At 56.0% G+C, this 69,868-nt stretch overlaps 2 protein-coding genes across 6 annotated transcripts; one reads left to right on the top strand and one right to left on the bottom strand.

The window, feature by feature from the left end:
• Positions 1-9,778: 9,778 nt before the first annotated feature.
• CCR6 (C-C motif chemokine receptor 6) lies at positions 9,779-37,131 on the top strand. 5 transcript variants are annotated; one of them, XM_042940290.1, is made up of 3 exons: positions 9,779-10,072; positions 34,996-35,101; positions 35,200-37,131. In XM_042940290.1, exons 2-3 carry the CDS (start codon positions 35,093-35,095, stop codon positions 36,319-36,321), a joined length of 1,131 nt encoding a protein of 376 aa, XP_042796224.1. In that variant the 5' UTR covers positions 9,779-10,072; positions 34,996-35,092; the 3' UTR covers positions 36,322-37,131. The 5 variants fall into 5 exon arrangements, with proteins under 5 accessions (XP_042796224.1, XP_042796227.1, XP_042796226.1 ...); XM_042940293.1 differs by lacking the exon at positions 9,779-10,072 and adding an exon at positions 11,610-11,936; XM_042940292.1 differs by lacking the exon at positions 9,779-10,072 and adding an exon at positions 17,044-17,187.
• Positions 37,132-49,645: 12,514 nt separating this feature from the next.
• GPR31 (G protein-coupled receptor 31) lies at positions 49,646-51,990 on the bottom strand. The gene has a single exon (XM_042937441.1). It carries the CDS (start codon positions 51,855-51,857, stop codon positions 50,916-50,918), a length of 942 nt encoding a protein of 313 aa, XP_042793375.1. The 5' UTR covers positions 51,858-51,990; the 3' UTR covers positions 49,646-50,915.
• Positions 51,991-69,868: the final 17,878 nt, after the last annotated feature.

A 69,868-nucleotide genomic window follows, 5' to 3' on the forward strand; every position in this document is an offset into this window, starting at 1 on the left:
CAGCGGGGGCCCCGCGAGGAGGGCTGACCACTGGCCACACTCGGATCGACAGAAGCTGATTCGGACGGCATTGTGTTTACTTGCGGGGGCGCCCGGAGATGAGTCCCCCGACGGCTGGTTGGAGCGCGGGCCTGGACACCATCGGTGAAGGGCCAGAGCTTCTGGGCAGGGGGAGGCGGGCTGGGGACGGCCAGGAAAGTAGGGTGAGGAGGGCCGCGAGTCAGGTTTGCCGTGCGGATTTAAGCCTGTGCCTGCTTCGCTGGGGGAACTGGTGAGGCCCCCGCTTCCCGGGCTGGGGCAGGGGGACGTGCCCCTTTCCCCACGAGAACGTGTGCCAAGCTTTAGAACTTGTTCCCACATCTGCTGGTTCTCAGGGGGCTTTCGTCCAAAACAATCTGTACGCCAGAGAGACAGATTTTGGGGTGGCGTGTCCCTTGCCCTCGCTGTGTCCAGACCGCTGCGGTGGTTTACTTAACTCGTCCGCCTGCCTCTGTTTCCTCCAGCTGACCGGGCATCCCGCCTCCAGCACACGGACCATACTGTAGAGCAGTGTTCAACCTGCTCACCAGTGCATGACCCTCAGGGGCTCCGAGGGCCTCTGGCTGTAACGGTCAGGCGGCTCTCACTGCCTCGGACCGACCTGATCTTGCTTCTGCCTGCAGACCCCGGCAGTACTGACGGGCCGTCGGGCGTGACTGACCGTGTGGGCTGTTCTCACGTGTGGGGAATTATTCTCGTAGGACCACGACCCCCCGAGGATATTTGGACGCGGCATAAAACCCGTTGAGCGTTCCTCTTTGAAGCCTTGCCCGACGGTGTATGCGGTGGGACTGTCTCCTGTCTCTAGTCCTCCCCGTCCCCCCCGACCCCAGGCCTCCTTGCTGCTGCCCAAGGATCCTGAGGGTTTACTATTTTTACACCCTGAAGTGAGTTTTCTTACGCGGGCGAGCGCGACGTCCCACACGGCAAATTCGGGCTTGAAAAAGCCGAGTCAAAACCTCTTTATTCCTGTCTCCTCTCCAGGACGAAGCGTGCTGATCCCGCCTCCCCACCCCCCAGACGCCCGGGTGTCCTCCCCTTGTTCCTTTGTCCCAGCCTTCCTTCCCCGCGATGTCCCGATGCCCACAGTCTCCTACCTGCGTCCTTCAGGAGACAGTGCAGGGGTCTGGCCGCCGACCTCACCTCCTTGAGAGCCTGTTTCCTGCCGCTTCTCAGGACCGTCCCCGGGTATCTGTGCCCTGGATCGAACCCCCAGGAAGGCTGTGGTTGCGTTTTGTTATCTTTTGTCCCCGTATCAGCTAGCCGCGAGCAGTCTGAACACACACAGAAAACTTAAATCGAGTCTCAAGTGAGGTGCGGTTGGCTTTTTCTGCTATACCGTGGACGAGCTGTCCCTAGACGCGTGGCCCGGGGCTCCCTGCCCCCACTGTCCCCTCTCCCCAGGGTGGGCCCTCTGCTCACACGGTCAAATGCCGCGGACGCCTCCCAGCCAGGGCCTTGTGACGTTGCCGCGCTGGATGCTGCCAGGCTGCTGTGCAGACCCAGGCCTCTGTCCCGGGGGCCCGCGTGTGCAGGCAAAACGCCCACCAGGGTGGGAGACAGGGCCACGGTCTGGGGGGGGGGTATCAGTCTCTAGGACAGCACTCTCCCTCACTGCCATCACGGGGACCTCTGTCACGCATTGTGACTCGCCCGCGGGGCCACACGTGGGTCCAAAGACAGAACAAACGCTCGGGAAGTTTCGGCGGCTTGGGCCGAGGCTCTTGCTGGCTCGCATGAGATGCCCTCCTCCGACGGTCTTCCTTGAGCCCCGTGGAGCCGTGTCGTCTCTGTGTTTCCTACGGAAGATGCAGTTTTAAGCAGTTCAACGATCGGAGAGTGTGCGTGTAAGTGGTCAGAGGCTGGTGGCTTCGGGAGGCAGGGCCCCCAGCGGAGAGCTGCGCCCCACAAAGGCGGTGGGACGGCCTCGGTGCTCAGCGCCTGTCACCCCGGGGCCGTGGAGAGAAGAGGAAGCCGGCCTGGGTGGGGGGGACAGCACCGAAAGCCCGTGTGGTGCAGGCGGCCCGCCGTCGCCGGGACAACCAACCCCGCAGGGTTTGTTTGGTTACAGCCGTGACCCTCCAGGAAGTGAATGAGGGACTTGGGGACAAAATAAGAAACAAACGCCTTTGTGAACAAGAGAAATAGGCTCTTTCCGGGCTGCTTAGGGTACGTGGCCGGTGACTTTTACTGGCAACAGCTGAAAAGACTAGTCACGGACAGAAGTCATTTCTGTCTCTCGTATGTCCAAGGGAATGTCCTAGAAACCAAACTAAGGTCACGGTCCGGGAAGATACCCGGATTCTCGAGAGTAAACGAGGAGCGGAAGTGTGGACTCGGAAAGTCCTAACGAATCCTGAGGTCCCGATAAACGTTAACCCAAAGGATCATATTCTAGCATGAATCAGAGTCTTGGTACGTACTGACCAAGTGAAAGAACTCTATTTGAGGAAAATTTTGTTGACAAGTTTCTTCAGGTGGTTGGAGAGAAACAATGTTCGTGAGTTTACTCTTGCAGTCATCTTTTCTTTCTTTTCTTTTTATTTTGTTTTAACATTTATTTATTTTTGGGACACAGAGAGAGACAGAGCATGAATGGGGAGGGCAGAGAGAGAGGGAGACAGAATCCAAAGCGGGCTCCAGGCTCCGAGCTGTCAGCGCAGAGCCCGACGTGGGGCTCGAACCCACGAACCGTGAGATCATGACCTGAGCCGAAGTCGGGCGCCCAACCAACTGAGCCACCCAGGCGCCCCTGCAGTCATCTTTTCATAAGGGCTGATGTGTTAGTAAATATCTGAAGAAAGTTGAAGAGCCTGGAAAGGAAACTAGGGTCAAAAACTCCCCAAACTATGATTGAACGGTACACAGACTCTGATTTTTTCAGTGTACATCCTGTGCAACCATGAGCAGCAGACCAGCTTACAGCTACTCGTGTGTGAGTTAACGTTCAAGTGCCCGGGGGAGCTGTGGCTGTGGACGCTTGGTGCAGGGTGGACACATAGCCCAGAACACAAGAGGGTTAAGGAGGTGGCTTATGTGGGAGTGTGGGTGGCAGCCCAGAGTGGGGTGTGAGGGCCAAGGCAAGTGGAGACGGTAGCGTCTCAGGATGGCAGCAGTGGTGATGGGAGCCTGGTTGGCTGCAGGGAGGGTTGATCCAAGAGATAAATATCCTGAGGATTGTGGAAGCCACGTTTCTCGTGGTCAGAGAAGGGAATTACGAAGATGGAAAGAGAGAAGACTAGAATAAATCATCGGGCGCTGAATTAAAATTGGGGGTATTCGTGGGGAGTCCTGGTTTCAGCCCATGTGGGCAGATACGAGTACAGGGGCACGTGTGTGCTCTAGCAGGTGAGTGTGTGTGTGTCAACATAAATGTATCCCCCAGCTTTTCCACCCAGAGGGCCTGGGAGCAGACACCCCACAGCAATGCACCTGCTAGAGCTCACGTATTAGTTTCTATATACGGTTCCCCGCAGAAAGGAGCCAGACTTGGAGAAGTGGCAGATTCCAGGGCGGGGGCTGGAGAAGAACGGGAGGGGCTGAACGCGGGATGTAGGAGGTCCCAGCCTGAAGGGGCTCCTACTGGTCGGCTCTGGAGTGACATTCCAGCAAGATAAAGAATGATGTTCACATCAGTGGAACAACAGCGGGTTATTCAACAAATAAAATAGGAATCCGGGAGTCTGTTTTGACATCGACGAATGGGGAAAAGAGGAAGCTTTCAGCAGGAGGCCAGTCTCGTGACGTCGAGGGGCTGGGGAATGGACAGTCACCCCTGGACAGTCGTAATGAGTAATGCGAGAGATACCCGGGAGTGAGGGGGCTGGCGGGGGGCGGGGACACGTGCAGAGCCTCACCGGCTGCTCCTCCTATGATGCATATTCATTCCAAGGTGGAAGAGAATGATTTGCCAGAGGTGAAGTCCGGTAGGGCCACCTCCGTCACGGGGTCACTGTTAACACTGGCCCGGGGACAAGTCCCGGCCGAGCACCAGCCGGCAGGAGCCGGTGATAAGAGCACAGCATCACCTCTGTGATATCTCCGCCAGAAGTGGGTATCCCGCCTCGAGGCATAAGGACAAACCCAAACTGAGGAGCATTCTGCAGTCATCAGGAGTCAAGGTCTTGAGACCAGCGACAGACTGGTCTCGGTTCTGAAGGAGACCTTGAGAACGGGACAGGCCCCGTGACTGTAGACCGGCCGTTTTGCTCCGAATGGGAGCTTTAATGGGCTTTAATGGGACAAGTGGTGACCCCTGAAGGCAGCTGAGGATACGATGCTGGCGGCTGGCGACGGGTCTGTGCTGACGGTGAAGGTTTATCGGCTCTTGCGTCCGTGTCGTCACGGGATCCTTACCGCTACTCCGTAACATGGCCAACCGCAGCCTGGCCACAGATAGTTTCTTCTACATTTGCTGCCCACTTAGAGCCGGGAAACGCGGGATGTTGCGAAAAATGGAAGGTGGGTCCAGAGGAAGTGACTTAATGGAGACCTCATAAGACACCAGAGAAGCATGTTCAGCGGTCGGACGGTACAGACCGTGGAGTCAGCGTTTCAGTTTTATCATGGCGACCCTTTTCCCATCAGACACTTGGGAGCTCACTCTATTTCGGAATTCCCTTTGCACTTATTTTCACGAACGAACTTTCCGTTTTATCTGACCATGTGTTGGTTCCGAAGCACTAACACAAACAGGGATATCACTGGAAAGCCGAATGCCCGAATATGACCGATGTTTAGAAATTTAATCTTGGGAGAGATGTAAGGCAGCGCGTGGGACTCTATGACCATGTTCAGAATTTGACTATGACCTCACGTCGGCCCCTCTTCTTGGGAGCCGTGGGACGGCCAGGGGGGCCGAGGAAACGTTGAGCCGTTTTGTTCAACTCCTGGAAGCTCTGCTTTTAGCTAATAATCACGTCAACCCAATACGCAACAATGGGCGCCAGCAATGTTTCTACATAATGAGGTCTCACTATGCGTTAAGGGAAGTCATTACCACGAGGGTTAGAATGAACAGCCTTCATTATTTACACTCGCACGGAGTCTCAAATTCCCCGCGTGCAATAGCACACTCCCTGTTCGTGTTACTCGTGGTTATTAGCGGTTCTTCTTTAGAAAGAATCGAGTCCCGCAACGTTGTTCCGTTTGGCAGCAGGAGGCAGATTGGGCCCATTTTACTCTTTCAGAATAAACGAGTTTTGTGACCGGCACGGGTCTCCTCCTCAAACGTTAAGGAAGTCTCCTGCCCACCCTGCCAGAGCCCCGTTTGGTGTTCTCGCAATTGTGTCTTTCAACAAGACAAAACGTTTAACTGTGATATCTTTTGCATGTTTTGAAAAACAGTGTATGTGTTAAAACAATGAAAACAAGGCGCCTGGGGGGCTCAGTCGGTTGAGCGTCCGACTTCAGCTCAGGTCGTGATCTCGCAGTCCGTGGGTTCAAACCCCACGTCGGGCTCGGTGCTGACGGCTCGGGGCCTGGAGCCTGCTTCGGATTCTGTGTCTCCCTCTCTGTCCCTCCTCCGATCACACCCTCTGTCTCTCTCTGAAAATAAATAAGTAAATAAAACATTACAAAAATTAAAAAAAAACCAATGAAGGCATACATTTATCTCAGGGCAATGTTTACAAGTTTTCTGAGTTCTTTGGTATTTGCTGGAAACAGGCCTTGGGTTCGAGCTGGGCCTCGCTCTGTGTGTTTCCGTGGGCTCAGGTGACTCAATTATTCCGGGTGGTACAAAGTCAGGCCAGCCAGCTCAGTGGAGAAGAACTCACTCGGAAGGTGACTTACCTTCCGACTTCCTGCTTATTGGCAGCACGTGGGAAGCTCTGTGTGCGACCTGGGTCACAGCGGGACACCTATAGGGGACTCTCAGGGCCACCACACCCTGGTCCCGCCGCCTGCTTTCCCAATGGTCCCAGGGTTCTGACACTGCTCTCGGCCCCTGGCCACACAATTGCCCTTTTCGGTGCCTAATTCTGAAGACCTTTTCTTTTCTTCATTCCCGTGCCTGTGACACTCCTCTAATGTCTGGCCAATGTACGGGGCTGGGTGTTCCCTCCAGTTTAGGGTTAGTGGAGTGCTGGCTACATCACAGGTGAGGCCAGGGCAAGCTAAAATCGAAGGTTAGAAATCTCCGTGCCCCCAGATTCACGTTATTTTAGCAGAGTAATGTCTCCCCAACCCCGGCCAGGTTGGTCTCTGGGCCTCCATTTGATGTCTAAGAGCACCCATTATTAGCAAGCTTTCGGTATCAATACGGGCAGGTAACCCCAAGACCGCTCATCCCATTTATTGCACTCGCTAAGAACGCAGAAACAATTTCAGTTAGCTTTCGCTTAAGTAGCACTTTTACCTGCCTGCAAAATATCTACCGCGTAAACGGCCTGATGCAGCGATCGTTATTATCGAGGACGTTCCTGTACGACACGTGCGCTTGCCTGCTAAATATCAGAACACGAGAGCGTATTAGATGCAGCGTCGGAGACAAAACTGTGGGTTGGCTAAACCCTGTGTCTGAAGCTAGATGGTGATTGTTATTTTTTTTTTGGGGGGGGTGTTATTTATCTTTGGGCCATCACCAGGATATTCTGGTTGGAGGGGTCTGTCCATGGGCCATCACTGGAGTGTTGTGGGTGACGTGGGTAGAAGGTAGTGTAATACTTCTGTTGCACCAACTGGCACGCTCTCTGTCTTACTCAGCTGGCTAAACCACGGCCCTGCTTGAATTAACCTCTCCTCCTACTCAGCTCTTACACCCACACAACTGATACGTCTACAAAAAGACAGCAAACAATGATGGGAGCTGGCCTCGCTGTGGATTCACGGTTGCTCGCCGACTGTTGTCTGGCGGCTGGAGAATTCTCTATCTTTCCCCCCCTGGCTGCCTCATTCTGCTTTCTCTCTGGTCAAAGCTCTGACACCTCTCTTTCCATCGTTCCTCTCAGGGCATGGCCCGGTTTCCTGTCTCACTGAGAACTCAGGACCAATCGGAAAGGAACCTGCAGAAGCATGACCACCCCCACCTGCTCCCGGCCTCGGTGCCCACGGTGCTGCCTCCGCGCAGGGTGGGGAGGGAGGGCCGCCCCGCTCCTCGCCCTCTCTCCCAGACACCTCGGTCTCCTCGGTGATGGAGAGTGAGCACGTCTCCCTCTCCTGCATCGTCACCGTTTTCTTCTTTACTGGGCCATTCCCACCAACAGGCAAACCCCTCCCTTATTTCTTGCATCTGAACCAAATATTTTTGACTTTAGTATCATATCTAGCTACTGCCTATTTCTCTTTCCCTCATGCAAACTCCCTGAGATAAACGTCTGTATTCTCTCCTATTTTTAACCCTCTTCCAGTCAGATTTTTTTCCCCTACACCACTCGACAGAACCCACGTTGAGGTTGCAGGGATTTGCATGTTGCTAAATGGTCTGGTGGTCAATTTTTTCAGTTTTGTGTTGCTTGATTTGCCGGCAGCATTGACATGGTTGACTATTCTCCCCTTCTGGAGACACATTTGCACTTGGCCTCCAATTCTCAGACCCCGGGCGTCTTCTCTTGTCCATCTACACCCCCTCCCTTGGTGACCTCATAAGCCCATGAGCCCAGACGGTCCACGTCCGGCCCCGCGCTCTCTGGACTCCGTAAACACGTATGTGCTAAATATCGCCGCTGGGACGGTCCACTTGTTCTCTGACTTCTCAAGTCCCTAACCTACTTCCTGATATCTGCCCCCACCCCCCAGCCCTGCCGTTGCTTCAACATTTCCCACCGTGCTAGGAATTCCATCTCTCCACGGTCCAGGTCAGCCACCCTGGGGTGATGGTTAGTGGCTTCCTATCTCCCAAACCCTGTGTCCGGTCCAGAAGATCCAGCTGATGTTTTCTCCAACACAGACTCATCGTATCTTGCTGGGATGGTCACCGTAATTGCACCTGGGTTCTCCCTAATCTACTCTTAACATGGACACCAGAGTAACGTCCTTACAGCGTAAGTGACAACAGAGATGCCGTCCACTAGCTTCCCACCTCACCCCGACGGGAAGGCAGAGGCGAAGTCATCACCGTGGACGGCACGGCCCCACGACCTGGCTCCTGTCACCTCTTTGACTTCAACTCCGGTCGGCCTCCCCTGGCCCACCCCACCCACGCTGGCTTCGAGCATGTCGGGGACATGTGTGCTGCAGGGACGCGGTCTTTGTTGTTCCTTCATCCTGGAATGTTCCTTCCCCAGGCGAACGTATGACTCACCCCCCTTCCTCCCTCAGGGCTCCCCTTAAGTCGTGCCTTCTCAGTGAAACTTTCCCTGGTTATTCTACTTGAAATGGCCTCGACAGTCCCTGTCTGACCCCCCCGTGCTTGATTTTTCTCCCTGGAGCTTACCACCATCCACCATACTGTATCTCTTTTTATTTAGTTTGTTTATTGTCCAGCTCCCATGACTAGAATGTGAATCCCACGGGCTCAAGGATTTTGTCTGTTTTATTCACTGCTGTAACCCTTTTGCCTAGAAAAGTGCCAGACGCATAGCAGGTGCTCAGTAAGTGTTTCCTTCAGCAAATACAGTGTAAGGAGACTTAGAAGACCCGGGGCTTGCTTTTTGAGTCCACTATTCCTGATTTACAGACTCGGGCAAATCACTTAACATTAACCTGAAATGTTAACATAAATGAACATCTACGTGCTAATTTCTTTCCATCTGTAGAACGTCTCTTTTTTTGTCTTTTGCTTTTATTTATTTACTTTGAGAGAGACAGAGACAGTGCAAGTGAGGGAGGGGCAGAGGGCGGGGGTAGGGATCCCAAACGGGCTTTACGTTGACGGCATAGAGCTGGACGCGGGGCTCGAACTCATGAAACCACGAGATCATGACCTGAGCCCAAACCAAGAGTCAGACGCTTAACCGACTGAGCTACCCAGGCCCCCCATCTGTAAAACATTTCTATTCGTCAAACACTTTACGGAAATTGTCAGGATGAAACGAAATGATAAACATGAAAAATACCTTCTAATTTGTGTCTATACAAGAGTTAATTGACATTAACAATACTACCGATTATCCTCTGAAAAAGAAAGGAAGCAGACGAACCAGAGGTGTGTCTTATCACTTTTGCCCAACAGAGTCTTGTGTTTTATATCAATGGTCGAGCTGGGACCTTTCCTGGGGCCTCTGTAGCTTGAATAATGCCCATTTTAGATAGATAGAGACGGTAACTCAGATTGCCCCTTGAATTACAGGGCTGTCCCCAAACTGAATTTTGATAGTTGCTCTGGGGATATGAAAACTCGGGTTTCTGCTCTCCTTAAATAGGTCAAGTTGTGATATAATGGCCACATGCTGCAGAAAACAGCTAGGAAAACAACGGGGGGGAATTTCTCCTTTGCAACTGGGTGATGCCTTCTTTCTGAGGTGATCACTGGCCGGTGATGTTTGCGACACACTGATTCTCTATTCGTTGTATTTTTACCTACAAAAGCATCACTCACATTTTCTTTCAGGCTTTTTGTTCTTTTCAGAACAGGAACGTGGGTAGTTGGTTATAAAGTTCATTAGGTATTGTGTGGAGCTTTTCAGAGAACTTTATAATTATTCTCATTAATTTGGAATTTCCAAGAAGAATGAAAAGATATTCCACAGACTAATAATTCTGAAACAAAAAGAATGTGTATCTAAAATTGAGATTATCAAGTGACCTACTTGCATAAACTTGTCTTCCTTCCTCCACGTTACTTGTTACCTTTGTGTGATCTGAAGTATGTTCTGGAAGAAGAAAATTTGTGGTGAGGCAGTTCACCACACCGCCCAGCGTGTGGGCCAAGAATGAGAGAGCCGTCGCTCGGGAAGGTCGCCCGGCAGTGAGCGTAAGGACACCCAGGGCGCAGGGGCCCTTGGGCGGGACAGCATCCACGCGGTCTTACGTGGCAAGAAGGCCAGGGTGTTTACGCCGGTGAAGAGAACCCTGAAGATTTAAGAAATCTGAGATTGAAGGGGAAAAGGCAGTGGCCGCTTCTTTGTGGAACAAAGAGCTCCCTCTCCCACTGGTAAGTTTCTGGCTTGTTTTGGAATTTAGAAAATGTCGTACCTGTGTTGTCTTAATAACTGTTTAATGACTTGAAGGTAAAAACAAAACAAAACAAAACAAAAAAACGTTGCAAAGTTGATATCCTCAAGTTCCGATGATGGTCCTTGGAGGCGGGTGTGATTCGGGACTCGGACAAAGTCACCCCGTCAGTCTGGGGCAGTGGAGGGATTTGGGTCCAGATTTGTCCGATGCCAGCGTCGGCGCTCTTTCTGTCTCACAGAGACGTCAGACACGACCTTCAGCTGCCTGTGACCTGATGCCAGGGGGCTTGCCCACTGAGAGGCCCGTAGCATTGGCCAGGAGCCTAGGAAACTAGGAGCAGTCATGGGCATGAGCCATCACTGTAAGGGAGACAGGCACACTCTACGAACCCAAGCCCCACACAGTCTCCCTGACTTGCCGCGCACGCCGTGGGCTGTGTTACAACACGGGGTGCTGCTGTGTGTCCACATGGATGGAGTGCAGAGGAGGGGAGAGGCTGTGTGGGGAGAGGGAGGGAGTGACATGGACGACCGGAGAAAGGGGTGGGGGAGCCTGGAGGAGAGCGAGGGGTGCTGGCCAGCAGGGGTGACGGCAGGAGGAGGGGTGGGGGAGGCAGGAGGAGAGCGAGGGGTGCTGGCCAGCAGGGGTGACGGCAGGAGGAGGGGTGGGGGAGGCAGGAGGAGAGAGAGGGGTGCTGGCCAGCAGGGGTGACGGCAGGAGGAGGGGTGGGGGAGCCTGGAGTGAGCTCGGCTGGGGGCGCGGGGCCACCCGTGAACACGCGTTCGTATGGGCACGTCCTCCTGGGTGCGGCCCAAGAGGCTTCCCCATGGTGTAATTCATGGGAAGATATTCTTGTGATAACATCTCTTCCAGGCGAAAGTGACAAATGGGTGACAAATGGTTTCGCCGTGTTGTGGGTTACGGTATTGATGCCATTAAAAAAATACCGTTGCTGCATTTACACAACGATGCTGGGGACATATGCCTGGATCTTGCTTTGTGTTTGCTCGTATTAAATGTCTCAGACCTTCTGAGCCGTCCCTTACCTGGAGGTCTCTCATCTAATTATATCAAGTCCCTGAGGCCGACTCAGAAAGAGGAAACGAAGCCGGAGAGAGAGAGACTGCGCAACCAAAATAAGTCCCGCTGAGCCCGGACCTCAACCTTGTGAGTTTTTTCCCAGGGGAGACCCTCAGGTGCACACTCAGATGGCCGACTCTCATTTTAGGCGCAGTTCTGATAAGTGAGGCTGTTTGGCTTCCCGAAGTGGAAAGGTCAAGTGCCTGAGTCAGACCCTGAGAGCCGCAGGCCCGGCAGCCGTCAAGGGCCGGGGGGGAGGGGAGGGGACGGATCCCGAAGGACAGACTGGACGGCGCCACGCACGTCACCGGGGGGGGGGGTCGCGTCGGGCCGACGGGCGGGGCCCCGGGAGGCGAACAGCCGGGGCCGGCAGTGGGCGCGATGCGGCAGAAGCTGGGGACCGCGGGGACACCGGGCGGGGCTGGCCGGCGGCCCGTTCGAGCGGCGCGTTCGCGTCCGACGGCCAGGTCTCGGCTTTCAGCGCAAAGCTGCCAACGATCGCCCTTCGTTGGAGTCACGTGCAACCGCCGGGCACCGCCGAGGGGCGGAGGGCGGGAGGCTCGGTGCTCAGGTCCTCGGTCAGAGCCCAGAGGACATAATGGCCACACGCCGGTCTTAAAATCCGAGAAGCGTTCCGTGGCAGAGAGGCCTGGTTCGGAAACACAGACACTCCTTCTTACCTTTCAAACCTTGTTTCGTTTTGGAGGAAGAACGAGGGAGCGGGTGTGTCGAAAACAGCACCGAGCAGAGAAAGAAGACAGGTGCGAAAGACGGGCGGCCGGGGAGGAAGGGCGAGAGGTCGGAGGAAGAGAAGCGAGGAGAGAGGCAGAGGCTGCAAAGGGGGGAAACCGAGGCAGGGCCGGCGGCCTCGCTGGCGGAGGGTCCCCGCCCACGCGGGGGTGCGGGGGTCCCAGAAGCGGGGCTCTGCGCCTCCCCGCTCGGCGCCCTCCTCCCGCCATCGGCGTCCTTCCAGGTGGGGAGCGCTCCGGGCTCCTCCCGGCCCCGGGCACACCCTCCTCCTCGCGGTACCGCGGCTGAAGTCCTGGGGGCCAGGGCACCATGAGCTTCCTGAATGCAAACTCGGAGCCCTCAGCGGAGGCCGTGTGGACCCTTCCTGCTCAAGCGTGGTGCTAGGACTGCGGGATCGCAGGCCCCACCCGGCCTGCAGGGGTGGGGGCTCCGCATGGAGCCTCAGCCGTAGGGACGGGCCAGTGTAGGGACGGGTCAGTGTACTGACGGGCCAGGGTTAGGAGGCCGCCGGGGCTGCTGGCCTTGTTCTCCCTGTAAATTTGCTGCAGGGATAAGCAACCCCCCTTTTCTGGTCCAAACCATGGAAGCAGCTGCCTGCTGTGACTCCCGGAGGGGTTTGGGGTGTGTGTGGGTGTGTGTGGGGGTGTGTGGGGGTGTGTGGGGGTGTATGTGGTGTATTTGAGGTGTGAGGCATGTGCGTGTGGGGTGTGGGGGTGCAGGGGTATAAGCTGCGGTGTCTCTGAGGTGTGTGGGGGGGGGGTGGGAGCAGCCTGTGACCGTCTATGCCCACGTCCCCTTTCTCATGTCTGTAGCACCTTTATAAATCAGCCTGGCCTTTGCCATCAGAATGAAAATGCATCTGGTCCCGAATCTGGGTCACCGGGGAGCGCAATGAATCGGCGGAGGCCTCCGGCCCTTTGCTCGGCACCTCTCCCCCGTCATGCACAGCGAGCCCCGTGGGGAACCGAGGCGACGATGTCTTTACAGGCTCAAGGAAGGAGGCTTGAGCCTTTCTTGTGGCTTTATCTGACATCAAAGTCATGTGACGTGTGGCTTCCAGATTTCTTTCTGGCAGATAAACAGATGTTTGAGCACAACACCGTCCCCTGTGTTGTGCGTACAATTAAATGAAAATACGATGGGACAAGTCAGTGTGCGTTGCTCTCTTGGTCAGTTTGAGCTTTCTCGGGGTCTGTGGGGTCAGCTGGACTGACCCTGGGAGTTCCTCCCGCAAGCGCTTCTGAAACCGTGGTTGGCACAGGGGCACGGGGGTCTCTCGTCTCCAGCCTCGCGTGGGCCAGGGGGTCCGAGCCCGGCCCGGAGTCCTCTGGGCTCCCGATCTGGCGGAAAGGTGCCGAGCAGACCCTCCCGTCGTCCTCGCTCTATCTTGTGGCGAAACTAGTCATGCCCGCCTGGAGGCATTTTGTGCTAGTTTTCAGTGAGTCTGAGACAGACCCGTCCCGTTGGAAGTTCGTTTTAGGGCTACTTAGAGCTGTTTTCTTCATCGTGATCATGTCGTCCGGTAGAGGAGGGCATGTTCCTTGGCTGCCCGGACCGAGCCGGGGCTGGTGCCCAGCAATCCGACATTTCCTGGATCTGCCTTGAAGCAAACTAGCCTGCTCACGGTTCTGGAAACTGACAAAAAATGATGCTTACAGGAACACCCAGACAGCGCAGATGGTCGGGAAACATCTAGAGGGTGCAAATTTTCCAGCAGTGGTACCTGTCATGGTCGTTGCAGTCCCCATCTCCCAGTTCTTAGAAATTGTTTCATTGTGTGAACGGCGTATCTCGTTGACCATGTGTCTGAGAGACATGGAAAGAAAGGGACACTTCTTACATTAACCCCCTAAGCCCTCACCACTGTCGCTTTAATGTTTCCCATCCCACGCTCCATTCTGATCAGAGTTTTCTCATCCTTTCTCACTTTGACTTACAACAACTCATAATTTTTCACACTTACGGTGTCTAGAATGTTGTGGTCAGAGTTAGAACTTTATTTATTTATTTTTGAGAGAGGGAGGGGGGGAGAGAGGAGAGGGAGAGAGAAAGAGAAAGAGAATCCTAAGCAGGTTCCACGCTCCGCACAGAGCCCGACGTGGGGCTGGATCCCACGACCCTGGGATCATGACCTGAGCCGAAATCGAGAACCAGAGACTCCACTGACCGAGGCACCCAGGCGCCCCAGAGTTAGAGCTTTAAACGTGGGACCTCGAGCAAAATTTTGTAGAGGTGGCTATCGGCGTGAGGCCAACCCCACGTCTTGAAAACCTCGCCTTCGTGCTGTGTCTCTGGAAGACGGGGGGAGCCCGCACCTGTCTCGCTCCCACAGGAGCACTTTCCTACACTGCCTCGCTCGCGTCCCTCATTCTCCTGGACTCCCCAGCTTTCCCAGACCCTTTCGCGGGGCCCCGGACTGCCTCTTCCACACGCTGCCCTCCCAGCCTTTCCTTGCTCCCACTACCGCCTAGCTCCTTAGCTTCAGGCCAGACTAACCTCCGTTCCCGGGTACGTGAGGCCACAGACCCGCCGTGTCCAGTCTCCTGACTCGGCTGCACAGCACATCTGGGGAGGGGAGAGAACGGCTCCAGGACCGGGAAGCCAGTCCTCCCCCTCCCCCCCACCAGTTCCTCCTGTCTCCCAGCTGAACCGTCTCCATATCTTTTGGCCCAAGTTTTCCTCTGATACAACGGAGAAGGAGGCCAGCGGGCGCTTGTCCCGGGGGGCGGGGGGAGGCAGCCACCTTCCCCGTGGCCCCCCGGCCCCGGGCCGACCAGCCTCCCTCCTCCCCTCGTCCGTCCTGGTTTCAGGCCCAGTCATGCTCTGCAACGAGGCAGCCGGCTGTCCTAACTGTGGCAGGGTGGACGGGCTCCTTCACCCCAGTCCCCGGGGCCGTGACTTCCGTCACACGCAGAGTGACCGGCCCAGGACCGTCCTGGTCTCAGCCCTGAGGTTGCCGCATCCCGCGAGGCCCTCCCGTCGCTGGCGAACCCGGCTGGTCGGCCCTGATCCCGGCAGCCCCACGAGGGGAACGAGGAGGCCAATGCTGGCGTGAAGGGCTGACCCTTGTTGCTGTGGGCTCAGGGGTCCCGTCCTGGTCTCTCAGGGGCCGGGGTCTCCTCTGCACTTGTGGGCTGTGCCCGGGGGCTAAGCAGAAACAACCCGAGTCAGAGAGCCAGAGGGGGTGGTATCCGTGCCCGGGTGAGGGTCCCGGGGGTCCGGTGTGGGGTCAGAGGCGCTGAGTCTTGGAAACTGCGCTCGTGGTTGCCGCTCTCCGTCGCCCCATTCCGTGGCCTCGAGTCTCAGTGCTGATCTCTCGGCAACAGATTTCCTAAGCTGCGGCCTCGGTTTCCTCGGTGTCGTCTCCTTTAAACCCTCGCAACCAGCCCTCACCCGGACGTTCCCACTGAGAGTCTGTCCTCAGGGAGCACCGTGAACCCTAGCGACCGCACACGAAGGTCGCGTTTGAGTCCTCACTCTGCACCTGCCTTCGGGCCCTGTCCTGCCCTGTCTGCCTCAGTAACGCCGTGGCAACTCTTGTGTGGCGTGTTCTTCCGGCCACTTCTTTCCTGTTTCCCTCACTTCAGTTTGTCCTTCTGCTCCTAAGCATAAGCGCAGGCTCGGAGAGCTTCCGTCCACACCTCTGAGCTCAACCACACCCTCTCCACACAGAGCTCTTTCTGCACCTCTGCTATAGCTGCTCATTTAGGACCCAACACCACCATCGCCATCACCAGCATCCCCACCATCATCATCACCATCATCCCCAGCCCCATCATTCCCATCATGACCACTGTCATCTCCATCATCATCATCATCATCATCATCCCCATCCCCATCATCCCCATCGTGACCACCGTCATCTCCATCATCATCACCATCATCCCCAGCCCCATCATTCCCATCATGACCACTGTCATCTCCATCATCATCATCCCCATCATCCCCATCGTGACCACCGTCATCTCCATCATCATCACCATCATCCCCAGCCCCATCATTCCCATCGTGACCACCGTCATCTCCACCATCATCATCGCCACCATCATCATCATCAATTTTTGTGGGCCAAACACTGTGCGTGATAAGCACTTTATGAATCTTTACATGAATCCTTTATAAATCCCTAACCTTTATCTTATCAAGGAGGAGACAGACCCCCAGATTAACTTGACAAACAACCAGTTTGCGGCTGAGATGGATCTAAGTCTTGTCAAGAATCTCCAGTGACACAAGCCTCCGTTTCCTCACAACCCGTGTACCCTACATTCAACTCGTTTCCTTCCCCCTCAGATCAGTGTCTGTGATTTCTCCTCATAGGAACACGTTACAAACTTCGAAATAACTTCCCTGGGCTCATCTCTCTCTACCCCGTTGAGATGAAAACTTTGGCATCATTTCTCTTGTTTCTTACTAACTTTTCAAAACATCTCCCAGACATGCCTGAACTTTGGGATCAGATGACATGACGTTGAGCCTCCTCAAGGTCTGAAGCGTATGAATTTGAGGAAGTTGCTTTATTTCTCCGAGTTTCAGTTGGACAACGCCAGCACGGTGTTGTGTGAGGATTAACGAAACAGAATAAGGGAAGCGCCAAGGTATGTACCCACAGTGCCAGGTGCCAGTCCTTGGACAGCTTGTCCCTAGTCCGCCGGCTCCCCCCTCTCTGCATCACGATTCCGCTGTCTCTTCCTCTGCAGTGGGTTCCGTGACCTGTCACTGCACGACTCACCAAACTCGCCTGCTGCCGGTCTCCTGTTCTGGCCCGTTTGTGCTTCCCTCGCGGGCGCTGCTTGCCCCCCTGCCCCTTCCTACCTGGCTGGGTCCCCCTCGCGCTTCCTGACCGAGCACCGTCCTTCTTCCCCAAGGCCCCTGGGACCATTGCAGCGGCCAGAGCACGCACCCCCTCCTCCTCTCCACTCCCCCCTTCTCGACGCATCTCCTCGGTGATGAGTCACATTCAGCCCTGCCGCACGGCACAGCGCCGTGTGAGGTTCTTAAAAGCAGGAACTAGACCGCGCCAGCCATCTGTGTTCATGGCACCACGCACGTGGTAGGTCATCTGGAATGTGAGCTTATAGCAGGCAAATTAGGTCGGTGTGGAGTGCCTTTTACGAGTACAGTTTTCAGGCCAGAGAGTTTAGGGCGTAGAGTAACCGTGTCGAAACTCGGCAGGTGCAAAGGCATAGCGGGCGGTGGACCTGAAAGGTGTACAGCTTGACGTCCTTGCAAATCCTAAAATTTGAGATGTCGGCAGAGCCGGTGAGTCCCCTACGAAATGCACTTTTATCCTAACTGGGGGATTTGCTGACGTAACTCGATGAATAGCATTTTCTTATTTGTATATGGAAGAAAAGGGATAGACCCAAACGGTGTGGCACGGATCTAAACCACTGCTGGATTCGATACCCTATCACCGACGTACCTGCTCCTGCCTTTCCCGGAACACCGCCATTTTCCATTTCTCATTCCTTCCCTCATCCTGCCCCCACTTCCAGCACCTGTGCCAACTGCTGCCTCTCTTGGGGAGGATGTGTTTTGTTGCTTCCTTCCTTCCTTCCTTCCTTCCTTCCTTCCTCCCTCCCTCCCTTCCTTCCCATATAATTTATTGTCAAATTGGCTTCCATACCACACCCAGCGCTCATCCCAACAGGTGCTCTCCTCAGTGCCCCTCACCCACTTTCCCCTCCCCCCCACCCCCCACCCCCCCTCAGTTTATTCTCAGTTTTTAAGAGTCTCTTATGGTTTGCCTCCCTCCCTCTCTGTAACTTTTCTCCCCCCCTTCCCCTCCCCTCTGGTCTTCTGTTAAGTTTCTCGCGATCCACATAGGAGTGAAAACATATGGTATCTGTCTTTCTCTGCCTCACTTATTTCACTCAGCCTAACACCCTCCAGTTCCATCCACGTAGCTGCAAACGGCAGGATTTCATCATTTTTAATGCCTCTTGATGATTTCACAAGAGGTGTAGAATGCACGATGAACGGTAGAGAGCATTCCGGTTACCTATCTGCTGGCAAACCACGGCCAGCCGTGGCTCACAACAGTGACTTGTTATTAACTCTTGTGGCTCCGGGGGCTGACTTGGCTCAGCTGAGCGGCTCTGGTGCACGTGAAGTCAGAGGGCGGCAGGTACCTGAGTCCTGCGAAGGCTCCAGGGGGCTGGCTGGTGTCGGGGACCCCAGCCGAGCTCCCCGCCAGGCTGCTTCCGGCCCCTCCTCGCACGGTCTCGGCCGGGGTCCCAGAGGAGGCCTGCACCCCCGCCGTGGGGGGGCTGCCTTTCTGTGACTCGGCCTCCGAAATCCCCGATCGCTACCCGCGCTGGATGCTAGCGGTCAGGCCGCTGGCCAAGTGCAATGCAGGTTCAAGAAGACGGAAATTAGAGTGTACCTTCGGACGCACGAGCGGCACTCCCATTTGGGGAGGAAAGGAAGTGAAAGTGGCCTCTTCCAGGGCCATCCCAGGGAGGAAACACAGCACCGACCCACAGGTGCCCAGGTCAGCGGGGTCTCACCACGCCAGCACCCCGCCGCCCCAAACAAGACCCGGATGTGCTCCCCACAAACGCTGCAGACGACTGCGTTGTGACCCGCATCCTGGGCCGCGGGGACTGCTCAGCAGGAGTTGAGTCAGCGAGGGCCACGGGCCTTCCCAGCGGTTGAAGGGGCATCGACTTTTCCGGCCACGCGCCCACCAGCAGACATCGGTCACCTGAGTGTCAAACACCTTCTGACACTAACCTCCAAGCTGAAAGCCCGTCAGACCCTTTGTCATCCTCTAAGGAAACAGTACAAACCGTGAGGAAGGCGACTGGACTGAGAAACATTCTTTACACGACTGTGGCTTGAAATCGTTGACATTTTGACGATTCTGTACGTTTTATGATTTAAGAAGCGGTTTCTTCATGATTATCGACATTTGCCGAGTCCCTGGTGTCCCTTTTAACTTCTTCTTCCTTAAGGGAGCCAGTGTGGGTTCTCGGCCGTGGCTGCCTGGCCGGGGCCTCACTTTGGTGCTGTAGTCGAGGGTCCGGAGAGGCCCTCCCAGGCCCCAGGGCTGCCGGCCGGCAGTTAGCGTGGAGCAAACAGCCTCACCTCGGAGTCTAAAGCGATTCCTACGGCTGCGATGTTCATTCACCAAACCACACCCGGAATTTGTCCCGAACGGACTTCTCACGTTCACCGTCAAACTTCTCGGACTGGAGCGTCGTATATAGAAAATGCATCCCTGCATGCCGCATTTCTTGCTTTCACGGAGCTCGCCGTGTCGGTGCAGGTGCGCGGCCCGATTTAAATTTGGGGGAGATCACGTAAGGCTGAGACCTCACAGGATTTTCGACCCAGGAAGTCTCTGGAGAGATCAAGGCAGAGTGGGCCGAGCCTCCTAAGGATGACCTATGCTATGGATCTGCTTTAAACTACAGAAGGACTCTGGAGGCACAGGACACAGCAGGCACGTGCGGGCCAGTGGCCCCAGGGTAGCGGCCTCAGCCGTGGGGCCGTGGAATGGAAGGGCGCCAGGCCCGCGGCTGGCTCTGCCCATCCGTGTCTCCCTGGGGGCGGGAGAGGAGCGCGAGGGGAGGGGGTCGAGCCTGGGGAGGCTTTGTGCCACCTCTGCCTCCTCGAGTTCCACTTCTGAAGGGTGGCCCGCGAGTTGGCCACAGGTGTCCCTGCCCCCCAGGTAGGGCGCTGTGACTGAGCCCCTGCTCTGTGGCTGCTTCCCTGTGTGACCGCACTGTTCAGCTTTTCTCCACTTGCTACTTTGCTGGACTTGGGGTCTTAGCACAATCAGATTTCCCTTTCTTTCTTTCTTTCTTTCTTTCCTTCTTGCTTTCTTTCATGTTTATTTTACTCATTTTGAGAGAGGAAGCACAAGCAGGGGAGGGGCAGAGAGAGAGGGAGACACAGAATCGGAAGCAGGCTCCAGGCTCCGAGCTGTCCGCACAGAGCCCGACTCAGGGCTCGAACTCACAGACTGTGATATCGTGACCTGAGCCGAAGTCAGACGCTCAACCAACTGAGCCACCCAGGCGCCCCTACATTTATTTATTTTTGAGAGACAGAGACAGTGTGTGCAGGGGAGGGGCAGAGAGAGAGGAAGACACAGAATCCACAGCAGGCTCCAGGCTCCGAGCTGTCCGCACAGAGCCCCATGCGGGGCTCGAACCCACGAACCGCGAGATGGTGACCTGACCTGAGATCAAGAGCCGGACGCCTTCCCGACTGAGCCCCCAACGCCCCTCCTTTTAGATGCGGACTAGCTCCAGGCTGTAATCGCGGTGGAAGGGCTGACCTTCCCATCTGCCTGTCACACACGGCCATTGCAGGGGAGGTTAGCAGAGAGAGCACAGGACACACGGGGACCCGGTTCCCCAGGTGGCCTGGGGCCCCCAGCAGGCGGCCCTTCCAGCAGCTTCCACCTCCGGCAAGGGGCAGGAGCGCGAAGGGCGGAGGGATGAGGAGGCCACGGCAGGAGGAAGAGCGGGGAGGCGGTCCCTTTTCTCTCCACCCAGCCCCGGCCTGTCACAGGGACAGAGGGAAGTCACTTGGAGGCGGGCCTCTCGAACAGCAGGGGACAGGGCACCTGCCTCAGTGGGAATCTTAAGCTCTGCCACAGACACCACCTCGGGACTCAGGGAGGAGAGATCCTTATTCAAAAGGACTATTGTAAGGCAGGGCCAACGGGTCCCTGCGACATAAGGTCTGTGAGTGGCTCGGAATGAACCAGAAAACGTTCTTGTTCCGCAGGGTGAGGGGAAGGAGAAGAAGAAGCAGGCGGTTTGGGGGGGGGTGGAAGCTGGACACAGGGAAGGGCCGGTCCTGCCAGGACGAGCGACCGCCGTGGCCAGCCGGGTCCCGGGAGGAGCGCCGAGGGGACAGAGTGCAGGGGTGCACAGGAGGCCTGAAGCCTGACTGACGGGCGTGGACTCCGTGCAGGGTGAGCACCCAGCGGTCGGGGCGCCCGGTGAGCTCAGCGAGGGGAGGACCGACAGCGCCGGCCGGTCTGGCCTCGGGTCGCGTTGGTCTCTGGGTCCCGTCGCTCTAAGACCTTTGGCACTTCCTGGGCCTCGACTTGCAGCAACACACCCTACGAAGATCTGGATTATGGTCCCAGAATTCTTTCTCTATTTCTTTCTCTTTTTGCTGTTTTTAAGCCCCTCACACCTAAACATGAATCCCCCGGGCGAGTCCTCGGTTACCACGTCGAACCGCAGGGCGCTCCCACCTGTCGCCTGCCGTCTCACAAAGGGCCCAGGCCCAGGGCTTAAGGACTTGCGTGTTGGACCCAAACTCGCCGAGAGCCCCGTCTGCTTCGGCACTGTTCCAACTGCTCCACGGGGACGGCCGCCGATGCTTCTGGGGACACGCCGAGGCCGCTACCTGACTGGGGATGGGACCGGGGTGTGGAGAGGGCCAGTGGTCTACCTGTGGGGGCACAGGTTTGGGGGGAAGGTGGGCACAGGGGCTCCAGGGGCCGCCTCACGGAACACAGTCTCGGGCGCCCTTTCCCAAACATTTCTACGGCCCCCCGGGCGGTTTGCAAAGCGCCCTGGTTCACGGGAAGTAAACGGGCACAGGAGGGGGAAGGCGCGAGGGCAAACCACAAGCGGCCACACGTGGAAAAGCAGCTCAAAGGCACCCTGAGGAGCACCCAGCTCGGCTCCGCGGCCGGCGTGAGCCTGCTCCCGGGGTCATGTGATCGCTCGATCACCTACGGGACGTACACGGTTAACCTTCTGCATTTGGGCACATAGGCGTCACTCTTCAGTAGGAAGTGGTCGCAGTTCAGCAACTCGCTCTCGGCCACTTTTGGTCTCTCCCTGCTTTTTTTCTGCACGACCAGTAGAAACTGCATCGGGTCAACAGCATCCCGGTGCTGACGGGAAGCATCCCCGGGGGCCTCGGGCAGGACGATTCCCGTCGGATCCCAGCGCTTCTCAGGTGAGCACGGCCGAGCCCCTCCCTTCTTTGAAAAGCATCTTCACGTCCTTGACGCCCCCTCCTGATGGAGCGGTGGCCCTCCGGGGATTTCCAGAAGGCTGGCGTGGTGACTGCGCCACTGGATAAAGCTCAGTCTTGCTTTCGCCAAGACGCTGTCCTTCTGGGTTGAGGAACAGGGCCGGGCTGTCGGGGATCTTGCCTTTCCTCTCAGCGTGCGGGCGGTGATCTCATCTCCACCGCCCGGACGACTCGGGCTTTGCTACTTTATGGGGTTAAACCCCCACGGGGCAGCAGTCTCGCGTGAAATGCAGCCGTTTATGTAGCTAAGCACACAAAGAGTTTGAAGAACTAGCAACAGAGCTAAGAGACGTTTTGGCAGCAATGCAGAAAGCGATTTGTGCAAAGAAACACGGCGAGGGGGCGTCTTGCGCGGCTGGAGATTGAGGGGGAAGGAGCTTGTCAGGTGTTATTTAAGAGAAATCGATGGGGTGGAACCTTTTATGAGAGTCAGGGAAATACAGAAGAAGCTCTGATAAGGGCTGCAAATGCCATCACGATTGTGAAGTCAGTGTCTCGTGACCACAGAAGAATACATAATGATCTTCAAGATCTCAAGCCTGTCCCAGGCTCCCTCCAAAGCCTGTGTAGCAGCAAAACTAGATACTGTGGAGATCGGCGCTGTGAGGACGTACACGCGAGGTCCCGATTAAAACTATTCTTGAAGGGATGAAAAGTTTAATTTCTGCAACCGAAAAAGAAAATGTAAAAGCGAGCTTCCAAAGAAGCAAAGGAAACCAAAAGAAAAAAAAAAAAATCACCAACCTATATACAAATCATTGGAAAAAACCTTCTGGCTTCTCTCTTAACCACTTATTCGAAAGCAGAAGGAAGCTGGCCTAGAGTTTCAGCTCTGCTGCTCTTTATCTAAAAAAGGATAAAACACCGTGAGCCCGCGGTTCAAGTGATTGAGAAAACACACATTTATGAATACCGACAATTGCTGTGTGAGAGATTCTGGTATCAGTTAAGAGGCTGTACAATAAGTAGGTTATTTAAGATCTTCTGGGGATTTATGGGGCTTGAGGAAAACCCTCTGGAGACAGAGTGAACGGGACGGTAAGGGTGAACAGCCCTCCAGCCTTCCATCTGTAGAATGGGTATAGCGTCTGCCTTAAAGGGTTTCTGTGGAGTTAAATGAGATGATAGTGACCCCAGCGTCCAGTGTGCACTTATAACTTAACGTGTAGTACACCCCACAGTGCTCTCACACACGTGCACACAGGCATGCACGCATATACGTACACACGCCCGCATGCACACAACATACACACGCAGGCACACACAACACGCGTGCACACAAACACACGTGCACAAAAATACACACGCGCGCACACACGTGCCCACATAAGACACGCCTGTACAAACGCACGCACACGACATACATATGCAGGCACACGCGTAACACGTCCACACGTGCAAATATACGCACAGAGCCCACGCGTACTCATACACTTAGGCACACAGGTGCATGCACACAGGCACACACCTATCCGCTCGTAGTTGGTTCTTGTTCTGTACCCTGCGGGCCATCGCTATTTACGAAAGCAAACACAGATTTAAAACCCTCTGCTTTAATTCAACTTATGACAGACCGTGAAAACGACTATAGAATTTGTTTTCATTCAGACGTGAAGCTTCCCTTGCTGATGATATTTTGATGAATCCTAGGAACGTTTTCCCCTTACTCAGTGTTCTTGGGCAGAGTCTGCCCTTGGCCAAATGGGCAGTGGAAGCCGGCCTGTCGGCCGCCCCCTTCTGCTTTTTCAGCGCCTCCTCCCTTCTCTAGGGGATCCTACTTCCCTTTCGCTGCCCTGTGTCGGCCACCGCCCACTCCCGGCCCCAACGGGCGGCCGGCCGGCCCGAGGCTGTGTCAGTTAGCCGGTCCCAGCTAGGACACTCGCAGTGGTGGCCACCTGCCCCCGGTCAGGTGACCGAACACCCCCCGGAGCCCTCAGGGCTCCAGAGCAGAGGTGCGGCGGGAGGGGTCCGCCGAAGCCAGCAGGCTCCTGTTGGGGGCGGTCGGCCGGCCCGCCCCTGCGCTCTCCTAAACTGTAGCCAGTGGATGGGCCGCTTTCCTTGGCTTCCTGGGCGGGGTCTGACTTTTAGGGCACAGACCATCAGACGGTCTCCTCGTCTGTGAACGAGTCAACCAATTAGCGGTTACTTTCCGAGACTCTCTTGCCTGTGGTCTCCAACAAAAACCACGCTAGTTTATTGCGATAAAACCCTAAGTCAGTATTTTAAACGCTATCTTTAAAAGCGTTACTCCACTTAGGTAACATCACATTTTTCTTCAAGTGACACTTTCTTTTCACGTGTGGTCACCAGACCTGTGACGTGTCGACACCCAAAAGCAGACACTGGGATCAGTTACCGCACGTCTACGTGTTGTCCTGGGAGTTTAGCACATTTGCTTTTCGCTTAGAAGGGCGATGTATCTGTACGGTTTCAGAACGTGACTGGGCAAGTCGCACGACATTTGACCTGTCGTCACGTGACTCTAAAACAGGAAGGGGAGGCCCGCACAGGCACGTCTTCCAACGAAAGCTAATTTCTGAGTCGGGGCCGCTGCGAGAAGAGTCAATCAGGCATCAGCGTGAGGCCCGCATCGTTTTTGTTTCGTGCGGTTTCTGAGTGAAGGGATACGCCCCAGGTTAGAGACTGAGGACGCCGCGCGGTGCCTGAAGCTGGGTGACCCTCTTGCCTCGCTGGCGTCCCTCGCACGCTCGCCGTATCAGGCACCGTCAGCCCTGGCGGGACCGATCTGTCGGCGAACGGCAGGTGTGCCCGGAGCTTAGCCCTCTCTTTGAATGAGCTGATGCATACCTCCTCTGGGTCCGCTGTTTCCCAAGTGTTTTCCAAAGAACACTGGCTCCAAAGGGTCTGTGGGTGAAGTAGGTTCGGGGGATTGTGATGGCTCAAGCAGGGCTGAGAGCCGTTGACAATGCGCTGCCACGTAAGGATCCAAGAGGAGGGTGCGGTTAGCGGCATTTCCCAAACTTATTTAACCACAGAGCAATCTCTTCCCTCTTCCCTTCCTTCCTTTTCTCTTTCTACCCAGAACCTTTCTGGGGACTCTCTTTTATTTTATTATTATTATTATTATTATTTTTTAACGTTTATTTTTGAAGGAGAGAGAGACAGAGCGTGAGTGGGGGAGGGTCAGAGAGAGGGGGAGACACAGAATCGGAAGCAGGCTCCGGGTTCCGAGCTGTCAGGACAGAGCCTGATGCAGGGCTCGAACCCACGAACCGTGAGATCATGACCTGGGCCGAAGCCGGACGCTCAACCGACGGAGCCCCCCGGGCGCCTGGGGACTCACTTTTGAAGTCTGGTCTGTTCCAGTGACTGCGTCTCTTGGTGCCGGAATCCCCCTGGGAAGGAGCAGTTCCCGCACGGGAATAAGGGTGACGGTAATGTGCGGGGCGTGTCGACTCCAACCGCCGAGTGGTCAAAGCAGACACTCACGGGACCTACAGATCTCACCTGAATCAAGCTGTTCTAACAAATCAGAAGACCCAGGCGACCACCAGGCACAGAGAAACATCCCTCTCCTGGAGGAGCCCCAAACCACTAGACAAGCTCACTAAAAACGGGCTTTGGTGACAAATTAGCATAAGGTGTGGGTGGAGAGCGAGTGTGGAAACACTGTTCTCAGACACCCCCAGTTTATACCCACTCATCACACAGATGGAAGGTCCCGGGCGCCTAGTTCCCATCCTCCCGCGGACCATGCTCCCGGTCCCTAAACTCGGGTTTCTCTGCAGTCAGAAATGTAGGGGCACAGGGTCGGTCTGCTTAAAAGCACGTTTAGGTAGGGACCCCCGGGATTCTGTCCTGCGGCAAATGCCATTAACGTACTTCCAAGGACGGCTGGTCAAGGCTCCCGGTCCCTGGCGCCCCGGCTGGAAGGGGCTGCTTGCAGCCTCCTTTCCAGAGGCTTCTAGCGCGAGAAACGCTGACTCGGTAGGTCCCATCCTCCTCACGCCTCCTCATTTTCAGTACAGACTCACCCCCCTGTGCTTGACAGATAAGCATCTCCTGGGGGAGCCCGGGGCCGGTTTTGCAAACTGTTCCTGATGTTGGGGGTGGCGATGTGTTTGTGGAACCTCCGCTTGTTGCTGGGCGGCTGAGGCCGGACCCTCGTTCACAGGACAGCCTTGCGGGAGAGCTGGTGACTTCCTTCCCACCTGACCCCTGATCGCTTTTAGGCGAGGTGGCTTCCGTTCTGATACAGTTGTTCCTTGTTTTCATCGTGGCCGTTTGGCTCTAGCTGAGTCCCGCCGGCATTTTCCCCCAACTTACTCAAAATTGCTCTAAATCCGACGGAGCGGAGGCGGAGACCCATCACCCACCTCATTGCAGACCCTGCAGTTCTGCTTTGGCCTAAGAGGGTGAACACATTGAATTCAACAGGACGCACGCACCGAGCCCCGTTTTGGTTTTCTGTTGCTGTCCTCACGACGTCAGCGGCCTAACCCACACACTCTTCGAACCTCCCAGTTCTGGAGGTCGGGGGTCTGATGCGGGTCGTGCAGGCTGAAACGGGCGTCTTGGCAGGGGCTGTGCTCCTTTTGGAGCCCCTAAGGGAGGATCAGCTCTTTGCAGGTGCAGGGCTGGGTGAGGTCCCCGTTGTCACGTTGGCTGTCGGTGGGGGCCGGGCCCGGCTCGTGGAGCCCACTCACCTGCTTGGCATTCGAAGCGACGACGGACTGAGTCCCCCCCATGCTTTGAATCTCTCTCTCCCGCTCCCATCTCAGCTGGGGAAGGTCCCCACTTTTACACCAGGCCTACCTGGGTAATCTGGGGTCTGCTCTCCATCTCAAGGCGCTAACGCTTGGTCCCATCCGCAAAGCCCCTTTTGCCGCAGGAGGGCACGCGCGCGCAGTTTCCGGGGGTTCGGGCGCGGACGTGGCTTGGGGCGCGGACGTGGGTCCTGCTGACCACCTTGTCTGTCAGTACAGTGTGTGTGTGTGTGTGGGTGTTAGTGAGTGTGCAAGCAATACGTGATCGAGGAAGGGGGATACGATGTGGGTGAAAGGAAGCTTACGTTAGGTGGCTGGCCAGCAGGCTGACTGGTGTTGTTCCCTCTGCATGGATTTAGTCGTCTCTCCATGAAATATCATATAAATCTCTTAAAATGTATCCTGCTGCCACACTTTCCGTGTGATTGCACCTGCGAGTTGCAGCCTTCGAACCCATGTTGCGACACCTCCTACTTTCGCCACGGAATTTCGCCATATTGGATTTGCCTCATTGTTTGATTCTGTCCAGAGTTTTTTCACACTGATTCACCCAACATAATGATTATATTTTCAGGCGTCGGGTCACCTCAGACGTGATGAGCCTGCCTCCTCTCTTTTTGTGCCTGACATTGATAAAAATGACGGGCAGCACAGGGTTGAGGACAGGGCCCAACATGGGGCCAGTTGGGGTCTTTGCCCAGGCGGTCACCCTACTAGTGAGCCACCGAACCGTCCTCCACCCAGATCGTACTCCCACGTCTTTGTTACTTATCAATTTCAGATTCTTTACACGTTTATTTATTTTGAGAGAGAGAGAAAGAGGCAGAGAGAGAGGGAGGAACGGAACTCCAAGCAGGCTCCACGCCGTCAGCCCACAGCCCACAGCGGGGCTCCCACAGTGGGGAGCCCCACAGCGGGGCTCGGACTCACGGCCGGTGACATCATGAAGATCGAGAATCGGACGCTTAACCTACGGAGCCACCCGGGCGCCCCTGCAAATTTCAGATTTAATCGTAGATTTATGACGTCTGCAACGCCTGATCTGCAGGTTCGTGGCCATGACAGCCAGGCGTGGAGTGCCAGCCGGGCGTCTCTGACTGAGCACCCACCCCCGGCATCCTTGCTAACACGCTTCAGCACCCTGCCGGGCATCCTCGCCAGACGTTTGACCCCACAGGAGGTGTTTACCTTCTCTCCCCGCACATGAGTTTTGAGAGCTCCTACACGGTCTGTCCTCTGCTGGGACTCCACGGGCGTCGGTCAGCGGAGGAGGACGCCGTGCTTCTCGCGTCTCACTCGGTGCGATGCCATGGCGGGCCCGGCGGGGTGCGAAGCCTCTGAGGGGCTGACACCCAGGCAGGTGGTGACAGTGAGTCACCTCGGAAGCAACGCTCAACGCTTCACTCGAGGCGGCTGCACACCAGGGAAGGACAGTCTTACCTGCAAAACCAGATTGAGTAGCATAATATTTCTAAGTGCGTCATCATGATTTCTGCCCGAGGCCTCAAAACTTCCTCCCAAGGGCAATTTAGAACCGTCTGTCCCACAGATTCTCTTAAAACCAACTGGTTTTGTAGGCATGTCTGTATTCCCGTCAGTCTGAGAGGCAGCGACTTAGGAAACACTTCCATTTCAAAGCTAAGCTGATTACATTTTGGGAATCAGTTGGGGCCGATGCACTTACATGTGATCTAGTGACTTCGAAATAAGGAAGGTCTGGCAGGAATGGTGGCGATGGTGAGGACGTGAGAGAGAGAGAGAGAGAGAGAGAGAGAGAGAGATGAGCTTTAAAAACAAGGTCGGGCGGGACTCCCGTGTCCCGAAGTCTCCCAACTGTGGGTTCGTCGGCTCAGCAAAGAATGATCAGATTTGGTGATAACGCCGGCCGCTCCTGTCAACCACTGGCGGCCAACACACAGTACCTGCCACCTCTGGTTCAGGGACACAGGTCTTCAAAAACGTCTCCGTGTCTCTACCACCCCGGTCTGTGCAACAACAACAACGAAATGCAGAACTTGTGTCTCCAAAGAGGCGATCTTGCTGCTCAAGATTGGAGGTGAGCGAGATACGTGAGCAAAACACCTTCTCTGCGTGATGTGGCGGCACAGACGCCAATCTGTCACCAACACGGTTTCCTGAAAGCAACTCACATGATTTCTGTGGTGAAAATGGTGGCCCGGTGCAGGCTGAATCATTTCCAGGCATGGCAAGTGACTGGCATCCACGTGAACTTGACGACACTTTTTATCGAGAACACAGATTCCTGCTTAACCACAACCGCGTCACCTTCACCATCATCCAGATTTGCAGGCTGTGCCTTCCGAGCAGGCGCGAGCGCCACCCCCGCCCCGCCCCCCGGCTGCTGGGCTGACCTCACCACGGAGCGTCTCTGGCCCCAGCCTTCTCTTCGCCAAGAGCCGGTCACCTGTTCTTCTTCTGGACCTTCCAGGGTCCCACGCAGGTTCCCAACGGTCTGTTCACCCGACAGCTTCCTGGAGCTGGAGCTGGTGCGTGACTGGTCTCTGTACCTACAGTGTCGTCCTCAACAGATGGTTCCCGAACAGTTGCTGAGCTCAGTTACATTTGAATTCGGGAAACATGCTATGTCACAGTGTGGGGGTCCGGCTGGGCGCTGAGCACACGGCAGGTGGGGACGTCCCTCCCGGCCTTTCCACGGCTCCCTTGTCAGCCTCCCAGCCTCCATGTGATCTGAATGTCACCGTGTCACCCCCCCCACGTGACCCCATCTCCCTGGGCCCCTCGGATTGGCACGTGGTCGTCTCTGTCACCACGCCGGCTCTGTTCCCTCTGAGCGTTTCCTGCCGTTCCCCGCAGTAGCCCTGTGGCCCCCGTGCTACGGCTCACACGCTGCCCTGTCCCCATCCCCCTCCCGCTCACCTGTACCCCTTCTTTCCCAGGTCCTTCCTTGCGAGCCTGCCACAACCCCCTGAGTCCTCTGTGAGGACCCTGACCTATGGCACCTGTTGTCTCGAGGTATTTTACTAGCCTCGTCAGGGCAGAGTTTACTTAGCATTGAGGTCACCGATTTGAACTATGTGATGCGATACGTTGTGACAAGGCACGCCGACGTCACCGTCCTGATGGGGAACGTTTGCATCACCAGGACAGGGTCCCTGTGCCCCCTCAGCCAACGCTGACCCATGACAGTCGCCGATCTGATTCCCACTGCCGTCGTGTTTGCTTTTTCTAAAGCTTCACATAAATGGAATAATGTGGTAGCTGGTATTACACGTCTGGATTCTTCACCCAGCGGGAGGCTTTTGCGATTGGCCCGTGTTGGAGCCCGTATCTGTGGTCCGTTCCTTCTTGCTGCCGGGCGCTGCTTTATCACCCGGGGACAGCACGATGCGCTGTTCTGTTCAGCGGCAGATGGGAGCTTCGGTTCTTTCCACTTTCTAGCGATGAGTGTGAACGTGCCGTAGACTTTCAAGCGCTGGCCTTTCATTTTCTTGGGCGACGCACGCGAGCGTCGGCTGCTGGTTCGTGCAGTAAGTGCGTGTTTTACTTCGTATGGAACCACGACCCTCTTTTCTCACCGTGGCCGTGGGGGTTTGCGTCCCGCCACCAGAGCGTGAGCGCTTGGAGGGCACATCGTCACCCGCACCTTCTGTCTTGTCTGCTCGCTCTTTCAGCTACCAGCTTCCGGTGGGGAGCGGCGTCTCAGCGCAGTTTTAATTTGCGTTTCCCGGATGATCAATCGCCTCGAACATCTTTCCTTGTGCGTAATTGCCGTCCATGTATGTCCTTTGGTGAACTGACTTCAGACTTTTTGCCTGTTTCTTGTTCAGTTGTGTTCTCCTGACACCGAATTTTAAGAGTTCTTTGTATCTTCTGGATACAATCCATGATCAGATTTAAGGTTACAAGTTTTTTCTCCATTCTGTGGTCTGTGTTTAATTTTCTGAAGCATTTTTCAAAAAGCAGAAGCTTTAAATTCTGATCAATTTATCAAAAGTTGTTTGTGTGTGTGTGTGTGTGTGTGTGTGTGTGTTTTCCCGTTCATGCCTTTTGCAATTTAGATAAGAAATCTCTACCATTCCCCAGGGCACAAAGATTTTCTCTTCTGTTTTCCTCAGATGTTTCATGGTTTGGGCACTCGCATTAAATCTATAATTCATTCTGAGTTATCTTTTTGTTTGTAGCAGGAGGTCAAAGTAAGGATCAACTTCCTTTTTTTTTTTTTTTTTTAATGTTTATTTACTTTTGAGAGAGACAGAGACAGAATGTGAGTGGGTTGGGGCAGAGAGAGAGAGAGGGAGGCACAGAATCGGAAGCAGGCTCCAGGCTCCGAGCTGTCAGTACAGAGCCCGACGCGGGGCTTGAACTCATGGACCTCGAGATTATGACCTGAGTCGAAGTCGGAAGCTCCACCGACTGAGCCACTCAGGTGCCCCAGGAGACAGAGAATCCGAACCAGGCTCCAGGCTCCACGCCGTCAGCACAGAGCCCGACACGAGGCTCGAACTCACGAACCCGGAGATCATGACCTGAGCTGAAGTCGGACACTCAACTGACTGAGCCACCTAGGTGCCCCAGGATCAACTTCTTATGCATGAACATCCAGTTGTTCCAATACCATTTATTGCCAAGATTGCGTTTTCCCTATTGAATCAGTTGTCCGTTGACGTGCAGTCTATTTCTGGACTCCATTCTCTTCCATTGATTAGTGTGTCTGTCCTGTTACCAACAGGATGCTGTCACGACACCTGTAGCTTCGTAGGAAGTCTTGCAATCAGATAGTATGAATCCTACGATTCTGTCCTCTTTTTCAAAACTGCTTTGGCTCTTCTAAATCCCTTGGATTTCTATATAAATTTTGGAATCGGCTTGTCGGTTTCTTCAGGAGTCCTGCCACAATTTTGATTTGGATTGTGTTGTATCTGTAGATCAATTTGGAGAGAACTGACACCCTAATATCGAGCTGTCTAATCCTGAACCCGATACAACTCTCCTTTTGTTTAGATCTTACTTTCTGTCAGCAACGTCGTATAGTTTTCAGTATGGAAATCTCGTGTCGATTTTGATGATGTAGTCGTAAGTATTTTATTTCATGTTTTTGATGTCATTGTGATTTTTTTTCCAGTTTCAATGGCCAAATGTTCCAAATATTTCTAGGGCAGAGAATTACAACTGATCTGTGTATGTTAATCCTCATCAGTGTTTGTTTTTTTTTTTTTTTTTTTTTTTTTTACATATTATATATTTCATCTACAGAACATTGATTTGGGTCTTTTTTGTATCTTTTGTTATTTTCTCCACTGTATTTATGCTTTCCTCTACCTTTCTGAGCATTTGAAGTGTATTTGTACTAGCTACAGAGCAGTTTTTTCTATCATCTCTGTTATTTTTCTGTTTGTTCATATAGATTATGGGTCATATTTTCCTGTTCCCTCAAATGTCCGCATTATAGTCCGTTAGTGGCTGTGACAGGTTACCACAGGGTGGCTTGAACAGCATACATTTATTGCTACAGTCGGGGAGGCTGGGAAGTCCAAGATTCGGGTGCCAGCAGGCCCATGTCTAGGGAGGACCCCCTCCTGGTTCAGTCTTCTTGTCGCCTTCACGTGGGGGAGAGCAGACAGAGAGCAAGAAGGCTGTCATGTGTCTCTTCTTCTGAGAACACTAATCCCACACGAGGGGAAGCCCCACCTATAGATGCCACCACCTTGGGATTGGGCTTTAGCGTCTTTCAGGGAGACACAGACATTCAGCCTACGGTGGTCTAGAGATTTCTGTTTGGGTGCCTGACATGAACTTCACATGGTCGAAGGCTGGATTTTATCGCAGGTTTTTGTTCTGGAAAGTAGTTCTATTACAGGAATCAGATGGATCACATCCGAGACTTTCTTTTGTTATGGCAGGACCAGAGCAGCGTTTAAGGTAGGTTTATTTGAGTGGCATTCCTCCGAACACGGTACTGTTCCGAGGATGCTGTCCCATGATCTGGGACTTAGAAGGTGCCGCTACTCTTCCTGCGGGAGAGAACCATTCCTAGCCCGCGAGGATTCCAAGGATTTCTCTGTGTCTCCTTTCTGGGATCAGTCTTGCCTTGCTTCCTCTCAAGGACACGTCTCTGCCGCTGTCCTTATTTTTCTGTGTGTGGCTCCCTCCTCCCCCATATTTTGTCTCGCAAAGCATAGCTGCCTTGGCCTCCCAGGACTCCGATCCCTGCGTCCTCGGCGGGGTGGCCGTTCCCGGGTCAGGTAGCCCCCACGCCCTGCACTTGGAAACTGCTTCTGTGTAAGTTGGGGCTTCACAGAGCTCGGGGCCGTAGCACTCTCTGCCCGCTCTCTTCTCGTCAGGGACCATAACCCTGCGACACCAATGTCTGAAAACTGTTATTGGACATACTTTACAGGGTTTTCTGGTTGTTGAATGCCGTAGGGTGCATTCGGTTTCTGTTAATCCCTCCTGGCTGGAACCGTTAATCTTGTGGTCACGCTTGATTGATATGGTTCACCTGATGATCTGTTGCCATATCCACCCCCTCCTATTCTCTCACACACAAAGGCTTTACTTTGTGGTTCTCCATGCCCTAAAGCCCCGAGAATGTATGCTGGAGGTGACTGCAGATGTGCCCAGGTGACCCACGCCTCCCCCTAGTGGCACGTCCAGGGAAGCGGCTGGGAGGCGGCAAAGACTCCCCAAGTGACAGCTCCAGGCATCAGGGAAGGAACGGGCTGGGGGCCGCCCCATCCATGACTGTGTAAGCAGCACGATGAGAATCCGGCGATATGACAAGTAGGCTCAGAAAATCCTTCAGGGCGAGGGCGAGTTTTGTGTTATCCTGACTTCCTCCCAGAATGTCAGGTATGGGTACTGACTGTGTAGGTGATAGATTCCCTGCCGGTGCACCTGGGGCGGGGCGGGGGGGGGGTAGGGTGGAGGAGGATGATGAAGACACATTTGACACGATTATCAGCATCCTGGGCCAGGGAACTTATTGGGGACGGGGAGGGACAGATGATATATCAGGACGGTCACACTCAGTAACAGAGAATGGTTGGATGTGAGGGTCAGAGAATTCTCCGTCCTTTCCTGTTTGAGTTTGTTTCAAACGCCAGTGGTCAGAGCCCTTCCCTCTGAGATTCCAGCTCCGCACTCACTCGTATCCCGGCGAATTTCTTGAGCCGGGCCCCGGGCACTGCCCCTCTTGGCTTTGACCTTCCTCCCCGCGGTCTGGTTTCTGACGATTAGGATGTCGCTGCCCCTGCAGGTTAGTGGTTGTTGGCTGCAACAGCCGTGACTTTTAAGAAGCACATGTACGTCCCTCCTGCCTTTCGAGCCCGGGAATCTTAGTGTATCTTGAGGATGACTGTCACGTTTAGACTTTTAAAAAAAATTCTACGGGAGATTCTCACATCCCCAGCAGGATGAAAAACACCGAATGATTCTGTCAACTAGTTGCAGGCAAAGACTGTAAATTCTAAGTACTGTAGACGCACCTACACTTCTGTGGATGTTGTTCAGTGGAATCTTATTGAACGTAATTAAACTGACTTTTGCACCAAGATTTCTGTGTAGGTCAGAATCTGTGGTTTTGCTGCTATCACCCTTCTTTACGCTATAGATCGGGGATTGACAAATGACGCCCCATGGACTCAAGCGCATTCATTTGTGAAATTGTTTATGGTTGCTTTCACGCCACCGGGGCAGGTCTGAGTAGTTGGGACAGAGACTATATGACCTGCAGAGGGAAAATATTTACCATCTGGTCCTTTACAGAAAGAGGTTGTGGACCCCTGTTCTAAATGAATATTTTGAAACAAATATTTTGGGGGGGGGCGCCTTGGTGGCTCGGCTGGTTGAGCACCCAACTTCAGCTCAAGTCGCGATCTCAGGGTTTGTGAGTTCAAGCCCCGCATCGGGATCCCTGCTGTCAGTGCAGAACCCACTTGGGATCCTCTGTCCCCGCCGCTCCCCCACCCCCCGCCTCTCTCTGCACCCACCCTGCTCACACTCTCTCTCTAGAATAAAACATTTTAAGTTGATGTGTTTATTTTGGGAGAGAGAGAGCGGGGGAGGGGTAGAGAGAGAAGGAGACAGAGAATCCCAAGCGGGCGCACGGAGCCGATACGGGGCTCGAACACGCGGACCGTGAGATCATGACCTGAGCCGAAGCCCAGAGTCTGATGCTTCCCTGAGCCCCCCAGGCGCTCCCCCCCGAATGGATATTTTCACGTAAGCCAGCATGCCGCACACGCTCTGGGTCCTCGTGAGACGGAATGCTGGTAACGCGATTCTCCGGCTCCCTGGGAACATTTCTGTCTCAACTACAGTGTATCTTGCTTTCTTTCCTCCTTAGACTCACTTCTCTACTGTCTCCGCTGGTGAGCCGGAGGGGCTGGACGCCCACCCCCTTCCGTACCAGGCCCGTATTTTCCGCCGCAAACAAGAGCGCGATGAGCGGGGTGAGCGTCTAGTCTCCTTTGGCGGGGGTACCGTTTCGGTCAGCCGGGGCTCCTCGGAAATCACACTGCAGCTAACTCTACCTCTGTTCGCCTTCCAGGAACCGATGAACATCAGCGACGTCTTCGGTCTGAGTGAGGATTACTTTGGGTCGGGTAATAATAGCTCGGATTACTCAATTGATGACAGCACGTTACTGTGCTCCCTGCAGGAGGTCAGAACGTTCTCTGGGCTGTTTGTGCCGATCGCTTACTCCCTGATCTGCGTCTTTGGCCTCCTGGGCAATGTTTTGGTGGTGGTCACCTTTGCTTTCTACAAGAAAGCCAAGTCTATGACAGACGTGTACCTCTTGAACATGGCCATCGCCGACATACTCTTTGTCCTCACCCTCCCGTTCTGGGCCGTCAGCCACGCCACCGGTGAGTGGATCTTCAGCAACGCCACGTGCAAGCTGATGAAGGGCATCTATGCCATCAACTTCAACTGCGGGATGCTGCTCCTGACCTGCGTCAGCATGGACCGCTACATTGCCATCGTCCAGGCCACCAAGTCCTTCAGGCTGCGGTCCAGGACGCTGGCGCACCGCAGGGCCATCTGCTTCGTGGTCTGGGTGGCTTCCATCCTCATCTCCGGCTGGACGTTCACGTTCAACCAGAAGTACGACGTGCACGGCAGCTACGTGTGCGAGCCCCGGTACCGGGCGGTCTCGGACCCCATCAAGTGGAAGCTGCTGATGCTGGGGCTCCAGCTCCTCTTCGGCTTCTTCATCCCGCTGGTGTTTATGATCTTTTGCTACATGTTCATCGTCAAGACCCTGGTGCAGGCTCAGAACTCCAAGCGGCACAAGGCCATCCGCGTGATCATCGCGGTGGTGCTGGTGTTCCTGGCTTGCCAGATCCCCCACAACATGGTGCTCCTGGTGACGGCCGCGCAGCTGGGCAGGATGAACCGCTCCTGCCAGGGCGCCAGGCTGCTGGGCTACAGCCAGAACGTCACCGAGGTCCTGGCCTTCCTGCACTGCTGTCTCAACCCCGTGCTCTACGCCTTCATCGGCCAGAAGTTTCGGAGCTACTTCCTGAAGATCGTGAAGGACCTGTGGTGTGTGCGGAGGAAGCGGAAGGCGTCGGGCTTCTCCTGCTCCAGGCTGCACTCGGAGGCCTTCACCTCCAGGCAGAACAGCGAGACCGTGGACAACGACAACGCGTCGTCCTTCACCATGTGACCGGCCCGGGGCCACGGCCCCCCGGGCGGCTCGGGGAACGTGCACTTGGACCGGGACCCCGTCCCCCCGTGGGACCGGCCGCGGGGGTCTCATCCCGACGGGGCGGCCGGGGCCCCCGCGTGGCGTGTCCCCACTTTTCTTCCCCGCAGCCCCGAGCCCCCCGGGGCTCCCCACGGCTGGCGTTCCCCGGAGCAGAGAGGACTCTTGACAGACGTGGACGTTTTCGGAAGCAGGCGTGGAACCGCCCCTAGAGCGCGGTGTCTCCTGGTCACAGCACACACGCGCGGGGTTCGCGAGATGGAAGCAGAGAACGTCACACGAGAGCCTCACACGAGGCAGCACAGGCAGACGCTGAAACGCGTTCCCCGGGCTGCAGAAGCGGCCTGGCGGACGGGAGAGAGCGGGTCGCCACGCGCCGTCGGGAGAGCAGACGTTTGCCTTATTTCCCTGGGAGAACGGTCACTGCAGATACGACAATTCTCCTCCAAAAATCTGTTCGACAGAGTTCCACGAAGACGCATGCCATCGGCACGCTTTCAGCACACGGAGGGGCTTAATAAATACTTGTTACACAAAGCGTAGTGAAATTGGGGGTTGGAGTACAGTCGGGAGTGTTAGGTGTTTAAATCTGAGTTTTAGAATGGAGCAAGGAAGCTTCCCGAGACAGCATACAGAGAATTTTTACTGCGCGTCCACAGCGGGTCAGAAGCGGCACACACATGGGGGGATGTGGGTAGGAAGCGCTTCACGCTGGTGGCGAACAGGGAGGGAGGGAGAGAGAGAGAGTAAGAGAGAGAGAGAGAGAGAGAGAGAGAGAATCTTAACCAGGCTCCACACTCAGTGCAGAGCCTGACGCGGGGCTCGATCCCGCGAACTGTGAGATCATGACCTGAGCTGAAACCAAGAGTTGGACGCGTAACCCACTGAGCCGCCCAGGCGCCCCAGTCATGGAATCAGACTTTAACAGCGCTCCTCAACTTTGCAGACAAAGTTCCTAGACCGCAAGTTTTGAAAGTGCTTTGTAAATATATGAACGTGAGTGGAAGAAGGACGAATATTACAAAAATGCAGGCATTGTTACAAAGACCTTGACGTGTTTAATCTTGACTCACGTGTTATTTGAAACATTCTACTGTTCTTGCAAGCTTCAACCGCATCTTTCTATGAAATTCGAAGTGATAGCTTAGGATCCAACGTCTGTATGTTTACAGATAGTTTTGGCTTTGCAAAAGAAAACTGTTTTGCACGGGAAGTAAGACTCGTCTTCCAGAATCGGTGTTCTGACTTGGGAGACTGTGGTGTTCAGAGGTCCCACCTCCTTGGAACCTGTCAGCGTTCGACTCCAGAAATCAAAGCACGGGGACATTACTCAGATGCCCCTCTCAGGACGGCCGATGCGCCGAGCGGGTGTCCGCAGCTCGGCGTGTGTCCCCGGCTGGCACAGAAGCGCCGTGTCTGCCGGGCACAGCCGGAATAAGTTCTTGTGTATAATTTTTCAGATAAGTGAAGCTTACTTCTTTATGCATTAGCCCGTTTACAATTTCAGCCATAATGAATAAAAACATTTCTAAAATATGACACACACTTTATTTCATTACATATCGTTTCTTGCTGCCTTAGGCACACCCATAAGTGTTCGGTGCCGAAATGCACTGCCGCCCTCAGGGGACCCAGAGCTACACGGATCCGCTCCCATATTAGGTGGCTCTGGTTTGTTCTTTAACGGTCCCGGTGTCTTCTTTTCATTGGTTTCCCCAAATCCGCTCCCATCGCAGGCTCTGGCTGGACCTTACGTGTGTCTGACATTAAGCCACCCTCCGCGCCTTGGCGAACGCGACTCTACCACGGCTGGGGAATCACCTATCTGTTCTTGCAAGAACTGTCTTCCCAGGGGCAACGACTTAGGATTTGCCCGTGTGTTGTTCATAAGTTAGTCGTATACATGTGCTTACGTTGATTACGTACGCACGCGTGCAGATTTATATACAAGCACAACTCCTTGTACGGCCAGAAGACAAGTTCTCTTGGTTCCTGTTCCAGAGTAGTTGAGGCGATCCTGAGCACTTATTTCCGGACAAGTGAGATTTCGCTACCCATAAATCTCGACAAAGGGGACACCGTGGGCAGGGAAGCATCACCTTGCAGACAGCGTCGTTATTTGCTTCCGGACAGATAGGCTAGTTTTAAAAGGAGGCCGGAAAAGTAGAGTATTTTCAAATCCTTTGAAGATTTCTGATAACGTGTGCCAATTCCAGGCACTGCGGAGGTGTAGGAACAGAGAACCTGGTCTAAGGAATACAGCGTGCGTGCGAGTCGCGCGTTAGTTTCGGAAGGTGCTGGAATAAAACGGCACCGACCCCGCAGCCGCCGTGGCGGACCTTTACTGCCTCACCACCCCGGAGGCTGGATGTCTGAGATCCAGGCGTGGGCAGGGTCGGTTTCTCCGGCGGCCTTTCTCCTGGCCGTGTAGACAGCCGCCTGCTCCCTGTGTGTGACCCGGTCACGTTGGGTCAGGGCCCACCCACAGGCCCTCACTTTGCCTTACTCACCTCTGTAAGGCCCCGTCTCCAAATTCGGTCACATCCGAGGAACCGAAGGTGAGGACTCCACCAGGTGAATTTGGGGCCACAAGTCAGCTCCTAACAACCCGTTTTCTGAAGGCAGAGCAACGTTTCACACTCTGGTTAACGTCACACACTCGAGAATTCTTTCCCGGGGAGTCTCCTCCTTCCTGACAAGCTGTGTTGCAAATACCCGCTCCTATTTCAGGTTTTCAGACGCACATCCCCACGGAACGAAGGTGGGAAGGGGCGGCTGCCTGGGGTCAGGCCACGCCCGCCGCCTAAGCAGTGCGGTAACTGAGCACCCGCACCCCCCCCACCCCCTCGCAACACTGGCGCGGAGAGCCTCAGCCCCAGGGTTCCAGAGGCCGGTGGGTCCCAGCCTCCCCAGGCCGCCCTCCAGCTCCTCTGTACTGGGGGTGGACAGCGCCCTCTTGGGGGGGCGGGGGACGCAGCGTGGCCGCGGAAGGGGGTGCCCGGGGGGCCCGGTTGTGCCCGCCCCGGTGCACACGCAGGGCGCTCCCGCGGCCGAGCTCGGGTGGCCTCTGCTGTCGTGGCCCCGTTCCGGGAGCCCTCACCTCCTCCCTCGCAACGCTGGGAAGAGCCACGATGTCCCACGATGTCCCACGATGTCCCACGTCTACTGTTAACTCTGTGGACTGTCATACCCCACCGAGTCCAGCGCCTGTGATGGAGCCCGACACTCTGCGCCTTGCCCTACAGGGAACCTGGCACTGGCGGTGTTTGTGCTCAGAGATTTTCCACCGGCGGGGGGCGGCAGCGTGCGCTGCTCGGAACCACCCGCCGCGACTTGTTTTCGCATTTCTCGGCTCGGTGCGCGCACCTGCAACACCGCAGCCGACCGCCAGCGCGCAGTCTCACGCTCCTCCCCGGCTTGCATCGGCTGATATAATAATTTGTCTCGTAGTGTCATTTCGGTAAATCCATAAGGGAGCTAGAGGCAAGCTGACCCCTGGGCTGACTTCTCTGTTGTTTTGAGTCCACGGAGCCGATCCACGATGACCAGTAGGGCGCCGCCGCCCTCAAGTCCAGGCGGTCCTCTTGGTGCAGGGGAGCCGCCCCAGCTCCCTCCGTCACGTCTCCATCCCGGCCACCGGAAAGGGGAAAAGGGGAAAGCAGGCGGCCTTTTCTTTAACGGGATGCCCTTCAAGTGGTGGGAGTCGCTTCTTCCTTGGCCTTACCTTCGCCGTGGGGTTACGAGCAGGGGAAAAAAGCCGGGGAGAAGTCCCCCGCCGGCTGCCCACGAGTCGCGTCCACACACCTGTAAAGGCAGGGCACACACAGCGGTTCCGCTGCTGTGTGCGAGGGGAGAAGGGGCGCCGGCAACCCGAACTTCAGGGACGGGAAGGACAGCGGTACCGCTCACGTGACGCAGGAGCAGGTGCAGCCGCGGGGGGGAGGGCCCACCCCCACCGCAGGGGCCACAGGCCGGCCCCCTCCCCCGCCCGGCGGGCAAACGCTCCGGGAGACCCCGCGGGGCTGCGGCCGGCTCCCCGGCGGGGCGCTGCCGCCCCCTGGTGGCCGCAGGCGGCGCGCGCAGGTCCGCGCGGGCTCGCGGACGCGCCGGCGCTCAGCGCCCCCGCACGGTCGCCGGGGTTGCCGGCAATGTGGCGGGCGTGCCCCGGGGCTCTTCGGGGGGGGGGGGGGGGGGGGGTTAGGGTCAAAAACAAATATTCGAAGTGGAAAAAAAGGAACCGCCTAAAAACGTGTACTCTGCTTGCACTCCGAGGCTTCTGAGTTCAGCGTGGCGCGTTTTCTGCTTGTGCTCTGTATTCTGTTACTCCATCCCGGGATTTGATCTCGTGTCGTGCCTTACTAACTCCTGTTACGTAGCACACGTCTCGGCGCTTGCTACGTAATGCTTTCGTTTTGTGTTGTGCTGGGATGATGCTGGAAACAAGGTGGGGACCGGGAAGGAGGCTCTCCAGGGAAGGTTCACGACTGTGTGCAAACTCCCCTTGCTTGCTTCCGCCGCAGGAAGTATGTTACCGGAATGCAAAGCTTTAACAAAACGGGGCTATACTTCCTGATTTGGAAACTAAACAAAAGGAAAAGTAACCGAATGGGCGATGACGGATCCAGGAACTGAAATACTGGCTCTGACGGGAAAGGGGCATGTAATGAAAGAGGAGATTCCAGATGGTTAGTTAGTTCCACCTTTTGAGCGGAGAGAAACAAAAATAAACTAGATGCCTTCAGAGTTGGTAGTTTTAGTAGGAGACCATGTATTTGCAACGAATAAATCTGTTTCACAGAGAGAAACCAAACGTACAAAACGAATGGGATCTTTTACCATTTCCTCCAGAAACTGGTATAAACTCGTTATAGTAACTATTAAGTTTGAATCCGATGGCAGCATGGCTCAATTCATTTTTAAGTTGCCTTTCATAGTCACATAACAGTAGATTGGCTCTTTATTTTAATTTTTTTCCACGTGAGTACGTACATTTTGGTTTTCAGGTCATGGTCTATGCATCTGTGTTTATGAATGTGTATGTATTTTATTAATGATCTAGAAAATACAGTATCTATACACCCTTTAAAGTATATATTCGAGGACAGTTTTTAGGGTCTCCTGAAGTCATAAAGAATAGATTTTTGGGGCGCCTGGGTTGCTCAGTCGGTTAAGCGTCTGACTTCAGCTCAGGTCACCATCTCGCGGTCCGTGAGTTCGAGCCCCGCATCGGGCTCTGGGCTGATGGCTCGGAGCCTGGAGCCTGCTTCCCATTCTGTGTCTCCCTCTCTCTCTGCCCCTCCCCCGTCCATGCTCTGTCTCTCTCTGTCCCAAAAATAAATAAAAACGTAAAAAAAAAAATTAAAAAAAAAAAGAATAGATTTTTTTTTTTTTTTTTTTTAAAGAAGAGATATAGTCTCCTCCTCACCAGAAACAAATCCTCAGAATCTAAAATTAAACACTCATTTCCTTAGCTTTCTAAATTCTGGGTCGACCTGGTTCATTTTCCTCGAATTATTAGGACGACAGGGCAGGAGGGTGGCACTGGGGCGAGTCAGCACGCGGGGAGAGTCCTTATGCTTCCGGTCTGTGCCGTAAAGGCCCGGGGCGTGGTGGGTCGTCCCCTCTGCAGACCCCTCGCCGGTGGCACCGGGGGAAAAGCCAGGAGCCGGGCCTCACCTTTGGGAAGAGCCTCTCAACGGAGCCGGAGCCGGGCCTCAGTCACCCGGAGAGGGCCACGCAGCGGCCGCCACAGGATCCGGGAGCCGGGGCTCTGGGGCCCCACCGTGGAAACGCGCGGGACCTCGACAGCCAGGTCATCAGCTGGCTGCCCTTCGCCTTGGACTTCCGGGTGGGCCCTAGGTCTTCCGTCACTGTGGCACAGACACCACACGCCTACCGCCTTCCGCCCGGTGACTCTGTTCTAGCCGGAGATGCTGGGTACCTGTGTGCCCGTCATGCCGGGTGACCCGGGTCCCGCTGGCCGGTCCGCTCCCGGGTGCTCCCACGGGAACAAGAAATCGGGTTTGAGCCAACCTGCCTTTTGCTGTTACCATTACAGGGCTGGCCCGTCCGAGCAGGGCCCGGCCTGGGCCTGGCCGACCTCCTCCTGCACACCATGCTTCCCGCTGCAGGCCGCGCCGTCCTCCCACTCACTCCTCCACACTCTCCGCCCCCTGCGGAGGGGGAGCCCCGAGGGGATGCCATCACGGGGAGGCCGGTCACCTTCCGCAAAGATGGCCCAGGCGTCTGCAGCGGGTTGATCATTGATCTGAGTGCCTCTCTCCCTGTTCCCCCCAGCCTGCGCCCATCGCTGCCCCCGGCCACGGCCCCCCGTGGGCCCCGCACGCGCCCGACCCCCTGAGTTTTGAGCCATGGTTAATAATAACAAGCAGAAGGCAGATGTGCATTAAAGGACACGTGTCGCGGAGACGCAAACTCGGAGCCCTCCCTGTAGGTCCGATGTGGGTCCTGCTGGGAGGTGACGGGTTTGGCTTCCCGCCCCCCTCCCGGGACGCTCACGCCCTGCGCGCCCACCCTGGGTGTTGAGGACTCTGTCAGGATCTGACGCGGAAGGAGACCCTCAGCCCAGCGGCTCACCAGGCTCCTCCAGCTCCTGATGCTTCTCCAGGCTGTGGACGGTCACCACGATCAGCCACTCCAGGGGGTCTGGAGGGGGCGTGGGCAGGACCGGGAGGGGAGCCTGGGACGCCCCCTGGGCCGTGCTGAGCTGCGGTCTGGGTGGCAGTGGGCGTCTCCCCTGCCGTCTCCCCCCACTGAGGCTGGCAGGCTCTGTCTCCCTCTCTGCTAATGACCCTGTTCCTTTCCATCGCCCCCCAGGCCCCTTACATGTCAGGTTGGGAATGTGGTTTTCAAGTGATGTGACCTCCCAAGTCACCATGGCTTCCGGTGAATGTCACTACATCATTTTTAAATTAAAAAAAATTTTTAAAAAATATTTATTTATTTTTAAGAGAGAGAGACAGAGAGAGAGAGAGTGCGCAGGGGAGGGGCAGAGAGAGAGGGAGACACAGAATCCCAAGCAGGCTCCAGGCTCCGAGCTGTCCGCACAGAGCCGGTCGCGGGGCTCAACCTCAGGGACCACAGGATCATGACCTGAGCCGAAGTCGGACGTTCAACCGACTGAGCCACCCAGGTGCCCCAATGTTTATTTAGTTTTGAGAGAGAGAGAGAGAGAGAGAGAGAGCAGGGGAGGGGCAGAGAGAGACGGAGACACAGAATCGCAAGCAGGCTCCAGGCTCCGAGCTGTCCGCACAGAGCCCGATGCGGGGCTCGAACTCACGAACCGCAAAATCACAGCCTAAGCTGAAGTCGGACACCCAACCGACTGAGCCACCCAGGCACGCCTTGCTACATCATTTTTATATTTCCTTTCCTTTACTTTCACAGCGTTCACCTTTAATTGCAGAAGATATAAGCGATGTGTTTTTCCAGGCAGGTAGCTCTGAAATGGTCTCGTGCTGGGGCTTGAAATCAAAGAAACTCCGTGTTTCAGAATTTACAAAAAGCTCTGATTGCTCGTAACGTGTTGTGGGTAAAATATTAAACCAGGGGGGTGTTTCACAGTTATTTAGTCACGCTAACAGGTTTGTTATTACACAGCCGATTGGAGTCTTAAAACCTAGAGGTATGATCGCGTCGGAGTTCTAGCAAAAATGCAAACAGTGCGTCACGAAAGGCTGGGTCCCTCCCCGACAGCAGGGAGGAGCCCGAGCCCCGCGTCTCATGTCCTGCATCCGAGCTGCGCTCTCGTGGCCTCGGGGAATCACTTCCCGGGAGCGTATTTATTTTCTCTGGAACGTGCACTGTGTTTGCTTCTTAGGCTACTGCTCAGGCTTAGAGTGGCTTCTTCGGCCTGCGTTTTTGACGCTTAGAAGTAATTACCAATTATTAAATATGCCTTTTGTGTGTTTTAACTAGAAACAAGCACACCGCTCAGAATCGGCGATTCTGTTTCATGCAGGTGTTAAATGGGGTGGGTCTGTGGGGAGGCTGTTTCCTTCTGGCTAAATGTAAAACCTGTCATACAAGTTTATTGATCATAGAGCTTTGAGGTTGAGCTTTGGTGCAGAGGTAAAAAATGCACCTGTGTTTGGTAGCTGGACAGGCAGTGGCCTGACCCATGTGGTGTGGCCATACCGTGAGATTTTTTTTTAAATTTTTCTTTTACGTTTATTTATTTTTGAAAGACAGAGAGACAGAGCATGAGTGGGGGAGGGGCAGAGAGAGAGGGAGACACAGAATCTGAGGCTCCGAGCCGTCAGCACAGAGCCCAACGCGGGGCTCGAACCCACGAACCTCGAGATCACAACCTGAGCCGAAGTCGGACGCTCAACCGACTGAGCCACCCAGGGCCCCCTGTACCGTGAGGTTTTTGATGTGACACAAAAACCAAATGACGAGCTTTGGGGGCTTTGGACTGTCCTCAAGCCGGTAAAGGAAGACTGAGTAGGAGAGTCGGGGGTCAGGTGCCGCGTGTGTTGGGAGGAATGAGGGGCTCCAGGGACAGGAGGGCGCTTGGACGAGGAAGGGACAGAGCCTGGGTGAAAGTCTGAAGAACGTGAAGGAGACGTCAGTGGGGGCTGCAGGTGACAGCCGCAGGAACAGAGTGACAAAGTAAACCTGAAAATCGCACTGACAGGTGTCACCGAAGTCGCTGCTCTGACACATGGGAATGGGGGGCAGCAGGGCAGAGAGTTTGTGAGGGCTGCAGAGAAGCAGCCCTCCGGGGTGCACACAGACACGGGAATTTACTTACGGGACGTGGCTCGTGTGCCTGTGGGGCGGGCAAGTCTGAAACTCAGGGGACAGGCTGCGAGCTCAGGCGGGGTGGCTAATCCCAGTCTGGAGGCACACTCAGAGCTTTGGCTTTTCAGACCTTCACCTGATTGGACGAGGCCCACCACACCAGCAGGGACAATTTTGTTTATTCATAGACAACTGACTGCAGATGTTTACCGCATCCATAAAACACCTTCACACCTCACCTGGGTTCGCGTCTCATGAATCATTGGCCACCGAGGTGTGGCCAAATGGACACAAAGTCGACCATCACAGTTACTAAGGAACACTGAAAAAGGATGCTTGGAACAGTGAAAGAATTCTGAGATGGACAGTCATTTAACCGTCTACACTCGCACACACACCGGGACACCCCGCCGGCCCCCCTGCCCCTGTGGCTCCGTAGGCCTGGGGGTCTGATGCTTCTCCTCCGGGTCCCCCGCGCGGCCTGCCCACCGCCTGAGCCTGTCTGCGGGGGCCGCCTGGCCCTGGGGGGTCCCTGCCATTTTCCTCATGCACCTGTTCTCCGAACCCGCTGCAGGTGCAAAGGGAAGACGGCAGAAGAAATGTCACAGAGTAGTGACTCCATTCCCTCCAGTCAAAGTGGCCCGTGAGGCAAACCGCCTAATGAATGAAAATGCGGAAAGCCTTCTGTGCTCCCAGCAGCCGACTGGAGAGAAGATTCTGGGGTGTTCCCAGAGGCCGCAGCCTGGGGACGGGAACGCTTCTCGGGGAGGAGATCCTGCGGGCCGCTGGGGTCCGACCCTGTGCGGCTCAGAAATGCCGCCCCTGCGTCTCACCAGCAGGTGGGAGAGGGGCCAGAACCCCTGGGGGCGGGAAGGAAGGACCGAAGGAAGGAAGGACCGAAGGAAGGAAGGACCGAAGGAAGCACCGTAAGGACATTGGTAACCGTCCTGCTCATGACACCGTGAACCCAGCCTCTTTCCCCAATTCCTGCTGTGTCGTGTTCAGAGGGTCTAACTTAGAAAATAAGACTATAGTTTGGGTCCAATATCCCTGCTGCTGTCCCTGATTAGAACGTTAAAAAAAATTGTTCCATGTCATTGTATACTTTCCGAATAAAATATGTAAAAGGGAAGCCCTGTGGCGGTTTTCGTTAATACCTCCTGCATTTGTAAGTTTTCTTTTCATTTAATATTCTTAATAGTATTTCATTCTAAATCGTCTGAATGCCCTACCACAGATGTGCCGCTGTTTCGATCACTCCTCACGGAAGGGGGGAGAGGGCTGACCCCCGGCGGGTGTGGAATCCGGGGTCTCCAGGCAGGTTGGACCTGGGAGCACTTTGCCGTTGAGCACGTGGGGAGGGAAAGGGCGTGGGTGCCATCAGAAGGACCTCGATCTGCAGGCAGGAGGCGAGCGGAGTGGCCTTGCTCTGGCTGGCAAGTGACAGCCCTTGAGGGGAGGAGCTGGGATTTTGTCCCAAGAGCGTCTGGCTTCCGCCCGAGCTTGTGGCTTTCAGTCCCTTCGAAAGGCGTCTCAGAAGCCTTTACGAAGAGCTTCCACTGCAGGACGTTTCCAGAAGTTTCCACGGGACATACACAAAGCTCTGCTGACAACAGGCGGGGGGGGGGGGGGGGACAGGGTGACACTGGCCCGGGACACGGGAGGCTTCCCTTCCCCAGCTCTGCCTTTGTATTATTCTTGAATTTCTCCGTGGGCGTCTTTGTGGGCGGTCTTCGTCCGTGCATCTCGGTTCTGTCCGTCTCCCTGTCTGCACGGTGACAGCGGGGGAGGGTAGACACGCGGGGTTTTCGGGGACTGATGCCAGCTCGCAAAGGAACAGAAGGGGGGGTACAGCAGTGCTGTGCTGGCGACTCAGCTGTGGAACATTCTGGAATCGGCGAGCTGGCCACGGGGGGGCTAGCAAACCTGCTTTTCTCCCAGACGACCAGTTACTGGGACGCCACAAGATAGGAGGAAAATCAAAATATAAGTAAGCAGTGAAAGCCCAAAGAGAGGTCATCTAGGAGCACATCGTGCCAGGTCAACAGGCCAGACACAAAACCACGAACGCCGTTCAAGTCCACTCGCACGAGGTCTCTACGGTGGCACCATTCCTAGAGACCGGATTTCTAGGAGGCGGGTGGGCGCCAGGGGCGGGGGAGTGGGGACTGCTGTCTGATGGGGGCAGAGTTCAGTTTGGGCAGATGGAAAGTTCTGGAGACGGGTGGTGGGGATAGCAGCACAGCAGTGAGATTGTCTTACCGCCACTGGGCTATGCGCTAAAATGTACATTTTCCCACAATTTTAAAGGAGACGTTTCAAGGAGGACGTTGTTTGGGGATTCCATGAGCACTCCACGAGCACTAGTATGTTCCAGAAGCCTCTGAGGGTCGCTGACGCACCTCTCAGCCCCCGACCCAGCCCACGGGCAGATATGCGGTCGGTTCATTCTCCTGACCCCTCAACAAATCAAAACTATTGACTTGGTTGTTGGCAGAAGTGACCATGAAAATAGAGAGGAAAATCTTTCTCCAAAAAATATGAAAAATCGTCATATTTTCATTTGTATTAGTGTCTTCCTAGAAGATTCTGGAAGATACATTGTAAGTTTGCCTTGGGATCCTTGCCTGAGAATTTCAAACTGTATTAACAAAATCATTTTTTGTAGCCCGTGATAAAGTTTAAATCAGGTTAATTTGTTCATCGATTTGTTATTGAGTCCACGAGGGCACCGGGTGCCAGGCCTTGTGCACAGTGCTGGGGACACAAAGATAGGTGGGCATTTCCCAAGCTTCAGGGAGGTGACGCAGAGGGGAAGGCGGGCGTGAGCACCGGAGGGTGGCCTGTGGGGTGTGGGGAATGTGTGGGGTGCAGGTGTCGTGTTGTCGGGGGCCCTGTGAAGAGGCAGGTCTCAGGGGTCAGACCAGGAAGGGCAGGCCGGAAGTTAGAGGACAGAGATCAGAACGGTCCGTGAAGGAGGCCCAGCACCCGGAGGACGTCTATGTAGCCGGGGAGGAGTCAGTGGCCGACTGGATTTTGGAAAAAGACAAGACAACACTTGCTGACTTTAAAAACACTGATAGCATCATCTGCCTGGGGAAACAGATTCATCGCTCAAGTTGAAATTCGGGCTCCCGGCTGTCCTTCCTGGATCTGCCACAGTTCAGACAATGCTGAGATTTGCAAGCCTCACGGACGGGACTGTGCACCTGCTATATTAGAAGAAGCGAGTCAAAGGAGAAAAGAAAGTAACACTTGCGGCCGGCAGCGAGGTGGTTGTGGTTCTGAGGCCCGTCATCTTCTGCCTGCCCACGGTTCCCTCTGACCCGTTTCCTTACCCAGAGAAGAGAGTTTGGAACAGGACAGCTCCTCCTCGGATGTCTCTGGAGGAGACAACCTTCTGAGGGCAGAGCTCGTGAGGCTTCTGTGATGGGAGTGACAGGACGGGAGGCCAGAGAAACATCCCTAGAGGTGGGTGTTGGCAGGATCCGGAACCTTCCAGCGTACCGAGAAGTTATCCCCTTTCACAGATGTGCAAGATAAAACTCGAGTCAGACAGAATGCTCGCAGAGGATCTGGAGAGGATTTACCGGAAAGAAAGCGCACAGTAACAGACCTTGGACCTGGCAGAATGTTGCTGGAGGCGTCCAGGTCAAGACCGGCCATCCCGCTCTGGGCTCTGTGTTGAGGGCGCACAGGTGAAAAGCTGTGTCCCTAAAGGACACCCAGTCTGGCTGGGGACGTAAACAAAGTTAAGATCATAAACCGATGGCTTGAAAATAGCCAAGGGACAGCTACCGAGTGCTGATCGTGGGCCGGGCTCTGCGCTCAACGTTTTATGTATTATTTTACTTAAACCGTGCAATGGTCCCGGGGTTTGTTATTCACAGGGCAGTTGGGTGGCATGTCCCAGGTCACAAAGCTAGGAAGTGACAGAGCGGGATGTTGACCCAAAGGCCCTGACCTCGGCCACTAACCCCGTGTCTGGCGTCAGCTCTGGCTGTGCGTTAACAGAGCTAACGAGGAGGCTTCCAAAACACCAGCGCCCGGGACTCCGCAGACAGACCGAGTCAGAACACTGGGGTTGGCCGAGGCATCAGGGTTTTCTGGGCCCCCCACCTGCCACGCGGGCGTCGTGCCGGGCTAACAATGAGCAGGGATTGGTGGGAGGTGTGGCCGGCTGAGCCCGGAGACGGACGTGGCCGTGCTGGGGGCTTTGGGCCCCCAACGGCACGGCTGCAGTGAGGTCTATGGGGGCTGCGTGATGTCACAGGGTGATTTGCCTGTGACAGGACTGCAGATCATCGCGTCCAGACTCAGGGACGTGGTGAAGAGACATCTGGTAATTATTATTGCGTAATCAAGTAAAGAACTGCCTGTGGAGAGCTTATCACGACGTGGGAAATGTTTACGGTAAGTGTTAGATTTTTAAAAAGCAGCACGTAGGACTGTCCGTGCAGGAAGCCGGGCACAGCGGGTCACAGCTGCGTTCCTGAAATCCCCTCCCCGGGGAGGACACAAAACCCACGAAAGTAGGGAGCATCGCTGAGAGACGGTGACCCCCCGGGGACTCTGTGAGGCAGATCTTGACATACGTCACGAGCTGGGCACAGTAAGACGAACACACTCACATGTTAAATCCGGTTCTGAGAAGGAGCCTCCCTGGTAGGACAGACCCACGACGATCTGCCATTTTCTACTGCCTGATGTCACCCGTGTCCACCTTAAGTATTACAGAGACCATGGGGTGGCCCGGGGAGAAGCGTGGGCCATCTGTCTGCGTGGGCAATGCAGGTGTGGCTCCAGGCAGGGTGACAGGTGTGGGCCTGGTTGCGAAGCCGATCCTGTGTCTAAGCATCCTGGGGAGTCTGTTTTGGGGACCGCACTACCAGGTTTGGACGGAGAGTGAGAGACAAGGCAGTTAGGGAGGAGGTTGCCACCATCATGAGCTCCAGGCTTGGGACATAATTTAGAAGTATGACATGGGACGATGCACTGTTGCAGGAGCACCAGGGCTGGGCTGGGGTGGCACCCCCTCCACCCCCCAGTGTCGGGTGGGGACCGCGGTTTGGGGTCTCCCCCTGTGCGTTTCTCCCACGAGGCATTACGTACAGTGACTTCCCAGAGCAGGGAAGCAAAGTGAATTTCAGAAGCATGTAGACATTCCGACTTGAGAAGGAAGTTCCAGAGGCAATTTCGACTTGCTTAGTAGGAACGTGTTTCTTAGGATAAACTAGGGAGCCGCGTGATCTTGGACATAAGGCACCGTCTGTGCAGACGAGGCAAGAATTTATGAAATGGAGAACCTTCCGCGCCAGGCAGAGCCCAGCACAGAGCACGGGAAGGTGCACGCCCGGAGCCTGGCCGAGCAGCCCCACGTCCCCACTTTCCCGGGTCCATTACGAGTCCGTGCAAGTGGGAAGAAAGCAGACTCGGTGCGTTCGGGGGCTGAAGCAGACAGACAGCAGGCGACTCACCGAGAGCGGGCAGCGCGGGAACCCACGAGGGCGGCTTCCCCCGGTGGGGGCCGCCCGCGGCTGTGTGTTTCCAGGCCGGCTGTGCCGTCTGCGTCGTCGTGGGCGCAAAGAGCCTCTGGCTCGCCGATCCGAGGTCCGATCGCGCACAATAGCCGCGGGAAACACGGTAGGCCGCGGATAGGAGACGTTCGCTGCGGGTGCGCCGGAGTCGGGGTCCCCACCTTTGTAGCGCAGCCCGGGCATTTCCTCGCTCCGGAGCCCCAGGAGCCGGTGGTCACGGCTCAGCCCGCGGGGGCGGGTGGCCGGCCGGCCTCAGCAGTAGGAGTCGTTGATGTCACCCGGGGCCTCGACCTCCCTCCCTCGGCCTCTGAGGGTGTTGAAGACCCTGCGGTAGGAGCGTCTGAACGCGGGGTGGGAGAAGCAGTACACCGCTGGGTTCAGCACGCTCTGCAGGTACGTGAGGCCGTTGGTCACGTCGGACACGTGCACCATCGCTCCCAGGACCCTGCAGCCGCCCACCCCTCGGGAGACGGCCACCAGGACCCGGGCCAGGAAGCTGGGCAGGAAGCAGGCCGCGAAGAGGACGACGACCACGGTCACCAGCGCCCGGGCCCTCTGCAGCCGGGGCTGCCGGTCCGGGTCTCGGAGTCGCCCCCGGAGGGTCCTGACGATCCTGGCGTTGCAGAACAGGATGAGGCCGAAGGGGAGAACGAACTGCGCCGAGAACAGGGCTTCCTGCCAGAGGGCGCTGAGGGAGAGCTCCCCCCGGGGCTCCAGGCCGGGGCACTCGGCCTCCGACACGAGCAGGCTCCGGTGGCTGAGGCCGAGCAGCAGGAGCCAGACGCAGCCCGAGACCCCCCAGGCCGCCCGCGGGGACAGCAGGTTGACCCTGAGCCGGGGGTGGACCACTCGGAAGTAGCGGTCCACGGCCACGGCCGTGAGGAAGGCGATGCCCGCCCCGCGGCTCAGCACCTGTAGGAACAGGAGGCCGCGGCAGGACGCGTGTCCCAGGGGCCACGTCTTGTGGCTCAGGTAGAAGGCGGCGTGGAAGGGCAGGCAGACGGCGAGCAGGAGGTCGGCGGCCACCAGGTTGAGCAGGTACACGGCGTAGGGCTTGTACACCTTGAGGCGGAACGCGAAGGTCCACAGCGCCACCACGTTGCCCAGCAGGCCCAGCCCGCACTCCAGCGCCAGCAGCACGGCCACGGTCGCCTCCACCGCGTTGCTGTGCCGCGAGCAGTTGGCGGCCGGCATGTCCCCCCGCTCGCGCCGCCGGGGTCCCCCGCGAGGTGGCCAAGGGCAGAGAGCCCGGGCTGCGGGCGACGCGCCTTCCTGCAGAGGGAGAGACGCGGCTTCTCCCTGCCGCGCGGGGACGGGAGTTCTGCATTTTCGCAGTAGGAAGAAACACTGAACCCGCGGCAGGATGAAGTCAAAAGCAAAGTAAAACGTGTCTGGGGAAAGGGGACCGGGGAGGGGAGGGGAAAACACCCTTTCAGTTTTGTTCTGCTTGGTTTCGCCCTAAAAAGGAGAAGCTGTGTTTCACTTCACGTCATCTGCGCGCCACTGAAGCCATGAGGCCCTCAAGAGCTGGGCGAGCACAGGTCTCCGTCGGCGGGGGCCACGGAAGGAGCCGGAAGGCCCTCGCTCCGTCAGGCTTCTCGTCTCGGCTGTCAGAGGGGGACGCCGGCGACCACAGGCTCCGTGAGCGTCGCGGTGCCTTTCGGGGAAGCTCTCCTCCTCCACGGAAGGGGCACTTCCCGAGACCCTTCTGCACGGCGCTCCGTTTCCCACACGGGCGGTCCGATCGGGTCACGGCCGTCACAGAGGAGGCTCAGCGGAGGCCCGGCCACTTCACGGCTGGCCCCTGATGCTTGTCCCCTTTCTTTGCCCGATTTGATTTTCTGCCGAGGGGCCCCCCTCCCCTCCCACTCTACCCGGATTCGGGTCCGGGCCCATGGGCCTCCACTGGCCCTGAGAGCTGCGTAACACCGATGGCTGGTCAAGACGCACAGATTTCCCCCAGAATGTCAGGGGCGTGAGCCCGGGGACAGGCACTGTGTGCCAGCGAGAAAAGAGTGTCTGCGCAAAGCGGGCGTCGATCCACAACTGTCGCATGGGTCCAATTCTCCCTCCCCATTGCGGACCACGTTTCACTTGTTCTGGGCCATTCTCGACCCTGATTCAGCTGGGGCCTGCACACTGTTGACCCTTCCACCGTCGACCCTCACTCACCTGGGTCCCGACCCTCCTTTGACCCTCATGATCTGGGTCCTGACCCACTGTCGACCCTCACTCACCTCGTTTCTGTTTAGCCTGGTTTGAGCTCTCGAGTCGAGTATCTTCAGTTCCAACTCTGGTTTCTCCGGTCGGCAGCGGTGTGGCTCAGGGGACGCAAACCAACACGGGGCCCCTTCGCCGAGGAGTGACGGTGACGGCCCCTACTTGCAGGGTCGTGACGAGCGTCTGAGACGCTGTTACAGGCAGCGCACTTCGCACCTGGGGCGTCTCGCCCGCTGGACCCGCCTGCACTGTCTCGCTCACCTGTATGTGACGCTGACTTTCAACAACTCCTTTCGCTCCCAACCAGCGCTCCGCCCCTGCACCAAACATCCGTTCTAGGCTGCCCCGATGCCTTGGCTTCTGAGACCCGACCGCAAACCTCTGGAAACATCTCCGCGATGATCATCGCTGAGATTGGCGGCCTGTTTGTGAGGTGTCGGGCGATGCTTTCATTGTCTCAGAGTTTTCCTTTCCAGCCGGCCCACCGGCCCACGCGTCCCCCACCTCTGCTTCATGCGGGTTCGCCCGCCTGTTTCCCAAGCAGGTGCATTTGGAGAGTCCCCCCCCCCACAGTCAGAACTGCCACGGCCACAGCGATGCCTTCTCACTGGGAGTGGTTCCTCAGGAGCACGGGAGGGTGTGATCCAACACGTTCCGGGGCAGTGGTGCCCACAGGCCACGTGCCTCCCCTCTACGGATGCCATCGGCACACGACGACGCCCAGGAAAGCCGGCGGCTAAGTCTTCGGGGATGGAAGCTACTTGAATGTGTTTCTCTCCACACACTGAAAACTTTGACAGACCCTAAAAGCTACCCCTTAATTGCAGATTTCAGCTTCGACCCCCAACTTGCTAAATCAGAGATAGTCTAGCTCAATAGGTAACACAAACATTAATAACTACCCATTTTCCTTTTTAGATACAGGAACTAAAAATAACCGAATTTAAACTTCTGCTTCTTCCTCTCAGTATACATTTATCTTCCTTATTTCTAAAAAACTGAATTGTTCTTTTCTTCCTGGCTTTTCAAGTTATGATATCTGAGCTTCTCCCTTAGGGATCTTGTCTCTTGAAATCGCAGTAACCTCAGGAACTCTTTCTTCAACCATTATTCTTTCTTCAATGCTCCTCCTGCTTAGGAAGCTTCTCTGTTCTCACCCGTTTTTGTGATGAATGCTTTATTTACGCACCTGTTCCTAAATTTAAATGAAAACTGAATCACGGCTTGAAATCCACACACATACCTAATGCGATTTTTCCTCTCTGGTTTTCCTTTTTTGTGTCCTTTTTGTCTCACCAGGTGGCAGACTCCGTAAAGCCTGAATGAGCACTCTGAATCAGACTTTCCCATCGCTTGCTGCGGAGTTAGCCAGCGGTGGGGTTTGGAGCGACAGGGCGGTCCCCACAAGACCACCTCCTGTCAGACCCCAACTTTAAGTCAGGGGTCTCCAAGACCACCCCGGTTTTGATAAATCTCTGGAAGGACCCGAGACCTCCCTGGACATTGTTCTGTTTTGTTCCAGAGAAAGGTCACAGATTGGGAATGCGTTGAGGGAGGGCGAGGGTGCCCGGGGCAGATTCCGGGAAAGGAGTCAGTATGAAGCTTCCTTTGTTCTCCCCGCGGTCAGGATGGGGTGGCTTTCCCAGTCCCCATGTGTGCCAACACCCGCCGGACATGGTCAACTAGGGGACCCCCCAGCCTTGACGTCCAGCGTCCTTACTGAGATTTGTGACATGGGAGCGGCTGTCCACGTGGCCCATCTCAGGCTCCCGCCCCTCTGGAGGGCCAGCTGGTGTGTGTGGCCCCGGGCCCCCACCCCTCATCACAGTGTTTCTACCCCGCTAGCCCAAGGCCCCCGTGGAAAGTTGCCTCCACCAGGCATGACCTTCCAAGGGCTCCGAGATGACCTCCCAGCAGCTGGGACCAAAGGTCACACCTCTTTTTGGACAAAGTTAAAAACTTTACTACACACTTATTTATTTAAAAAAAAAAAAAAACATTTAGAACATATTAAGTGTTGTTCCTTTTGTGCCGGGGATGCAAATACTTATAATGCTAATAATACTTCCTAACTTTAAGGACTCGTATTCCAACGGGGCAGGGAGGGGGGCAAAGAATACACCCAGACTTGTAAGGAACACATGATAAAATTAAATAATAGGTTTACAACTGGAATGGGGTGGGGGAAGTGGGGTCAGGGAAGGAGGAGAAACATTACAGTCAGCAATGCTGGGGTGAGGCTCAGGGCAGGGACCGTACAGCTGGGGAGACGGACCCACGGCTTGGGTGGGTTTGTTGTGATGATACATCTATAGCAGGGGGATTTCCAACCCCCGTCAGCGGCTGTCTGTCTGTCTATTTCGAGAAAGAGAGAGAAAGAGCAAGCATGAGAGGGAAAGGGCAGAGAGAGAGAATCCCAAGCGGGCTCCGGGCCGTCAGCGCAGAGCCCGACGTGGGGCTGGGGGACCCACGAGCCATGAGATCATGACCTGAGCTGAAATCAAGCGTTGGACGCTTAACCGACTGAGCCACCCCGGCACCCCTTTCGTGGCTATCTTAGAGACTCTCAGAAGTTCACTACATTTCATTTGCTTTTCTTGTTTTCACCCCTGGCCCGGGGAAGGGGGGGCCTTAGGGGAAAGGAGCCGTGGTCGTTTCCAAGAAAAATGATATTGTTGGCGAAAACGAGCTGGAAATGAAGTCTCCGAGGGTGGAAGTCACAGCACTGGGGCCGGGTCCTGTGACGGTCCTGAGCGCACGTCTCAGCTTACGGTTTGGGTGAAAACATTTCAGCAACCTCAGAATATCCCTACGATGTGAACACCATCGAAAGAGCGGATGACTGATGTAGTCGGTGTTTCACGCAGAAGAAACCACGCGGAACGTAGGTTCTTGTTATAGAAAAATTTGAACCCTAGAAAAACAAAAGTTTGACTTCTCACACTCAAGCTCCAATGGGAAAGTGTACAGGAGGCTCTTTGCAGCAAACACAAGCAAACGAAAGCCCAACAGCGTTCTTTGTCGCCATTTTTTGGGTACAAGTTAAACAGCTTCACGTTCAGAATGATGGAAATCCTCTAACTCTTCCATTTGCTAAGTGGACCCACAAGAGGTCGGTGTTCATGGCGGCAAAACCGAGGGCATCCAGGCGAATGGGACCAGGTTCTCAGAGATACTCTTTTTCGCTTCTTTGCTACTGGAGAAATGGGTTGAACATAGCAAGACATGGCATTTCTTTCATAGATTTTTGTGAAGCTGATAATTTTTAAGTACGCTATTCATGAGTGCGTCCGATAAGTCTATGGCACACCAACTACAGTCCCATCCCGTTGGTGAGCCTGGAAGCATCTTTACAGAATAATCTTGAATGTTATCTGATTGCACATCTGGTATGTTCTCGAGGCATAAGCATGGAAAACATGCAAAAGCACAGCGGAAAGGGAAAAGAAATGAGCTGCAACACCCCAGCAGAGGCACGCGTGTCTTTTTCTCAAATGTTTTTAACCTCGATTTTTTAAACATAAGTTATTGTCAAGTTGACTGATGCACGGTGCATACAGTGTGCTCTTGGCTTGGGAGTAGGTGCCTGTGATTCATCGATTACGTACGACACCCAGGGTTCCTCCCAACAAGTGGCCTCCTCAGTGCCCATCACCGTTTTCCCTCTCCCCTGCCCGTCCCCCCCACGGAGGCAGGCGTGTCTTTTTAAACACACGTGGTGTCACACACAGCAGCTGTTTGTGCTTGTTCCCCGTCCCCCGACCCCGACCTCCCAGGGCCAGGTCGGGGACCCCAGGGAGCTTGATGGCTGCCCCCACCGCTCCCCCCGCCGGCTGGCTGGCTCTGTCTGCGTTTCTTCTCCTCCTTTCTGTTCTTTCCCCTGACGCTGAAACGGGACAACCCTGTTTCTATGGCTGCAAGACCTATTGGAAAGGTTCCTTACATTCTCACGGCCGTGAGGCCAGTGGCAAAATCGTAATCACCCCAACGTCCCGTGTCTCTCCTCCCGGGAGGGCGCGAAGCCCGTGTGAGCATCGCCAGCATGTTGGAAGCAGGCCCTCCCTTAGTCTGGGATGGCGTCTTCCCAAGACGGTGCTTCTCACGTGCGCGGTCGCACCCTGATAACTCAATCTGTAAATTTCTAGGCATTTTCCTCCTACGGAGATTATTTCCGGGCTGTTCTGTCATCGAAAATACAGGCGGCTGTGAGGTAAAACGGGAAATCGTGGATGATCCCGGCGCGCAGAGACAGGTGCGGGCTACAGTTTTGGGGAGTCAGGGCTTACAGCGTGGCCGTTCCCTCCTTGTCATCCGCGGTTGAGAACGGCTGCTCGCCTCATCGCTGTTGGAACATTTAGCACATCGGCAGTTTAGTGTCAGGGGCACCGCAGCAATGCTTCTCCGCTAAGTCTCCACGCCGTCAGCCGCCACTCTGCGGAAGCTGCTAGGACGTAGAATTGTGGCCGAGGCTTGATTCTCTCCCTGTGTCCTTGCGCCGGGCGCGGCGGCTACCGGGATGTGAGTTTTAGGGGGAGGCGCTCGTTTTCCTGCCTCTCAGGCTCGTGGTCATGAAGCCTGACAGGTCCCCCAGCCACGCTGCCAGACCGGCCGTCCTCCTGTGATGAGTGCTCGTGCCCACAGGGCTTGGGGCGAGGGAGTCCGTAAGGGATCACGTTTCATCAGCCAAGTGCTCTTCTGCATTTAGCTACGGTCAACCAGAAACTGAAACCGTATTCCCATTTGAGTTCTTGCAGTTTGGGGGAACCTAGGGAGAAACGGGGCCTTTTGACCTGACCCTCAGCAGGCAGCGAGGGGACTTCCAGCGGAGGCAGGATCAACCCACAAAAAGGAGAGAAGAGCGGCTCATGTTCACAGAGGACCCCATTCAAGACGGGCTGGCCTCCTCTACCGGAGGCGTTTGTGGAACGGGGGAGGCAAGGGAGCATTTAAAATTATGCCCAAAACCAGGACATCTTGGTCACAGTTCAGCAGACATCCCCCCGCAGTGTCTGAGGACCGTTGTTCTCTCCCAGGGGTGACCTTAGCACAGTCACTGGTCTATTTTCAAACTGTTTTCTCAGTGGGCATCACCAGCTACATATCATCTTTCTACTCAATCAAAGAATCACAGAACTTTTTGGAGCAAGTGAGATCTTCACGATTAACCCAGCTTTTCATTTTGCAGACGGGGAAACTGAACCCCTGGAGGCCTGCTGCCTCGACCTGGGCCAAGTTCCCCCAATTAATGTCTTTTTCCTGCGTGCGCCAGAAATCCCAGCCACAGCCGACACTGCTGATGACACACGTCCCACAGGGCTTGGGCCTGGGACTCTTTGCCCCTCTGGTTCTCTTGTCCCCGCGCTGTCTTCTCGGCCCGCCCTTCTCTCTCCTCTTGTCCCTGGTCTGCGGTCCGGGGAGCAGGGCCCTGCCCCCGCCCTGCCTCTTCTCTCCTCGAGCCTCCAACAACCTGATCTGGTGTCTCCCCGGGGACCCTCCGTTTTGCACAGTCACTCGTGGTCTGCGAGTGTGGCGACCCTCCGAGTCTCAGCTGGGGACCCACAGTCCTCAAGGCCTCCTGCCTCCGGGCATCTGGTCGACCACATTGCAGCCACACGTGAGACGTGACTCTCGCCTTCCGGCGGCACCTGCCCCGTTCCCTTCCCCGCGTCTGCAGGAAGACACTCTCGCTCCTTCCTCCAGCTGGGACGCAGAGCATGGCCTCCCTCCTCCCTTCTCAGAGCCTCATGATCTCCGTGACCCGTGCTCTACCCCGCGCGGGGCCATAGACTTGATCGTCTTCGTTTCGATCGCTTTCTAACAGCCACGTTTGCCCTAAGTGCCGGTCTTGGAACACGCTCGCGGTAGGTCGGGGCACCCGTCAGAGGCTCAAATGTCCAGGAAGAACCAAATCAGAGCTTCCGTGGGCAGGGCCGAGGCATGCACATTTTACACCGTGTCCTCTGGATTTTTCCATTTGTTTCCTGTGGCTGCTGGGACAGGTCACACGGACTTGGCGGCTTAAACCAACACCCGTGAGTCTCACGGAGTCGGAGGCCAGAAGTCCACCCTGCGTCTCTCAGGACTGAGACCAGGGTGCTGGCAGGCCCGCACTTCTCCGGGGGCTCCGGGAGAACCCGCTGTCTTGTCTTGTCCGCCTTCCATATGTCCCCATGTCCCTTGGCAGCCACGAGTTTTGTCGGGCAAACTTGGACGGTTCCTCCTGCTCATCACGTCAGGTCCAACCAAGGCTGAGTGAATGTCGCCGGGGCTGGGGCTGAGTCCACCCCGTACATTCAGCCTCGTCCCGCACGCTCCGGGAGGCACGGCCCATCCCGTGGGGGCGGTCTGCACAGCTCCCCTGCTTGGCCGTCCCGCAGGACACGTCCCCTGTCCCTCATCCTGCGGGAGCGCCCTTCGGCGGTCTCCCCGCAGAGGAACCCTCTGTCGGCCCCGTGCGGTCCACTCATTGTCCCTTTGTGGCTGAGACTCTCGCCGCCCAGCTGTGCCCGAGGGTCCCAGGGACCAGGGACATGTCTCGGTCTGCCCTCGGCCCTCAGTGACCTGCTCAGCACCGGGCCCGTGACATTGCTGATCCGTTCATATGCAAGGAGTTAGAACATAAAGGACATAAGAGAAACATACTGTGTTTTTCTTTCATTGATCACTCAGAGGAACCATGGTTTTCAGTATCTTAAGACCAACGTTAGGTCTTTTTTTGTGTTTTTTTTGCAACTAGTTAGAAAGTTCTGGTTAACAGAGCTCAGATTAGGTCATCACCAGGTGATGGAATGTTTGCTGTGACTTCACACAATGTAACAAGCCTCTGTGTCTTACATGAAGATTTTTAGCTAACGCAACGATCAGATTTTGCTGGAAAGTATCGTAAAATGCACTTTTAGCTACTTGTCCTTAATGGGATATTTGGTATTGGATTCTGCCTGGGGGGTCCCCTGGCGCTGGTCAGCGGGTGAGTCCTGGGACCACGGCCGGCTGATGCGTCGAAGTATAACGGGTGTTGGACTATGTCTCGCCACGGACCCCACCATTGTGTCACCGATTGGTGCCACGTCTGAGGATTTCGTCCTTAAAAGGGGCGATAAAAACGGAGTTCAAATCCTACATCATGTGAGTCGCTCCAGGTCAAATAATTCTTTGGTGGAGGAGGACATCTCTGCTAGGGATTTCTTTGTCTGGGCCACACTGTCTCCGCTGTGGCTGAATCCAGGCCACGTATCAAGGAGACAGGAACCAGAGAACACGAATGCAGACACAAGGTCACCATCGATGACGCGCCCCTGTTTTGCTATCGGGACAAGTATGACCCTTCTGTTCGTTGTAGGAATATTTTTGAAGGCATGTATTGCTTTTGCATGCACATGGTAGCAATGGTGAAGTAATTACACTTTATTTAAAAATGTTATGGTTCAAAACCTCATAGGAAAAAACTGACATAATAGGCTATTTCGTAATAGGCTCCGTGCGGTCCAAGTGAACGTACAGATACCCTTCGTGCTGACGTTCTTCTAGTTCTTTCTTTCGGAGGTACACTGTCAAAACCGATTTTAAAAATAATTATTTTTTAACCATAATAAAGGAATCTGAAGTCTGATCTGCTGTAGTTTTTTAAAAGTTTTCTTTTTATCAAATTATAACTGCACGCAACCGTGGGATTCGTAATACAAATCAGCGGTGCTTTCCCCGTTGCCCTGTCCCGCCCACACGGAACCCTTTCCCTTTTTTAAAAGATCTTAGTTGTTGCTCTTTGGGGGTTTGCAAAGCTGGTGTCGATGCTTTTTTCCCCTCCAACCTTTTATTTTGAAAAATTTCAAAGCCACAGAGTAGATCAGGGATAAGAAAGCAGCCAGTGCCCACGGACCCTTGCCCGGATTCCAGCCCCGTTCGCGCCTGGGCTGCTTGCTGTCCGCACGCGTGTGTGCGCACAGGTCCGTGTGGCACGTGTGAGTCGCCATATGGAGGATTCCGGACGCCGTGGCGCCTCAGCCCCGGTGCCCGCTAAGGACCAGAACCTTCTCCCACGTGACCCACACGAGTCTTGCAGTCGCGAAGCTGAACAGACACACTTCAGTGGTTGAAGACGCAGAAGGTGTTCCTTGCCCAGGGCCCAGCAATGTCCTTTGCTGGTTTTCTTTCTCTCCCTCTTCCTTCACGTGTAATCGGGGACGGGGATCCATCAACTCCTGGCGCTTCTCTGCTGTCTCTCTTCCTTTCACTTTAGGAGTGCCCCTAAAGACGCCGGCTCCTCCCCTGTCCTGCCTCTCCTACACCCACCTGTCTGCGGGACTCAGGGCGTCGTTTTGCAGAAAGGTCCTCTCTTTCGGTTCGTCTTATCGTTTCCTCACGACAAACACAAAATTTTGGATCCTGTTTTCTACTAAGTTGGGAAATCCTGTCCCTGTCCCTATCCCCTGTCCCCGTCCCCATCCCCATCCCTGTCCCCTGTCCCTGTCCCCTGTCCCTGTCCCCATCCTCATCTCTGTCCCCTGTCCCCCATCCCCATCCCTGTCCCCTGTCCCTGTCCCCATCTCCATCTCTGTCCCCTGTCCCTGTCCCCTGTCCCCGTCCCCATCCCCATCTCTGTCCCCTGTCCCTGTCCCCTGTCCCCACCCCCTGTCCCTGTCCCCTGTCCCTGTCCCCATCCCCATCTCTGTCCCCTGTCCCTGTCCCCTGTCCCCATCCCCTCTCCCCATCCCCATCCCTGTCCCCTGTCCCCGTCCCCTGTCCTTGTCCCCATCCCCATCTCTGTCCCCTGTCCCTGCCCCCATCCCCATCCCTGTCCCCTGTCCCTGTCCCCTGTCCCCATCCCTGTCCCCTGTCCCTGTCCCCTGTCCCTGTCCCCATCCCCATCTCTGTCCCCTGTCCCTGCCCCCATCCCCATCCCTGTCCCCTGTCCCTGTCCCCTGTCCCCATCCCTGTCCCCTGTCCCTGTCCCCTGTCCCTGTCCCCTGTCCCCGTCCCCTGTCCTTGTCCCCATCCCCATCTCTGTCCCCTGTCCCTGCCCCCATCCCCATCCCTGTCCCCTGTCCCTGTCCCCTGTCCCCATCCCCATCCCTGTCCCCTGTCCCTGTCCCCTGTCCCTGTCCCCATCCTCATCTCTGTCCCCTGTCCCCCATCCCCATCCCTGTCCCCTGTCCCTGTCCCCATCTCCATCTCTGTCCCCTGTCCCTGTCCCCTGTCCCCGTCCCCATCCCCATCTCTGTCCCCTGTCCCTGTCCCCTGTCCCCACCCCCTGTCCCTGTCCCCTGTCCCTGTCCCCATCCCCATCTCTGTCCCCTGTCCCTGTCCCCTGTCCCCATCCCCTCTCCCCATCCCCATCCCTGTCCCCTGTCCCCGTCCCCTGTCCCCGTCCCTTGTCCTTGTCCCCATCCCCATCTCTGTCCCCTGTCCCTGCCCCCATCCCCATCCCTGTCCCCTGTCCCTGTCCCCTGTCCCCATCCCCATCCCTGTCCCCTGTCCCTGTCCCCAGTCCCCATCCCCTGTCCTTGTCCCCATCCCCATCTCTGTCCCCTGTCCCCATCCCCTGTCCCTGTCCCCTGTTTCTGTCCCCGTCCCCTGCTCCCTGCCCCTTGTCCCTCCCCGTGATGCCTCTGCTCCTCTACAGCATGTCTGCTCCACATCCGACCCCTCACTTCCCCACGGGCTGTGGGACTTGGAACCAGGAGGAACACTCCTGCTGACCATGGGCCATTTTGGACGTGAAAGACTGAGTTGTGCATTAAAAGGCTATGCGATTTCACAAACCAATAACAGTCCAACAAAAATAGGAATCCGTCACTGTGGTTTGGAGGTGGCAGAAACCCACAGGCGGCTGCATCTACAGGATGCGGGACTGAAAAGAAACAAGATTCCGCCTCAGAGTGGGGTGGCCTGCTCCCGAGCCCCCGCTCAGTCCTGGCCTCACGCTGTCCCCAGGGAGCTCGTGTTTCTCTCCATTCAGCAAGCTTCAGGTCTGAGGAGCCCCCTCTGGGCCCCTGTGGGAAGTCGCGGGGCTGCCGCTCACCTAAGCGGGGCATCTGGCCAAGTGCGGCCAGCCCCCACCCCCGCCCGGCCGCGCGCTCGGGACACGGAAGCACGCAGGCTTCCTCCGCATCCCACGGATCTTCTGCAAAAGCAGAGCCTCACAAACTAGGATAGAGCATTGCGGTGGCTAACGGTCATTGGACGCTTCTCTCTGGAAAAAAGCAAAGCTGCCGAGAAAGGCGTATTTGTTCCCCCGGCTCCTCTCCGGCAACCGAATCTCTGCGGCACGGCGGACGCGCTCCCGACCGTGGGTCTGACCCGTGTTTCTGCGTCGTTGCCTCACCGCTGAGCCCGGAGGCCGTGCCTTCCCGAGCTCACCCTTCACAAAGCCCCGCGCAGAGGGCCTCTCAGGGCCTTGGTCTCTGCTCCTAAAACCAAAGGGCACCTGCGGTGTCGAGCGCACAAAAATGAGCCGTGTCAGTTCGACGCCACGGCCCGGCTGAGCGAACACCGGGAAAACACTGGGAAAACTTTGTGTTGTCGTGGCACGGCACAGGGATGGGAACCCTATTAAGAAATGGTTTAAAATCTGTCTGGGGCTCCATCCTGGGACTCGTATTCCCTAATCTGCACAAATCGCAACGTTTACACGACGGTTCTGGGGTGTTTCCGGAACTCAGGTGGTCGTAAGTATCTCACTGGAATCTCCCGGCATCTGTGGAAACGGAGGAGGAAAGCGGCCGACGGCCCAGCACAGGGGCCCGTGCCCTTCCTGGTGACGCTCTGACGGTCAAACGGTCGGCCCCTCGTTCTGGGGCTGTTAGCCTCGTTCTGTTAGCTACCTCGGGCAAGGTGTGTACGTAAACTGCGGTGGAGGGGAGCACAGTCTGGATTTCCCTTTGGTAATTCACACACCACGTTTCCCATCTGCGAGAGAAGGACCGGGGTCCTGACGCCCAGGAGGGCCGGCCTCCACCAGTGGCCTCAGCGGCGTTTGCCCCAGGACGCGAATCCAGGGCAGTTTCAGGGAAGACAGCGGCCTGGCCGGCCCGGAGAGAGCAGCTGAGACCCGCCCCCCCGCCACCACCCTCCCCCCCCCCCCCCGGGAAGACACCTCTGCAGCTGAGCAGAGAATCGGCGGAGCTGGGGTACCACCACGAGGAGGGGTCCCAGGTCACCTCCCTGGGCGGATGGGCGGGTCCGAGCGCACACAGCCTCAGGATGTGAATAGAACCCGGGGCAGAGGAGAGCGTGACGCGGGGTCCTCTCCCACCCCAGCAGGTGCAGACAATGGGGGAAGAACCCCAAAGACCCTTAAAGTACAGGAAAACCTCAAGGTGGCTCACACGGCACCGGCTGAGGTCAGGCCCTCGTGGACGCGCCAGAGGGTGGTCCTGTCTCCGGTGGGGTCAGGTGGACAGAAACAGCTCTCCTCGTGCAGAGAGTGGAGAGCTCAGCCCAGGCTCATCTCCCAAACAAATCACCACGCCCCACCAAGAACCCTTCGGGGGGTACTCATCATCTCACTCAGCACCTCAGCGTATCTCGGGGAGACCCGGGGCATGGGGTCCAGTAGGAGAAACTTCACGAAACACTGACAACTGCCCGTTGTCTGACCCGTGCACCGAGGGGGGTCAGTGCTTACTGAGGGGGGTCAGTTGCAACACTTACAACAACCTGAGTTCCGGAACCACCCCTGAGGGGGTAAGTACATCCTGACCATCAGAAAAAGCCACAGAAGAGGAACAAGGCAGCCGCTGGGTGGGGCACGTGGTCTCCTGGCCCCAGGTCTGGGGGTTCCTGGCCAAGGAGGCTGGAGTTAACTTAACTCTGTAGTTAAGAGTCTGATTCCCCGGAAGTGAGCCAGGCTGACCCCGGCAGTGCGGACGAGAGGTGGGGAGGGGGCCCGGGTGCCCACTGGGGTGGTGGAGGCCGGCAGAGCCGCTGGTCAGCAGAGTCACCCCACAGAGGCAGCAGTGGGGCAAGGGTGACAGAGTGCCCCATCCCGTCAGCCGGGAACCCCGATCCCCATAAACGACACTGAGCAGGCCTGGAAGGGACAGGGACCCTCACGGAAAGCCCCTTAGTATCAGCCTGCCACCAACCCGGGGCTTCGCGACTGGGTCAGGTCCTGATTGGGCCCCCAGGAAACCCTTCTGAGCCGGAGAAGGAAACCTCTAGAATGTTCCATGAAGCCTCAGGAGGTGAAGTTTGACCTAAGAGATGCCCTTTGGATGGGGTCAGAGCAGGAGGTCAGAGGGTACTTAGAATGGAACAGTTTTATAAATGTCCCTTTAAGAAAAAGAGCATTGTCCTTTCTTTTAAAAAAAAAAAATCCATACTTTAAAAAATTATTTTATTTTAGTTTAATTTATTTCATCACAACTAGTCCCCTCCTTAATCCCCACCCCCTATTTCCCTCTAGTAACCAGCACTGTGTTCTCTGTAGTTAAGAGTCTGATTCTTGGTTTCTCTCTCTCTCTCTCTCCCTTTTTCCCCCTTTGCTCATCTGTTTTGTCTCTTAAATTCCACACATGAGTAAAATCATATGATATCTGTCTTTCTCTGACTGACTTATTTCACTCAGCATAATACCCTCTGGCTCCATCCATGTTGCTGCAAATGGTGAGATCTCATCTTTTTTTTTTTTTAACGTTCATGTATTATTTTTGAGACAGAGGGAAGCAGAGCGCGAGCGGGGAAGGGGCAGAGAGAGAGGGAGACACAGAATCCGAAGCAGGCTCCAGGCTCCGAGCCGTCAGCACAGAGCCAGACGTGGGGCTCCAACCCACGAACCGTGAGATCGTGACCTGAGCCGAAGTCAGACACTTAACCGACTGAGCCCCCCGGGCGCCCCAACGATTCTAATTTCAAAGCCACATATCCTTAAACTGAGATCAGAAAATAAAGACAGGCTGTCAGGGACTCTGCCTGTGACCTGGGGGAAATGTGAGGCGACCGCAGCCTCGAGGGCATCACGAAGTCGGGTTTCCGGCGGGAAGGGGCCTCCCACCGCCTCGTGTTCGCATAACGTGGAACCCACCGGCAAGATTCGCTCCATTCCTTCAAGCTATCGGTGTTTCCCGCCTCTCACGTGCACGTCGTGGGCTGAGCTAGTCACCTGACCGGTGTCGCAGCAGATTCAGGCACTTCGGCACCAAATCGGACACCTCAAGGTACCGCAAAGGCCTCTGTGCGCGAGAAGGATGTGGACTCAGTTTGGACAGCGCACCGTCGGGTTCTGGGCTCTTCCAGTTTGGACAGAGCGCCCGCACGTACTGGGCCGTGGCCGCATCCAGAACACGGCGAGGAGCTCCTCTGCACGTGCAGCTTCACGTGGCCAGAGCTGTTCTGCAGGGGACACCTGGCCGGGCCGGGGTCCCAGCGACCACGGGGCTGCTCCACGGGCAGCGTGAATACTGAGCAGAGCCCCGGGCGCCCGGCCACCCCGGCCGACAAGGGCCGGGGCCAGGAGAACAGGGCTGGGCAGCAGGGGGCCCCGGGGCACGTCTGTGGGGCACCTGCACGCTCTGGAAATGTGCGATCGCTCCGGACGCCGGGCCGTCGGTGAGAGAGGATGGTGAACATTTAACACCGAGCGTTGATTCTCCGGCTTCCTGGCACCGAGTCACGCGGACAATTTAGATGCAGGGGCATTTTGTGAAGCGATGGCATTTTGAGTCCTTTGTCCTCCAGCGTGCACATCTTTTCTCCTCACGAATATCTCTTCCAGCAGATGCTCTGTTCTGACACCAGATGGCAGCTGATATGTCTTCCTGCATATGTGCTGAGAGAAGTGAGGTCTTACTGTATATTGTCTATAGAGAACTCGATATTAAATACGCTTTTCTGGGGGCTCCGGGGGCGCTCAGTCGACTGAGCGTCTGACTCTTGATTTCGGCTCAGGTCGTGATCTCACGGTTCATGGGATCAAGCCCCTCGTTGGGCTCTGTGCTGACAGCGTGGAGACTGCTTGGGATTCTCTCTCTCTCTCTCTCTCTCTCTCTCTCAAAATAAGTAAATAAACATCTGAAAAATAAATAAATACACTTTTTCTGGTCAGTTGGGAGGTCGACCTTTACCATGTCCAATTCCCACCAACCAAGAGCCTCCTATATTCAGATCACATATTTGTAAATATGGAATTACAACCTAGGCTTATGACGTGGGTTGGGGGCTGTGTGGGGCCCCTTTAAGACAGTGAGTCCGTTAAGAACCAGTCCATGGTTTCCTGGCTGCTCTGATGGGGCAGGGGGCCCAGGGGCAGCCGTGGGGGCCGCCCTGGAGGGACAGGATCATACCCTGGAACGCCGTGCACTGGCAAGGTGACAAAGTTCAGTTGGGGCACTGAGGGGGTCTTCCTTAGACTGAGGGGCTGAAGGGTTTGGGGTCAAGGACCGTGCGAGTTTCCTCTTTCAAAGAGACGGGAAACCAGTGCCCCCTTCAGGGTCGCAGGAGATGGAAGGAATCAGGCCAGCTCCCTGGTGAGACCTCAGTCCAATCCACCTGGGGACAGAATGGCAGAGACATCTGTTGGTCCTTGGTCTGTGTGATTGTGTTTCATCCAGAGACGGGGGCTTTCAACCCGCGAGTCTTCTGTCGCCGTGGTTACGCCGTCCATCCTTGAGTTCATGCCGTTTGAAGACTGTGACCCAGTACATTTCCGCACACGCACAGATGTGTCCCATTATAATCTGAGGTGTCTTTCTAAGTCCCCCCCCCCACCCGACCCCCTGCCCAAGTTGTCTGTGTGCCAGAAAGGCTTTGACCTTCTCAAGTTATTCTGGGGGGCCTCCTCGTCTGCCACAGCGTGGCTGGCCCATGTTCTAGAATTAAAGTGGTTTCTATCAGCCAAGGAGAGGCCACCTGTGGCCCACTGGGCCCCTTTGTCTGTGGCCCTGACACTGAGCGGGTCCTTCCTGGAGGTAGTTTTGTAACTGTGGGGACAGAGGCCCGTGACCAACAGGTGTCTCCCAGCTCACCTCACAGTGGAGGGCGGGGCCCCGGGCCGGCTCCCGAAGCCTCCTTCTTCCCCAGCGGGATGCTGACGTCCCAGGAGCCCACGGAGCAGCTGGAGACCGGCCACCCCGAGGATGGCAGGGCCGGGCTCTCCGGGGAGGACGGCGGGGCCGAGGACGTGCTGGGCATGAATGGGGCTCTTCCTCGGTCTCACCTGCCTGTGTCCCCATCCTGCCCCTGACACCGGCACTCGGATTTCCCTGCCTCCTCTTGCAAGACCTTTCTGGTGATGCTTTAACTTGGAGGTTGACACGCGTCTTCCCTCTAGGAGGGGCGTATGGCTCTCCTTCCGCAGCCTGGTGTCTCCGTAGACGAGAGGTAGAATGGGGAGTTTAAGGAACTTCGGCGTCTCAGCTAAGTTCCTGAATCCCAGGGAAGGCACGAGGCTGTAAGAACTTGGTCAAACGGGCATGAGGAAGTTCCCGAGACTTAAATCTTCCCCCCAGAGTCGCAGGCCTTCCGCTTCTCTACCCCCTGCTTCCTTCGAGCCCCTCCGGGTCCCCTCCCGTGCCCACCTGTCCAGCGGCTGTGACCACACAGTGCAGGGCCGTGTCGTCCTCGGCAACCTCACTTATCTCGGAAACAGCCATCAAAGCAGGACTCCAAGGAGAAGCTGGTAGGCTGGCTTTAAAACGCCGTGGCTTCTGCGAATTTCTGCAGAGGTGACAGGATATCTGTTTGAATACGACACAGGGTTTTGCTGTGCTCCCCGGAATTCAGAGGTATTGGCCGCGGGAGCTGGGGTGACTGTATTTTGTGCGTGCCAGGCCGGTCCTGGGCGCGTGAGACGCCCCACCGCCCTGGATCCTCATGGATTGGCGAGAGGTGTTAGCATCCCAAGTGAATAATAGAGACAAGGGGTGTCTTTGTTACGGCCCCCAAGCAGCACCGGGCGGGCGCAGCCCCAAGTCTCGGGCTACCTGACTCCCCAGGTGTCAGATGGTGATGAACTGAGAGGCCCGTGGGGACACAGACACGTGGGGACGCAGATACGGGAGCTAACACTCAACACAGTCTCAGCCGGGCCCCAGGAGGGGTGCCCCAGGCCACCACGTGGTGGGGGACAGAGGACGTCCTCGATTTAGCTGGAAACACTGGCTAAGAGGGTTAGGTGGTATTTCCAAGGTTCTCGTCAAGAAGGATCCAGATCGGGCCGTGCACCAGGGTAAAGCTCTTTCCAAGTCCCAGCCCCCGGCTGCCCGCAAACGGAGGGGTTGGCAGGGGTCCCGTGACCACGGTGAGCAAAGCCGTCTCAGCCGGGGCTGGATGTGGTTCCCCGTGTGGTTCCCCACGGGCAATGATTGCAGTCTCTACCAGACCCCAGTGCCGGGCCCGAGGCGGGAGCGAGATGTGCCGCTTTGCCCCCGAGCCGGCTCGCTTCTGTGCCCCTGGTGGGCTTCCAGCACCTTCTGTGAGGTCCCTTCTCTGGTTCCTCCCACCCCTCGCCCAAGGCCAGCCGTCCGTCTTCCCAGGTGCACTAACGCTGGGAGAACTGGCGGATACTCACTGACCCTTGCCGGGTGCCGGACGCTGTTGTAGGTTCCTGGGGGTCCCTCCCTGTTCTCGGGCACTTGTCCTGCCGAGGGCAGGCAGGGTGTGGGTGAACACAGTAAACAAGTAATTCACAGACCACATTAGAAAGTGATGCGTGCCTTGAAGGAAACGGGGAGGAATGCCCTCTCTGGACTCGACCTCTCCCTCTGAGTTCAGAGTCCCCGCTGTCAGTCTGTGACCTCGGGCTGGTGACTGGCCTGCGGGGCCTCGTCTGCGATTGCTGGGGTGGAGATGACCGCTTCCCTCCAAGGCTAATTTCGGGATTACACAAGACCACTTTGGGAGGCGGGTGATCATCAGGGAGCAGGTGCTAAGTAGGTGGGCAGTGTTTCCGAGGCAGAGGCGATGTGCCCGAGCAGGAGTTGGCAAGACGCCCCTGCTTCTCCCCTGGACAGCATAAGGGCGGAGCTCCTGGCCCCGAAGCCCCACCCCCA

This window comes from Panthera leo, chromosome B2 (genome assembly GCF_018350215.1).
Source record: "Panthera leo isolate Ple1 chromosome B2, P.leo_Ple1_pat1.1, whole genome shotgun sequence".
NCBI lineage: Eukaryota > Metazoa > Chordata > Mammalia > Carnivora > Felidae > Panthera > Panthera leo.

What these genes read in the sequence shown, in the direction of transcription:
- GPR31 (XM_042937441.1), bottom strand. Translation starts at nt 51,857, where the DNA reads ATGCCGGCCGCCAACTGCTCGCGGCACAGCAACGCGGTGGAGGCGACC.